General features: G+C 47.0%; 3 protein-coding genes and 1 long non-coding RNA gene across 5 annotated transcripts; 2 read left to right on the top strand and 2 right to left on the bottom strand.

Moving 5' to 3' along the window:
* Positions 1–28,449: 28,449 nt before the first annotated feature.
* LOC123141125 (uncharacterized) lies at positions 28,450–30,113 on the bottom strand. The gene is made up of 2 exons (XR_006470177.1): positions 29,902–30,113; positions 28,450–29,824 (listed from the first exon to the last, which is right to left on the bottom strand). It is a non-coding gene; the product is annotated as an uncharacterized lncRNA (long non-coding RNA).
* A 31,646-nt stretch (positions 30,114–61,759) lies between these two features.
* LOC123143640 (histone H3.2) lies at positions 61,760–62,437 on the bottom strand. The gene has a single exon (XM_044562582.1). The coding sequence runs from the start codon at positions 62,359–62,361 to the stop codon at positions 61,951–61,953; it is 411 nt and encodes a 136-aa protein (XP_044418517.1). The 5' UTR covers positions 62,362–62,437; the 3' UTR covers positions 61,760–61,950.
* A 1,212-nt stretch (positions 62,438–63,649) lies between these two features.
* LOC123143639 (non-specific lipid-transfer protein C6) lies at positions 63,650–64,624 on the top strand. Its single transcript, XM_044562581.1, has 2 exons — positions 63,650–64,210; positions 64,333–64,624. The coding sequence occupies exon 1, from the start codon at positions 63,745–63,747 to the stop codon at positions 64,189–64,191; it is 447 nt and encodes a 148-aa protein (XP_044418516.1). The 5' UTR covers positions 63,650–63,744; the 3' UTR covers positions 64,192–64,210; positions 64,333–64,624.
* A 3,788-nt stretch (positions 64,625–68,412) lies between these two features.
* On the top strand, positions 68,413–70,565 carry LOC123143637 (zinc transporter 2). Of its 2 annotated transcripts, none has more exons than XM_044562580.1 (4): positions 68,413–68,993; positions 69,227–69,288; positions 69,424–69,562; positions 69,957–70,565. In XM_044562580.1, the coding sequence occupies exons 1-4, from the start codon at positions 68,495–68,497 to the stop codon at positions 70,349–70,351; spliced, it is 1,095 nt and encodes a 364-aa protein (XP_044418515.1). In that variant the 5' UTR covers positions 68,413–68,494; the 3' UTR covers positions 70,352–70,565. The 2 variants fall into 2 exon arrangements, with proteins under 2 accessions (XP_044418515.1, XP_044418514.1); XM_044562579.1 differs by having other exon boundaries at positions 68,414–68,993; positions 69,418–69,562.
* The last annotated feature ends 1,524 nt before the right edge of the window (positions 70,566–72,089 follow it).

The raw sequence follows: 72,089 nt of genomic DNA on the forward strand, positions 1-72,089 counted from the left end.
TGTTTTGCCGGCAATCAACGGTGCCCTGGTGTTTCAAATTCATTCTCATTTCTTGCATGGGACCTAAGCATGCACCCAAGGACACAGATTTGATTTTTCAACCACTTTATATGCACTGGAGCATGTGCATGTAGTTCAAATTTGAATTATGCACATAAATGCATTGAAAACTCAGTTAATGCATAAAAATGTCCAAACGAACCCCAAAAAATCCCAAAAATTGACACAATACTCATGTTGTTCTATCTTGACACGAGAAATTTTTTGAAAGCAATAAGAGGCAATTGATATCATTTCGTCCCCAAAGGTGGGACGTTCCCTACCGAAACCATCACGCTTGTTGTGAGAAGCTCTGGTTTGTGAGAAGCATATACCCGAACCTGCCCCGAATGGGACAATTTTTTACCACGGCATGTTGATGCCGCTCCATGATAGCATGCCAAGTTTCATGAATTTCATACGAGTTTTGGATTTACTAGAATTTAAAAACCAGGCATCTCAATGTTTTGCCGGCAATCAACGGTGACCTGGTGTTTGAAATTCATTCCCATTTCTTGCATAGGACCTAAGCATGCACCCAAGGACACAGATTTGATTTTTCAACCAATTTATATGCACTAGAGCATGTGCATGTAGTTCAAATTTGAATTATGCACATAAATGCATTGAAAACTCAGTTAATGCATAAAATTGTCCAAACGAACCCCGAAAAATCCCAAAAATTGACACAACACTCCTGTTGTTCTATGTTGACATGAGAAAAAAATTTGAAAGCAATAAGAGGCAATGGATATCGTTTCGTCCCCAAAGGTGAGACATTCCCTATCGAAACCATCATGCTTGTTGTGAGAAGCTCTGGTTTGTGAGAAGCTTATACCCGAACCTGCCCCAAATGGGACAAAATTTTTACCACGGCATGTTGATGCCACTCCATGATAGCATGCCAAGTTTCATGAATTTCAGACGAGTTTTGGATTTACTAGAATTTAAAAACCAAGCATATCAACGTTTTGCCGCCAATCAACAGTGCCCTGGTGTTTGAATTTCATTCCCATCTCTTGCATGGGACCTAGAAATTCACCCAAGGACACACATGTGATTTTTCAACCAACTTTGGTGTATTGGAGCATGTGCTTGTAGTTCAAATTTGAATTATGCACATAAAATGCCTATAAAACCCAGTTAATGTATAAAAAGGCCAAATGAAACCCGACAAATTCCTAGATTAAACACAACACTCTTGTTGTTCTATGTTGACACTAGAATTTTTTGAAAGCAATAAGAGGCAACGGATATCGTCCCGTCCCCAAAGGTGGTGCGTTCCCTATCGAAACCATCATGCTTGTTGTGAGAAGCTCTGGTTTGTGAGAAGTTTATACCCAAACCTGCCCCAAATGGGACAAAATTTTCACCACAGCATGTTGATGCCGCTCCATGATAGCATGCCAAGTTTCATGAATTTCAAACGAGTTTTGGATTTACTAGAATTTAAATACCAGGTATCTCAACGTTTTGCCGGCAATCAACAGTGCCCTGGTGTTTGAAAGTCATTCCCATCTCTTGCATGGGACCTAGAAATTCACCCAAGGACACACATGTGATTTTTCAACCAACTTTGGTGTATTGGAGCATGTGCATGTAGTTTAATTTTGAATTATGCATGTAAAATGGCTAGAAAACCAGTTTAATGTATAAAATGTCCAAACGAACCCTGAATAATTCCAATTATTTTACGACACACATATAGTTGCATGTTCATTGCAGATAAAAGGTCTAGCAATTCAAACAGCGTCCATTGCCACTGTGACCCCATTTTGTAATTCAAATCAAGTAGATCCCACACAGTTTATTATCACCAACCGTGTGAGATGCGACACAAAATATCTTGGAGCACTGTCGGTGTATAGTATGTGCGGACCGTGTGCGATGTCTATTACTCCCGCTCTGCTTCAGTCCCTTGATTCAAATTTTCAGTAGCCCCGGCATTTTACTCCCGCCTCTGCATCCCTTGCAATCTCAAAATATCTGCTTTTCCTTGATCCAAATTTTCAGTAGCTCAGCCTTGTTACTCCCGCCTAGTAAAATTTTCAGTTGCCGCAGTATTTCCTCAAACACAACCTTGCCCCCCCTTCACACACACCCCAAAACCTCCGCTCACACAGACACACACAACCCTCGAAACCATTGGTAGGTCGCCGCCATCGCCGGCGCCTCCATCCTCAACCTCTGCTTGTGTGCCGGGGAGCTCGAGGAGCCAATGGCCAAAAAGAGGTTTATCGCGGCCTTTTCGCCCGACGCCGGTGAGGTGGCCGCCGAGGTGTCCCATCGTCCTCCGCGAGCCCGATCCGTTGTCGTCGGTCCCCCGATCCGCCCGCCGCCGCGCCCCTACGCCGGTTCGAGGACTTCCCCGTCCTCCCTCGTACCCGGCAGCCGACGAAGTTCTACCTTGGGGTCTGGCAGCGGCCGTGGGGGATGTGGGTCGCCGAGATTATAGATCGAGAGACCTGCACCCGCCGGTGGCTCGGTAGCTTCCACATGGCCGAGCTCGCGGCCATGGAGTACGACCGCTGGCAGGTCCGCTACCATGGCGTGGCGGCTATGCTCAATTTCCCCTTCGGCACACGTCCAGTCCACCTCGTTCCGCCGGAGCCAGGGGTGGTGAGCTCAGCTATGGCGCGGGAGGACTGCGAGGCGTGGGAGCGCCTCGAGGCCGAGGCCGCCGACGAGGCCTACATGCAAGAGCTCCGCCGGCAGCACCCGGAGCTTGTGGAGGCGGAGCGGGCGATCTTTGCCGGCGAGGAGGGCGGTGAGGCTATCACGCTCTCCTCTGATGACGAGGTCGAAGGCAGTGAGGATGGCGGCGCGGAGGGCGGCGAGGTTATCACGCTCTCCTCTGATGACGAGGTCGAAGGTGGCGGCGATGGCGGCGCGGAGGGCATCGAGGTGGGCCCTGAGGACGAGGAGATCGACGTCGACGAGTGGAGGAGTGCCTTCCCCAACGACCCCGACGACGGTACTGGCCCGGACCCGGCTCGCAGCACACTGTACATGACGAGGAAGGATTGGCTCGACCTCTACTTCGACCAAAAGTAGTTTAGCTTAGTTTAAATTTATGTTTTATGTTCGGTTATGCAAAACTATCTATGTTTATGTTTGAATGCATGCAACTTTCGGTTGAACCTGCTTTGAACTTGATCAAATTGAAGTTTACAACCTTATGTTTAGGGATCGACTAGAAAAGGCCAAAAATTGCTGGAGTATATATATATATATATATCCATTAAGGGTTTTAGTCCTTTAAATTTTTAAGGATCGCCTAGAGATGTCCTTATGACTTGTTTATTTCAGTTCTTCACAATGTGATGCTCTATATGTGCAACTATTTGTTGTGCAGTTCAATTTCATCAATAACAGTTTCAACAATACCACTACGAATTACGATATTTGGTTACTGTTAAGGATATTGCAGTTAACATGCCTTTTCATTTTTCAATTGTTGTTTAGCAACATGCATTGTACTGAATGACTAAATATGCAATCCCATGCTACATAGCAACAAGGAAGAGTGTTACCTTAATGTTCTGATGATGTCTAGATATACATGTAATAAAATCTTATATAATGGGATGGATGGAGTGTTGTACTACATCATTTTTCAATTGTTGTTTAGCTTCTAATATTAACTTGGTGCTTTTAGGTACATATATCATTGCCAAAGATCCACACTTCGACCCTTCTGCGTATGGGGCAATGAGATATTCATGAACCAGCATCAAGTGAGGAAACTGATAAAGATTGTTATTAAAATGGGTCAAAAGATGTCAATCGAACTATTTGTTTACACTTTATGCAAGACAACAGTGAACTGCGGGATGGTAAGTAAGAACCTTGTAGCCTTCTTTTTACTGCCCGTAATGAGTTGTGTTAGATGACAATATCTGAATCTTATTTCTTTTGCAGTGGATCCTGAAGCAGTTTACTCAAGATTACCTCTCAAACTACATGATTGGCGACCGGCCATCACAAGGGGTTGGACTAGAGTCCTGCACGCCTTCTTCATCCAGGAGAGCACAATAGGGCCATTCCGCTTCACCTTGTTCAGCAACTGAAATGTCTGTCGCCTCTTTCTTTACCATCTGTAATAGTAGAAGTATAGAACCCTGATACATCATTCTTTATTTGGTGATTATGTAATTCTTAAACATATGTACCTGTGAATCGAATAATACATTGGTTGTTTGAACCTGATGGATATGAATAAAGCTATAGCCTACTTTCAAGTTTAAATTAGGTACAATTTTAAATAGCAGCAATTAAATTAGGGCGAAATTATGTTGTGCAGGTCATTACGGCACACATGGTTGGTAAAACACAAACGTTTGCGATATACACCATAATCCGAGACGGTTCACAAAGAGGAAACGTGTGCAAGCATGCACACAGTTGTCGTTTGCAAAGCATGTGTGATGTCAGACACTATCACATACGGTGCGGGAAAACTAAATGTGTGTGATTGTCTACCTATCGTACACGGTTTATAATCATGAACTGATTGTGATGTGCCAGGCATCGTAAATCTCCCGTGCCTGGAATCTGCCTAGAATCTGCGTGGAAAGCTCCCGTGCCTAGAATCTGTCTGGTTTTAGGTAAAACCACAAAACTCCGACTGCGATGGCAATGCGAGCACAAATGAGTAGCAAGGATGAAGCGTTTGGGATATTCCAAATATCGGAAACGGCTATATAGGGACAACTGTATGCATCAAGGCTCCCTATCCTCGACGGTTTCTGGGCGTGTGGGAAAGACCCCCCTATCGCCCACACTTACTTGGTGACGGTTCCAAATGCCGTCACGGAAAGGGGTTAAAAATCGTTTGTTTAGGACCAATGCGCACCAGTGCATGGAGCGAATCAGGTACATTCAGACAGCTGCACGGCAAGACGTGGCCCACACCTGATCACATTTTGGAGTGTTTTATGTAGGCTAGAGATTGGGAGTTGTTATTTGGTTTCATAGTATCTCTTGTTCGGCCTCGGAGCCTTGGTCCTGTAACGCTTAATTAGTACTTTGTTGTATGGTTTGTTCGGAACTATGTCGGATGCTGCTTTGGTTGGCTTTATTAATCTAAAGCCGGACGCTCCTTGCGTTTTCTTCCTAAAAAAAGCTATGGTGGCAGCTCGAAATTTTTGGGTTGTGCGCGGAGCAGTGTTTGTTCAGAACTGTTGTGTCGTGTTCTTCAGATTGTTCATGTGGGAGGGTGTTCAAACCCGTAGGTATCAAGGGAAAAATGTTTTTGTATGTGTCTATGGAATCGTTTTCTATCAAAATGAGAATGGTCGTCTTCAGTTATTCTATAAGAAACAGTCTTTTTTATGGGTGTATTTCAAACCCAGAAAACAAGATAAGTCACTAACTTCGTTGTGAATATCAATTCAACTTGATGTACCTGCTGCATTGCTGTGACTTTTTTTAAACTATGATGTTTTATAGCAAATTTGGAAACTATACGACCTAACACATAAAAACCAAAACTATCACCCCGTCGGCCTGTTGTTGCCCGAAGAGGGTCTTTTTGGTCAAAGTTAAGACGAAGTGGGCTTTTCGGCCTGTTGTCGGCCGAAGACAGGCGAAGCTGGGCCGAAGAGCGGGCGTCGGTCGGTGGGCGACCAAGGAGCTGGGCTTCGGCCTGCGAGCGACCAAAGAGGCTGTTTTCAGCCTGGCAGCGGCCGAAGTGGTCTTCGGCTATCCCGTGAACGAAGAGATCAGGATAAGGCTGACTCGGTCGTCTCCTTCATCTGGTCGCATGTTCTTCCTCTCTCTCTCTCTCTCTCTCTCTCTCATTCTTCTTTGTTTATCTCGCCAACCCGGGCCGATCTCCTCTGTTTTCCGTCCATTTTCGCATCCAAGCCGCAGAAAAGGTAGATCGTAGCAATCTCCGGCGGCTTGCGATCATTTTTTTTCCTATGGGATAGTTTTTTGTGCGTTCAAGTGAGGAGGAGCCATGGTGGCACTAGTAGAAAAGGGGGCTTTTGTCCCGGTTGGTAAGGGCCTTTAGTCCCGGTTTTTGAACCGGGACTAAAGGGTCGTTACTAATGCCTCCCCCCTTTAGTCCCGGTTCTTACACGAACCGGGACTAAAGGCCGCGGCCACGTGGAGCTCCACCTTTAGTCCCGGAGGAAATTTTATGATTTTTTTTTGAAAAAAAATTTGCGAATTTTTTTTGAATTTTTTTTATTTTCAAATTTCTGAATTATTTTAACCTCTAATCTCTAATCACCACCCCTCATCACCGCTCAATTTATCCTCTAATCTCTAATCACCCCTCATCATTCCAAATCATCTAACTTCCCGGACGGTCACCCATCCTCTCACTACTCCAGCCTGAGCACGCTTAACTTCCGGGTTCTATTCTCCCTCGTTTCCAAGTCTGCACATGTTGTTTTCCTGACAATAGTAAGATGTGTTGGAAATATGCCCTAGAGGCAATAATAAATGGTTATTACTATATTTCTTTGTTCATGATAATTGTCTATTGTTCATGCTATAATTGTATTATCCGGAAATCGTAATACATGTGTGAATGCATAGACCACAACGTGTCCCTAGTAAGCCTCTAGTTGACTAGCTCGTTGATCAACAGATAGTCATGGGTTTCCTGACTATGGACATTGGATGTCATTGATAACGGGATCACATCATTAGGAGAATGATGTGATGGACAAGACCCAAACCTAAGCATAGCACAAAAGATCGTGTAGTTCGTTTGCTAGAGCTTTTCCAATGTCAAGTATCTTCTCCTTAGACCATGAGATCGTGCAACTCCCGGATACCGTAGGAGTACTTTGGGTGTGCCAAACGTCACAACATAACTGGGTGACTATAAAGGTGCACTACGGGTATCTCCGAAAGTGTCTGTTGGGTTGGCATGGATCGAGACTGGGATTTGTCACTCCGTATGACGGAGAGGTATCTCTGGGCCCACTCGGTAATGCATCATCATAATGAGCTCAATGTGACTAAGGAGTTAGTCACGGGATCATGCATTGCGGTACGAGTAAAGAGACTTTCCGCTAACGAGATTGAACAAGGTATTGGGATACCAACGATCGAATCTCGGGCAAGTAACATACCGATTGACAAAGGGAATTGTATACGGGATTGATTGAATCCTCGACATCATGGTTCATCCAATGAGATCATCGTGGAACATGTGGGAGCCAACATGGGTATCTAGATCCCGCTGTTGGTTATTGACCGGAGAGGCGTCTCGGTCATGTCTGCATGTCTCCCGAACCCGTAGGGTCTACACACTTAAGGTTCGGTGACGCTAGGGTTGTAGAGATATGAGTATGCGGAAACCCGAAAGTTTTTCGGAGTCCCGGATGAGATCCCGGACGTCACGAGGAGTTCCGGAATGGTCCGGAGGTGAAGAATTATATATAGGAAGTCCAGTTTCGGCCAGCGGGAAAGTTTCGGGGGTTATCGCTATTGTACCGGGACCATCGGAAGGGTCCCGGGGGTCCACCGGGTGGGGCCACCTATCCCGGAGGGCCCCATGGGCTGAAGTGGGAAGGGAACCAGCCCTTAGTGGGCTGGGGCGCCCCCCATGGGCCCCCCCTGCGCCTAGGGTTGGAAACCCTAGGGTGGGGGGGCGCCCCACTTGACTTGGGGGGGAAGCCACCCCCCTTCCCCTTGCCCCCCCGCCCCCCATGCAGATGGGTTCCTGGCCGGCGCCCCCCTCCCAGGGGGCCTATATAAAAGGGGGGGAGGGAGGGCAGCAACATTACAGCCTTGGGCGCCTCCCTCCTCCCTTGCTACACCTCTCCCTCTCGCAGAAGCTCGGCGAAGCCCTGCCGAGATCCCGCTATATCCACCACCACGCCGTCGTGCTGCTGGGTCTCCATCAACCTCTCCTTCCCCCTTGCTGGATCAAGAAGGAGGAGACGTCGCTGCTCCGTACGTGTGTTGAACACGGAGGTGCCGTCCGTTCGGCACTCGGTCATCGGTGATTTGGATCACGGCGAGTACGACTCCATCAACCCCGTTCATTGGAACGCTTCCGCTCGCGATCTACAAGCGTATGTAGATGCACTCCTTTCCCCTCGTTGCTAGTATACTCCATAGATGGATCTTGGTGATGCGTAGGAAATTTTAAAATTCTGCTACGATCCCCAACAATGGCATCATGAGCCAGGCTTATGCCTAGTTACTATGCACGAGTAGAACACAAAGCAGTTGTGGGCGTAGATGTTGTCAATTCTTCTTGCCACTACTAGTCTTATCTTGTTTCGGCGGTATTGTGGGATGAAGCGGCCCGGACCGACCTTACACGTACGCTTACGTGAGACAGGTTCCACCGACTGACATGCACTAGTTGCATAAGGTGGCTAGCGGGTGTCTGTCTCTCCCACTTTAGTCGGAACGGATTCGATGAAAAGGGTCCTTATGAAGGGTAAATAGAAATTGGCATATCACGTTGTGGTTTTACGTAGGTAAGAAACGTTCTTGCTAGAAACCTATACAAGCCACGTAAAAACTTGCAACAACAATTAGAGGACGTCTAACTTGTTTTTGCAGCATGTGCTATGTGATGTGATATGGCCAAAAGATGTGATGAATGATATATGTGATGTATGAGATTGATCATATTCTTGTAATAGGAATCACGACTTGCATGTCGATGAGTATGACAACCGGCAGGAGCCATAGGAGTTGTCTTTATTATTTTGCATGACCTGCGTGTCATTGAATAACGCCATGTAAATTACTTTACTTTGTTGCTAAACGCGTTAGCCATAGAAGTAGAAGTAATCGTTGGCGTGACAACTTCATGAAGACACAATGATGGAGATCATGATGATGGAGATCATGGTGTCATGCCGGTGACGAAGATGATCATGGTGCCCCGAAGATGGAGATCAAAGGAGCAAAATGATATTGGCCATATCATGTCACTATTTGATTGCATGTGATGTTTATCATGTTTTTGCATCTTATTTGCTTAGAACGACGGTAGTAAGTAAGATGATCCCTTATTATAATTTCAAGAAAGTGTTCTCCCTAACTGTGCACCATTGCGAAGGTTCGTTGTTTCGAAGCACCACGTGATGATCGGGTGTGATAGATTCTAACGTTCGCATACAACGGGTGTTGACGAGCCTAGTGTTGGGGATCGTAGCAGAATTTTAAAATTTCCTACGCATCACCAAGATCCATCTATGGAGTATACTAGCAACGAGGGGAAAGGAGTGCATCTACATACCCTTGTAGATCGCGAGCGGAAGCGTTCCAATGAACGTGGTTGATGGAGTCGTACTCGCCGTGATCCAAATCACCGATGACCGAGTGCCGAACGGACGGCACCTCCGCGTTCAACACACGTACGGTGCAGCGACGTCTCCTCCTTCTTGATCCAGCAAGGGGGAAGGAGAGGTTGATGGAGATCCAGCAGCACGACGGCGTGGTGGTGGATGTAGCGGGATCTCGGCAGGGCTTCGCCGAGCTTCTGCGAGAGGGAGAGGTGTAGCAGGGGAGGAGGGAGGCGCCCAAGGCTGTAGTGTTACTGCCCTCCCTCCCCCCCTTTATATAGGCCCTTGGGAGGGGGGGCGCCGGCCAGGAACCCATCTGCATGGGGGGCGGTGGCCAGGGGGGAGACTTCACCCCAAGGCAAGTGGGGCGCCCCCCCCCACCCTAGGGTTTCCAACCCTAGGCGCAGGGGGGAGGCCCATGGGGGGCGCCCCAGCCCACTAAGGGCTGGTTCCCTTCCCACTTCAGCCCATGGGGCCCTCCGGGATAGGTGGCCCCACCCGGTGGACCCCCGGGACCCTTCCGGTGGTCCCGGTACAATACCGGTGACCCCCGAAACCTTCCCGGTGGCCGAAACTTGACTTCCTATATATAATTCTTCACCTACGGACCATTCCGGAACTCCTCGTGACGTCCGGGATCTCATCCGGGACTCCGAACAACTTTCGGGTTTCCGCATACTCATATCTCTACAACCCTAGCGTCACCGAACCTTAAGTGTGTTGACCCTACGGATTCGGGAGACATGCAGACATGACCGAGACGCCTCTCCGGTCAATAACCAACAGCGGGATCTGGATACCCATGCTGGCTCCCACATGTTCCACGATGTCGAGGATTCAATCAATCCCGTATACAATTCCCTTTGTCAATCGGTATGTTACTTGCCCGAGATTCGATCGTCGGTATCCCAATACCTTGTTCAATCTCGTTACCGGCAAGTCTCTTTACTCGTACCATAATGCATGATCCCGTGACTAACTCCTTAGTCACATTGAGCTCATTATGATGATGCATTACCGAGTGGGCCCAGAGATACCTCTCCGTCATACGGAGTGACAAATCCCAGTCTCGATCCGTGCCAACCCAACAGATACTTTCGGAGATACCCGTAGTGCACCTTTATAGTCACCCAGTTACGTTGTGACGTTTGGCACACCCAAAGCACTCCTACGGCACCCGGGAGTTGCACGATCTCATGGTCTAAGGAAAAGATACTTGACATTGGAAAAGCTCTAGCAAACGAAACTACACGATCTTTTATGCTATGCTTAGGATTGGGTCTTGTCCATCACATCATTCTCCTAATGATGTGATCCCGTTATCAATGACATCCAATGTCCATAGTCAGGAAACCATGACTATCTGTTGATCAACGAGCTAGTCTACTAGAGGCTTACTAGGGACACGTTGTGGTCTATGTATTCACACATGTATTACAATTTCCGGATAACACAATTATAGCATGAACAATAGACAATTATCATGAACAAAGAAATATAATAATAACCATTTATTATTGCCTCTAGGGCATATTTCCAACAGTCTCCCACTTGCACTAGAGTCAATAATCTAGTTACATTGTGATGAATCGAACACCCATAGCGTCCTGGTGTTGATCATGTTTTGCTCTAGGGAGAGGTTTAGTCAACGGATCTGCTACATTCAGATCCGTATGTACTTTACAAATATCTATGTCTCCACTTTGAACACTTTCACGAATGGAGTTGAAGCGACGCTTGATATGCCTGGTCTTCCTGTGAAACCTGGGCTCCTTGGCAAGGGCAATAGATCCAGTGTTGTCACAGAAGAGAGTCATCGGGCCCGACGCATTGGGAATCACCCCTTGGTCGGTAATGAACTCCTTTATCCAGACTGCTTCATGTGCTGCCTCCGAGGCTGCCATGTACTCCGCTTCACATGTAGATCCTGCCACAACGCTTTGCTTGCAACTGCACCAGCTTACTGCCCCTCCATTCAAAATATACACGTATCCGGTTTGTGACTTCGAGTCATCCAGATCTGTGTCGAAGCTAGCATCGACGTAACCCTTTACGACGAGCTCTTCGTCACCTCCAAATACGAGAAACATATCCTTAGTCCTTTTCAGGTACTTCAGGATATTCTTGACCGCTGTCCAGTGTTCCATGCCGGGATTACTTTGGTACCTTCCTACCAAACTCACGGCTAGGTTTACATCAGGTCTGGTACACAGCATGGCATACATAATAGACCCTATGGCCGAGGCATAGGGGATGACACTCATCTTTTCTATATCTTCTGCCGTGGTCGGGCATTGAGCCGTGCTCAATTGCACACCTTGCAATACAGGCAAGAACCCCTTCTTGGACTGATCCATATTGAACTTCTTCAATATCTTGTCAAGGTATGTACTCTGTGAAAGACCTATGAGGCGTCTTGATCTATCTCTATAGATCTTGATGCCTAATATATAAGCAGCTTCTCCAAGGTCCTTCATTGAAAAACACTTATTCAAATAGGCCTTTATACTTTCCAAGAATTCTATATCATTTCCCATCAATAGTATGTCATCCACATATAATATGAGAAATGCTACAGAGCTCCCACTCACTTTCTTGTAAACACAGGCTTCTCCATAAGTCTGTGTAAACCCAAACGCTTTGATCATCTCATCAAAGCGAATGTTCCAACTCCGAGATGCTTGCACCAGCCCATAGATTGAGCGCTGGAGCTTGCATACTTTGTTAGCATTCTTAGGATCGACAAAACCTTCCGGCTGCATCATATACAATTCTTCCTTAAGGAAGCCGTTAAGGAATGCCGTTTTGACGTCCCTCTGCCATATCTCATAATCATAGTATGCGGCAATTGCTAACATGATTCGGACGGACTTCAGCTTCGCTACGGGTGATAAAGTCTCATCGTAGTCAACCCCTTGAACTTGTCGATAACCCTTAGCGACAAGTCGAGCCTTATAGATGGTCACATTACCATCCGCGTCTGTCTTCTTCTTAAAGATCCATTTATTTTCTATGGCTCGCCGATCATCGGGCAAGTCAGTCAAAGTCCATACTTCGTTTTCATACATGGATCCTATCTCGGATTTCATGGCTTCTAGCCATTTGTCGGAATCCGGGCCCGCCATCGCTTCTTCATAGTTCAAAGGTTCACTGTTGTCTAACAACATGATTTCCAGGACAGGGTTGCCGTACCACTCTGGTGCGGAACGTGTCCTTGTGGACCTACGAAGTTCAGTAGCAACTTGATCTGAAGCTTCATGATCATCATCATTAACTTCCTCCTCAGTCGGTGTAGGCACCACAGGAACATCTTCCCGCGCTGCGCTACTTTCCGGTTCGAAAGGGGTGACTATCACCTCATCAAGTTCCACTTTCCTCCCACTTACTTCCTTCGAGAGAAACTCTTTCTCCAGAAAGGACCCGTTCTTGGCAACAAAGATCTTGCCTTCGGATCTGAGGTAGAAGGTATACCCAATGGTTTCCTTAGGGTATCCTATGAAGACGCATTTCTCTGACTTGGGTTCGAGCTTTTCAGGTTGAAGTTTCTTGACATAAGCATCGCATCCCCAAACTTTTAGAAACGACAGCTTAGGTTTCTTCCCAAACCATAATTCATACGGTGTCGTCTCAACGGATTTCGACGGAGCCCTATTTAAAGTGAATGCGGCAGTCTCTAAAGCATAGCCCCAAAATGAGAGCGGTAGATCGGTAAGAGACATCATAGATCGCACCATATCCAATAGAGTGCGATTACGACGTTCGGACACACCATTTCGCTGAGGTGTTCCAGGCGGCGTGAGTTGTGAAACGATTCCACATTTCCTTAAGTGTGCACCAAATTCGTGACTCAAATATTCTCCTCCACGATCTGATCGTAAGAATTTTATTTTCCTGTCACGTTGATTCTCAACCTCACTCTGAAATTCCTTGAACTTTTCAAAGGTTTCAGACTTGTGTTTCATTAGGTAGACATACCCATATCTACTTAAGTCATCAGTGAGAGTGAGAACATAACGATATCCTCCGCGAGCCTCAACACTCATTGGACCACACACATCGGTATGTATGATTTCCAATAAGTTGGTTGCTCGCTCCATTGTTCCGGAGAACGGAGTCTTGGTCATCTTACCCATGAGGCATGGTTCGCACGTGTCAAATGATTCGTAATCAAGAGACTCCAAAAGTCCATCTGCATGGAGCTTCTTCATGCGTTTGACACCAATGTGACCAAGGCGGCAGTGCCACAAGTATGTGGGACTATCGTTATCAACTTTACATCTTTTGGTATTCACACTATGAATATGTGTAACATCACGTTCGAGATTCATCAAGAATAAACCATTGACCAGCGGGGCATGACCATAAAACATATCTCTCAAATAAATAGAACAACCATTATTCTCGGATTTAAATGAGTAGCCATCTCGAATTAAACGAGATCCAGATACAATGTTCATGCTCAAAGCTGGCACTAAATAACAATTATTGAGGTTTAAAACTAATCCCGTAGGTAGATGCAGAGGTAGCGTGCCGACGGCGATCACATCGACCTTGGAACCATTCCCGACGCGCATCGTCACCTCGTCCTTTGCCAGTCTCCGTTTATTCCGCAGTTCCTGTTTTGAGTTACAAATATGAGCAACCGCACCGGTATCAAATACCCAGGAGCTACTACGAGTACTGGTAAGGTACACATCAATTACATGTATATCACATATACCTTTGGTGTTGCCGGCCTTCTTGTCCGCTAAGTATTTGGGGCAGTTCCGCTTCCAGTGACCACTTCCCTTGCAATAAAAGCACTCAGTCTCAGGCTTGGGTCCATTCTTTGACTTCTTCCCGGCAACTGGCTTACCGGGCGCGGCAACTCCCTTGCCGTCCTTCTTGAAGTTCTTCTTACCCTTGCCCTTCTTGAACTTAGTGGTTTTATTCACCATCAACACTTGATGTTCTTTTCTGATCTCCACCTCCGCTGATTTCAGCATCGAATATACCTCAGGAATGGTCTTTTCCATCCCCTGCATATTGAAGTTCATCACAAAGCTCTTGTAGCTTGGTGGAAGCGACTGAAGGATTCTGTCAATGACCGCGTCATCCGGGAGATTAACTCCCAGCTGAGACAAGCGGTTGTGCAACCCAGACATTCTGAGTATGTGCTCACTAACAGAACTATTCTCCTCCATTTTACAGCTGAAGAACTTGTCGGAGACTTCATATCTCTCGACCCGGGCATGAGCTTGGAAAACCATTTTCAGCTCTTCGAACATCTCATATGCTCCATGTTTCTCAAAACGCTTTTGGAGACCCGGTTCTAAGCTGTAAAGCATGCCGCACTGAACGAGGGAGTAATCATCAGCACGCTGATTGCCAAGCGTTCATAACGTCTTGGTTCTCTGGGATTGGTGCTTCACCTAGCGGTGCTTCTAGGACATAATCTTTCTTGGCAGCTATGAGGATGATCCTCAGGTTCCGGACCCAGTCCGTATAGTTGCTGCCATCATCTTTCAGCTTGGTTTTCTCTAGGAACGCGTTGAAGTTGAGGACAACGTGGGCCATTTGATCTACAAGACATATTGTAAAGATTTTAGACTAAGTTCATGATAATTAAGTTCATATAATCAAATTATTCAATGAACTCCCACTCAGATAGACATCCCTCTAGTCATCTAAGTGAAACATGATCCGAGTTAACTAGGCCGTGTCCGATCATCACGTGAGACGGACTAGTCAAGATCGGTGAACATCTCCATGTTGATCGTATCTTCTATACGACTCATGCTCGACCTTTCGGTCCTCCTTGTTCCGAGGCCATGTCTGTACATGCTAGGCTCGTCAAGTCAACCTAAGTGTATTGCGTGTGTTCCGAGGCCATGTCTGTACATGCTAGGCTCGTCAACACCCGTTGTATGCGAACGTTAGAATCTATCACACCCGATCATCACGTGGTGCTTCGAAACAACGAACCTTCGCAACGGTGCACAGTTAGGGGGAACACTTTCTTGAAATTATTTTAAGGGATCATCTTACTTACTACCGTCGTTCTAAGCAAATAAGATGCAAAACATGATAAACATCACATGCAATCAAATAGTGACATGATATGGCCAATATCATTTTGCTCCTTTGATCTCCATCTTCGAGGCACCATGATCATCTTCGTCACCGGCATGACACCATGATCTCCATCATCATGATCTCCATCATTGTGTCTTCATGAAGTTGTCACGCCAACGATTGCTTCTACTTCTATGGCTAACGCATTTAGCAACAAAGTAAAGTAATTTACATGGCGTTTATTCAATGACACGCAGGTCATGCAAAATATTAAAGACAACCCCTATGGCTCCTGCCGGTTGTCATACTCATCGACATGCAAGTCGTGATTCCTATTACAAGAATATGATCAATCTCATACATCACATATATCATTCATCACATCTTCTGGCCATATCACATCACATAGCACATGCTGCAAAAACTAGTTAGACGTCCTCTAATTGTTGTTGCAAGTTTTTACGTGGCTTGTATAGGTTTCTAGCAAGAACGTTTCTTACCTACGTAAAACCACAACGTGATATGCCAATTTCTATTTACCCTTCATAAGGACCCTTTTCATCGAATCCGTTCCGACTAAAGTGGGAGAGACAGACACCCGCTAGCCACCTTATGCAACTAGTGCATGTCAGTCGGTGGAACCTGTCTCACGTAAGCGTACGTGTAAGGTCGGTCCGGGCCGCTTCATCCCACAATACCGCCGAAACAAGATAAGACTAGTAGCGGCAAGAAGAATTGGCAACATCTACGCCCACAACTGCTTTGTGTTCTACTCGTGCATCGTAACTACGCATAGGCCTGGCTCATGATGCCACTGTTGGCGATCGTAGCAGAATTTTAAAATTTCCTACGCATCACCAAGATCCATCTATGGAGTATACTATCAACGAGGGGAAAGGAGTGCATCTACATACCCTTGTAGATCGCGAGCGGAAGCATTCCAATGAACGTGGTTGATGGAGTGGTACTCGCCGTGATCCAAATCACCGATGACCGAGTGCCGAACGGACGGCACCTCCGCGTTCAACACACGTACGGTGCAGCGACATCTCCTCCTTCTTGATCCAGCAAGGGGGAAGGAGAGGTTGATGGAGATCCAGCAGCACGACGGCGTGGTGGTGGATGTAGCGGGATCTCGGCAGGGCTTCGCCGAGCTTCTGCGAGAGGGAGAGGTGTAGCAGGGGAGAAGGGAGGCGCCCAAGGCTGTAGTGTTACTGCCCTCCCTCCCCCCTTTATATAGGCCCCCTGGGAGGGGGGCGCCGGCCAGGAACCCATCTGCATGGGGGGCGGCGGCCAGGGGGGAGACTTCCCCCCATGGCAAGTGGGGCGCCCCCCACCCTAGGGTTTCCAACCCTAGGCGCAGGGGGGAGGCCCATGGGGGGCGCCCCAGCCCACTAAGGGCTGGTTCCCTTCCCACTTCAGCCCATGGGGCCCTCCGGGATAGGTGGCCCCACCCGGTGGACCCCCGGGACCCTTCCGGTGGTCCCGGTACAATACCGGTGACCCCCGAAACCTTCCCGGTGGCCGAAACTTGACTTCCTATATATAATTCTTCACCTCCGGACCATTCCGGAACTCCTCGTGATGTCCGGGATCTCATCCGGGACTACGAACAACTTTCGGGTTTCCGCATACTCATATCTCTACAACCTTAGCGTCACCGAACCTTAAGTGTGTAGACCCTATGGGTTCGGGAGACATGCAGACATGACCGAGACGCCTCTCCGATCAATAACCAACAGCGGGATCTGGATACCCATGCTGGCTCCCACATGTTCCACGATGATCTCATCGGATGAACCACGATGTCGAGGATTCAATCAATCCCGTATACAATTCCCTTTGTCAATCGGTATGTTACTTGCCCGAGATTCGATCGTCGGTATCCCAATACCTTGTTCAATCTCGTTACCGGCAAGTATCTTTACTCGTACCGTAATGCATGATCCCGTGACTAACTCCTTAGTCACATTGAGCTCATTATGATGATGCATTACCGAGTGGGCCCAGAGATACCTCTCCGTCATACGGAGTGACAAATCCCAGTCTCGATCCGTGCCAACCCAACAGATACTTTCGGAGATACCCGTAGTGCACCTTTATAGTCACCCAGTTACGTTGTGACGTTTGGCACACCCAGAGCACTCCTACGGCACCCGGGAGTTGCACGATCTCATGGTCTAAGGAAAAGATACTTGACATTGGAAAAGCTCTAGCAAACGAAACTACACGATCTTTTATGCTATGCTTAGGATTGGGTCTTGTCCATCACATCATTCTCCTAATGATGTGATCCCGTTATCAATGACATCCAATGTCCATAGCCAGGAAACCATGACTATCTGTTGATCAACGAGCTAGTCAACTAGAGGCTTACTAGGGACACGTTGTGGTATATGTATTCACACATGTATTACGATTTCCGGATAACACAATTATAGCATGAACAATAGACAATTATCATGAACAAAGAAATATAATAATAACCATTTATTATTGCCTCTAGGGCATATTTCCAACACCTAGCATGTACAGACAAGGCCTCGGAACACACGCAATACACTTAGGTTGACTTGACGAGCCTAGCATGTACAGACATGGCCTGGGAACACGGAGGACCGAAAGGTCGAGCATGAGTCGTATAGAAGATACGATCAACATGGAGATGTTCACCGATCTTGACTAGTCCGTCTCACGTGATGATCGGACACGACCTAGTTAACTCGGATCATGTTTCACTTAGATGACTAGAGGGATGTCTATCTGAGTGGGAGTTCATTGAGTAATTTGATTAGACGAACTTAATTATCATGAACTTAGTCTAAAATCTTTACAATATGTCTTGTAGATCAAATGGCCCACGTTGTCCTCAACTTCAACGCGTTCCTAGAGAAAACCAAGCTGAAAGATGATGGTAGCAACTATACGGACTAGGTCCGGAACCTGAGGATCATCCTCATAGCTGCCAAGAAAGATTATGTCCTAGAAGCACCGCTAGGTGAAGCACCAATCCCCGAGAACCAAGACGTTATGAACGCTTGGCAATCACGTGCTGATGATTACTCCCTCGTTCAGTGCGGCATGATTTACAGCTTAGAACCGGGTCTCCAAAAGCGTTTTGAGAAACATTTTGCATATGAGATGTTCGAAGAGCTGAAAATGGTTTTCCAAGCTCATGCCCGGGTCGAGAGATATGAAGTCTCCGACAAGTTCTTCAGCTGTAAAATGGAGGAAAATAGTTCTGTCAGCGAGCACATACTCAGAATGTCTGGGTTACACAACCGCTTGTCTCAGCGGGGAGTCAATCTCCCGGATGACGCGGTCATTGACAGAATCCTCCAGTCGCTTCCACCAAGCTACAAGAGCTTTGTGATGAACTTCAATATGCAGGGGATGGAAAAGACCATTCCTGAGGTATATTCAATGCTGAAATCAGCGGAGGTGGAGATCAGAAAGGAACAAGTAACACCCACGATGCGGCTATATCTCCCACGTGTCGAGGCACGACTTAGAGGCATAACCGCATAGTGGTTTTGTCACAAGAAGGGTCATCTTCACACAATCCCATGTAATGAACAAGAATGGGATAAAGAGTTGGCTCACAATCGCCACTTCACACAATACATGAATATCATTCATACATCATCCAAAATACAAACATATAGACCGACTACGGTCAAAATCCAGATGAAAATAAGACAACCCCAAATGCTAGATCCCCGATCGTCCCAACTGGGCTCCACTACTGATCATCAGGAAAAGACACATAGTAACGACCACGTTCCTCGTCGAACTCCCACTTGAGATCGACGCCATCGTCTGCACTGGCATCGTCGGCACCTGCAACTGTTTTGGAAGTATCTGTGAGTCACGGGGACTCAGCAATCTCACACCCGCGAGATCAAGACTATTTAAGCTTGTAGGAAAGGATGGTGCAAAGAGGTGGAGCTGCAGCGGCAAAAGCATATATGGTGGCTAACTTGCGCATATGAGAGCGAGAAGAGAAGCAACGAAACGGACGTCATCTAGCAATGACCAAGAAGTGATCCTGAACACCTACTTACGTCATACATAACACTAACCGTGTTCACTTCCCGGACTCCGCCGAGAAGAGACCATCACGGTAACACACGCACTTGGTGTATTTTAATTGGGTCAAGTGACAAGTTATCTACAACCGGACATTAACAAATTCCCATCTGCCTCATAACCGCGGGCACGGCTTTCGAAAGATAATACCCTGCAGGGGTGTCCCAACTTAGCCCATCATAAGCTCTCACGGTCAACGAAGGATAAACCTTCTCCCGGAACGACCCGATCAGTCTCGGAATCCCGGTTTACAAGACATCTCGACAATGGTAAAACAAGACCAGCAAAGCCGCCCGAATGTGCCGACAAATCCCGATAGGAGCTGCACATATCTCGTTCTCAGGGCACACCGGATGAACACTACGTACAGCTAAAACCAATCCTCGAGTTTCCCCAAGGTGGCGCTGCAAGTGGCTCTAGTTTGTACCAGCACTCAGAGGAACACTGGCCCGGGGGTTTAAAATAAAGATGACCCTCGGGCTCTAGAAAACCCGGGGGAAAAAGGTATAGGTCGCAAATGGTAAAACCAAGGTTGGGCCTTGCTGGAGGAGTTTTATTCAAGGCGAACTGTCAAGGGGGTCCCATAAATCACCCGACCGCGTAAGGAACGCAAACTCAAGGAACATAATCCCGGTATAACAGTAACTAGGGCGGCAAGAGTGGAACATAACACCAGGCATAAGGCCGAGCCTTCCACCCTTTACCAAAATATATAGATGCATTAATTAAATAAGAGATATTGTGATATCCCAACATATCCATGTTCCGACATGGAACAAACTTCAACTTCACTTGCAACTAGCAACGCTATAAAAGGGGCTGAGCAAAAGCGGTAACATAGCCAAACAACGGTTTGCTAGGAAAGGATGGTTAGAGCTGACATGGCTAAAATGGGAGACATGATATAGCAAGTGCTAGGTAGCGGAGCATGGCAATAGAGCGAACAACTAGCCTAGCAAAGATAGAAGTGATTTCGAGGGGTGGTCATCTTGCCTGCAAGATACTCAGAGTTGTCGAAAGCTTGATCCTCGTAAGCGTACTCGACAGGTTCCTCGTTCAAGAACTCGTCTCCCGGCTCTACCCAAGACAAGAACACAAACAAACGGAACCACAATCAACAACGAGAAATGCGCAAAGACCATGATGCAAAACATGTATGATATGCAAGATATGATATGCGATGCATATGCGTGCTCCGGAAGGAAAATGATGAACATGGCAGTAACTTGGCAAACCAAGCATGCCACTGAAAAGATGAGATGATTTCGGTCGAAATCGATATAAAGATCACCGGAATCGGATGCACGGTTTGCGAATGGCAAGCAAAACAAGAATGACACTAATCTGCGATAAACAGCAAGATAGCACTTAAAATACAACAAGTAACAATTCTACAGCACCCCAACATAGCAACAAAGCATATGACAGTAATCTACAGGAGATGCTTGACAAAAGATGAACACTGAGCTACGGCTAGTTCACAACATATCAAGCTCAAACGAGCATGGCAAAAGTGCAAAAGATTACAGGTTCACAGACTTGGTGAAAAACTGGACATTACAGAAATCAGCATCAGGTAGCCATGTTCAGAGCACGAAATCAACATGCTACAGGAACTTAACATAGCAAAACAAGGCATGGTAGTGTTCTACTAAATGCACATGACAAAAGTCCCTTAATGACCATAAGGCAAAAAGGACCAGAGGATATGATGGCAAGCATGTAAACATAGCAAGTTCCGTTATCAGGTTTCAGACTTAGCAGAAAACAGAGCATGGCAGAAATATTAATATGTAGGCCTCTTTGTGAGCTTGGTGCACTCACTACAGAGCAATTCATGACAAACCAAGCATACCTACAGCAAGATGGCATGTTTATGAAACTATACATGGCAAGAACAATTGCATAGAATGTATGGATCAACTACAATAAGCTTGGCAAAAATGCATATCATGTTAAGTATCTGCCAGAAATATTTTATAACAAAAGTAGAGCAAGATTTAGTCATGCTATGGTACTCTAAAATTGCAAACCATTGCAGGAATGGATCAATTACAACTATAGCTACAAAATATCCTTACTGAACATCTCCAAACTATGCATGGATCTCTCTGTAGCATCAAGTTTACATGGCAACAAATTACAGCAGACAAAGACTTGGAGAAATCACCAAGTCCTTGAAATCAGAAATATTACGGGGCCTACTTTGCATGCTTGTGCTAGTCACCACAGAGATCACAAAAATACATGGACTATACCACTGGAAAGATGGCATGGCATACTTCAAAACACATGTAGAGCTCATGCTCAAAAGATGCACAGAATAAATGATACAAAAATGACAAATCTCCAAGTTCTGATAAGAACCAAAGATTAACAGCAACTAGCCCTCTTCCAACAAAGATTTGGGCATCAACATGACCTCTAATGAACATGGTTAAATTGAACAAAATGAAGAGCATCACGAGTCGAACAATTTGACATATTACACGCCCGAATCGGAGCTACATGCATAGAGTTATAGCATCGGGAACAGAGCCAGTTGCTGTAGAGTTTCCAGGACTTGGAGAAAAAAACAGGCGAGGGAGGTCAACGCGTACTGTAGTTGGATCCATCGGATCTGGCCCGTTGGAGCTCGGGCTCACTCGCCGGCGGGACGGCGGCCGGAGGAGGAGAAGGAGGGCCGGAGGCGCGGCGGTCGGTGCCGGAGCGGGCGGAGGAGGGCGGCGCCGGCGGGGACGGACCGGACTCCGGCGGGCGGGGCACGGCGGGGCCGGGCCGGTGGCGGCGGCGCCCGGCGGTGATGGCGGCGGCGGCGCCCGGTGGTGATGGCGGCGGCGGCGCCCGGCGCGGGAGGCGAGGCGGCGGCGGAGGAGACGGGCCGGAGGGCCGGCGCGCGGGCCCGGCGGGCCGGCGGGGTCCGGGCGGCGGCGGAGCGACGTGGCGCGCCGCGATTCGTCGGTTGCGGCGGCGGACGTGTCCGGTCAACGGCGGACGCGTCCGGCGGCGCGGAGGGAAAAACTTAGGGTTTCATCTGAGATTCCGTTTTTCAGGATGCCCACTTATAAATAGGTAGTGGGAGCTAGGAGACTCCAAATGAGGTGCGGTTTTTGCCCACACGATCGTGATCGAACGACCTAGAGGATGGAAGAGAGTTTGGTGGGTTTTGGGCTGGTTTTGGAGGGGGGTTTTGCTGGACAATCAAATGGACTTTGCGGATGCCCGGTTAACCGATGGAGTACCAAACGACCTCCGAATGGAACGAAACTTGACCGGTAGTCTCCGGGTGGTATATTAAGACCACTTGACAAGCCCCGGTCCATTCCGAGAAAGTTTGACACATGCACACGAAAGAAAAACTAGAGGGGTGCACCGGAGGAGATAGGAGCGCCGGATTGGAAAACGGACAACGGGGAAAACGCTCGGATGCATGAGACGAACACGTATGCGAATGCAATGCACATGATGACATGATATGAAAATGCATGACATGACAAAATACAAAACGAAAGAAAAAACCCGACAACGGAGGGAAAAACATAACACATAGCCGGAAATGGCAAGAGTCGGAGTTACAAATATGGCAGGTTACGTGCGGGGTGTTACAGAACATCAAGTGTTGATGGTGAATAAACCACTAAGTTCAAGAAAGGCAAGGGTAAGAAGAACTTCAAGAAGGACGGCAAGGGAGTTGCCGCGCCCGGTAAGCCAGTTGCCGGGAAGAAGTCAAAGAATGGACCCAAGCCTGAGACTGGGTGCTTTTATTGCAAGGGAAGTGGTCACTGGAAGCGGAACTGCCCCAAATACTTAGCGGACAAGAAGGCCGGCAACACCAAAGGTATATGTGATATACATGTAATTGATGTGTACCTTACCAGTACTCGTAGTAGCTCCTGGGTATTTGATACCGGTGCGGTTGCTCATATTTGTAACTCAAAACAGGAACTGCGGAATAAACGGAGACTGGCAAAGGACAAGGTGACGATGCGCGTCGGGAATGGTTCCAAGGTCGATGTGATCGCCGTCGGCACGCTACCTCTGCATCTACCTACGGGATTAGTTTTAAACCTCAATAATTGTTATTTAGTGCCAGCTTTGAGCATGAACATTGTATCTGGATCTCGTTTAATTCGAGATGGCTACTCATTTAAATCCGAGAATAATGGTTGTTCTATTTATTTGAGAGATATGTTTTATGGTCATGCCCCGCTGGTCAATGGTTTATTCTTCATGAATCTCGAATGTGATGTTACACATATTCATAGTGTGAATACCAAAAGATGTAAAGTTGATAACGATAGTCCCACATACTTGTGGCACTGCCGCCTTGGTCACATTGGTGTCAAACGCATGAAGAAGCTCCATGCAGATGGACTTTTGGAGTCTCTTGATTACGAATCATTTGACACGTGCGAACCATGCCTCATGGGTAAGATGACCAAGACTCCGTTCTCCGGAACAATGGAGCGAGCAACCAACTTATTGGAAATCATACATACCGATGTGTGCGGTCCAATGAGTGTTGAGGCTCGCGGAGGATATCGTTATGTTCTCACTCTCACTGATGACTTAAGTAGATATGGGTATGTCTACCTAATGAAACACAAGTCTGAAACCTTTGAAAAGTTCAAGGAATTGCAGAGTGAGGTTGAGAATCAACGTGACAGGAAAATAAAGTTCCTACGATCAGATCGTGGAGGAGAATATTTAAGTCATGAATTTGGTACACACTTAAGGAAATGTGGAATAGTTTCACAACTCACGCCGCCTGGAACACCTCAGTGAAATGGTGTGTCCGAACATCGTAATCGCACTCTATTGGATATGGTGCGATCTATGATGTCTCTTACCGATCTACCGCTCTCATTTTGGGGCTATGCTTTAGAGACTGCCGTATTCACTTTAAATAGGGCTCCGTCGAAATCCGATGAGACGACACTGTATGAATTATGGTTTGGGAAGAAACCTAAGCTGTCGTTTCTAAAAGTTTGGGGATGCGATGCTTATGTCAAGAAACTTCAACCTGAAAAGCTCGAACCCAAGTCGGAAAAATGCGTCTTCATAGGATACCCTAAGGAAACCATTGGGTATACCTTCTACCTCAGATCCGAAGGCAAGATCTTCGTTGCCAAGAACGGGTCCTTTCTGGAGAAAGAGTTTCTCTCGAAGGAAGTAAGTGGGAGGAAAGTGGAACTTGATGAGGTGATAGTCACCCCTTCCGAACCGGAAAGTAGCGCAGCGCGGGAAGATATTCATGTGGTGCCTACACCGACCGGGGAGGAAGTTAATGATGATGATCATGAACTTCAGATCAAGTTACTGCTGAACTTCGAAGGTCCACAAGGACACGTTCCGCACCAGAGTGGTACGGCAACCCTGTCCTGGAAATCATGTTGTTAGACAACGGTGAACCTTCGAACTATGAAGAAGCGATGGCGGGCCCGGATTCCGACAAATGGCTAGAAGCCATGAAATCCGAGATAGGATCCATGTATGAAAACGAAGTATGGACTTTGACTGACTTGCCCGATGATCGGCGAGCCATAGAAAATAAATGGATCTTTAAGAAGAAGACAGACGCGAATGGTAACGTGACCATCTATAAGGCTTGACTTGTCGCTAAGGGTTATCGACAAGTTCATGGGGTTGACTATGATGAGACTTTCTCACCCGTAGCGAAGCTGAAGTCCGTCCGAATCATGTTAGCAATTGTCGCATTCTATGATTATGAGATATGGCAAATGGACGTCAAAACGGCATTCCTTAATGGCTTTCTTAAGTAAGAACTGTATATGATGCAGCCGGAAGGTTTTGTCGATCCTAAGAATGCTAACAAGGTATGCAAGCTCCAGCGCTCCATCTATGGGCTGGTGCAAGCATCTCGGAGTTGGAACATTCGTTTTGATGAGATGATCAAAGCGTTTGGGTTTACACAGACTTATGGAGAAGCCTGTGTTTACAAGAAAGTGAGTGGGAGCTCTGTAGCATTTCTCATATTATATGTGGATGACATATTATTGATGGGAAATGATATAGAATTCTTGGAAAGTATAAAGGCCTACTTGAATAAGTGTTTTTCAATGAAGGACCTTGGAGAAGCTGCTTATATATTAGGCATCAAGATCTATAGAGATGGATCAAGACGCCTCATTGGTCTTTCACAGAGTACGTACCTTGACAAGATATTAAAGAAGTTCAATATGGATCAGTCCAAGAAGGGGTTCTTGCCTGTATTGCAAGGTGTGCAATTGAGCACGGCTCAATGCCCGACCACGGCAGAAGATAGAGAAAAGATGAGTGTCATCCCCTATGCCTCGGCCATAGGGTCAATTATGTATGCCATGTTGTGTACCAGACCTGATGTAAACCTTGCCGTAAGTTTGGTAGGAAGGTACCAAAGTAATCCCGGCATGGAACACTGGACAGCGGTCAAGAATATCCTGAAGTACCTGAAAAGGACTAAGGATATGTTTCTCGTATTTGGAGGTGACGAAGAGCTCGTCGTAAAGGGTTACGTCGATGCTAGCTTCGAGACAGATCTGGATGACTCGAAATCACAAACCGGATACGTGTATATTTTGAATGGAGGGGCAGTAAGCTGGTGCAGTTGCAAGCAAAGCGTCGTGGCGGGATCTACATGTGAAGCGGAGTACATGGCAGCCTCAGAGGTAGCACAGGAAGCAGTCTGGATAAAGGAGTTCATTACCGACCTAGGGGTGATTCCCAATGCGTCGGGCCCGATGACTCTCTTCTGTGACAACACTGGATCTATTGCCCTTGCCAAGGAGCCCAGGTTTCACAGGAAGACCAGGCATATCAAGCGTCACTTCAACTCCATTCGTGAAAGTGTTCAGAATGGAGACATAGATATTTGTAAAGTACATATGAACCTGAATGTAGCAGATCCGTTGACTAAACCTCTCCCTAGAGCAAAACAAGATCAACACCAGAACGCTATGGGTGTTCGATTCATCACAATGTAACTAGATTATTGACTCTAGTGCAAGTGGGAGACTGTTGGAAATATGCCCTAGAGGCAATAATAAATGGTTATTATTATATTTCTTTGTTCATGATAATTGTCTATTGTTCATGCTATAATTGTATTATCCGGAAATCGTAATACATGTGTGAATACATAGACCACAACGTGTCCCTAGTAAGCCTCTAGTTGACTAGCGCGTTGATCAACAGATAGTCATGGGTTTCCTGACTATGGACATTGGATGTCATTGATAACGGGATCACATCATTAGGAGAATGATGTGATGGACAAGACCCAATCCTAAGCATAGCACAAAAGATCGTGTAGTTCGTTTGCTAGAGCTTTTCCAATGTCAAGTATCATTTCCTTAGACCATGAGATCGTGTAACTCCCGGATGCCGTAGGAGTGCTTTGGGTGTACCAAACGTCACAACGTAACTGGGTGACTATAAAGGTACACTACGGGTATCTCTGAAAGTATCTGTTGGGTTGACACGGATCGAGACTAGGATTTGTCACTCCGTATGACGGAGAGGTATCTCTGGGCCCACTCGGTAATGCATCATCATAATGAGCTCAATGTGACTAAGGAGTTAGCCACGGGATCATGCATTACGGTACGAGTAAAGAGACTTGCCGGTAACGAGATTGAACAAGGTATTGGGATACCGACGATCGAATCTCGGGCAAGTAACATACCGATTGACAAAGGGAATTGTATACGGGATTGATTGAATCCTCGACATCGTGGTTCATCCGATGAGATCATCGTGGAACATGTGGGAGCCAACATGGGTATCCAGATCCCGCTGTTGGTTATTGACCGGAGAGGCGTCTCGGTCATGTCTGCATGTCTCCCGAACCCGTAGGGTCTACACACTTAAGGTTCGGTGACGCTAGGGTTGTAGAGATATGAGTATGCGGAAACCCGAAAGTTGTTCAGAGTCCCGGATGATATCCCGGACGTCACGAGGAGTTCCGGAATGGTCCGGAGGTGAAGAATTATATATAGGAAGTCCAGTTTCGGCCACCGGGAAAGTTTCGGGGGTCACCGGTATTGTACCGGGACCACCGGAAGGGTCCACCGGGTGGGGCCACCTATCCCGGAGGGCCCCATGGGCTGAAGTGGGAAGGGAACCAGTCCTTAGTGGGCTGGGGCGCCCCCCATGGGCCTCCCCCCTGCGCCTAGGGTTGGAAACCCTGGGGTGGGGGGCGCCCCACTTGCCTTGGGGGGCAAGTTTCCCCCCTGGCCGCCGCCCCCCCTTTAGATGGGATCCAGGCCGGCGCCCCCCTCCCAGGGGGCCTATATATAGTGGGGGGAGGGAGGGCAGCAGCACCACAGCCCCTGCGCCTCCCTCTCGCAGAAGCTTGGCGAAGCCCTGCCGAGATCCCCGCTACTTCCACCACCACGCCGTCGTGCTGCTGGATCTCCATCAACCTCTCCTTTCCCCTTGCTGGATCAAGAAGGAGGAGACGTCGCTGCTCCGTACGTGTGTTGAACGCGGAGGTGTCGTCTGTTCGGCACTCGGTCATCGGTGATTTGGATCACGGCGAGTACGACTCCATCAACCCCGTTCACTTGAACGCTTCCGCTCGCGATCTACAAGGGTATGTAAATGCACTCCTTTCCCCTCGTTGCTAGTATACTCCATAGATGGATCTTGGTGATGCGTAGGAAATTTTAAAATTCTACTACGATCCCCAACAAAATTCTCTTTTATTCCATAAAAATTCCTCGCAAAGTTTCGTTTCATTCGAGAACTTTTATTTCTGCACAAAAACAACACCATGATAGTTCTGCTGAAAACAGTGTCAGTCCGGGGTTAGTTTCATTCAAATTATGCAAATTAGAATCCAAAACAAGAGGAAAAGCGTGAGAAAAAGTAGATACATTGGAGATGTATCAACGTGTTCTTCCTATGCTTGGGGACACCACACCTGCTGCATTTGGCTTCCTTCCTGGATTGCTTGGGGAGATCACCTCTATCCGTGGCAGGTCTTTTTTGGTGGCTCTAGGTTTTGCAAATGTTGCAAAACCTAGATCTCTTGCTCATCCCTAGAAAGGAGCTTTGCCCCGTGCATTCGTTGGTCTGCCAACAACTCTCTTCTTGCTTGGTGTCGTTAAACCAAAGAGAGGGTTCACGCTCCCCTACAGTCCAGCATCAGAAGGTGCACTTTCTTTTCCTCATTATGTGCCGGCTTCTGTCACCTTCTTGCTGCCAGCCCGGTCCTCAAGTCCCAGCCCGTCACGACACTTATTGAATGGAGCCATCACCGACGGGTTATGCTCGAAAAGGCCCATCACAGTTCCATACGCCTCTACACTTGCATCCCAAAGTTGAACCAGCTCCAATGCCTTAACATACATTCTGCTGTGCCGAAATGCTAGTGACATGCGATTGATCTGGTCCTGCTGGTAGTGCTTCAGGTCATCTGGCAAAATATTTCTGGTTTGTCGTGTCCACGGTTTTACTAGTTACTACATGGCTCTCCGGTGTTTCTGTGATCCCTTGCAAAAAAGAAGAAGAAAGATTGTCCATAACTAGCCAATGCATCATGGTTATGTAAACTCGTACGTTAATCATATGGATTGAAAAACACCATTGCCCATCCCAAAAACTATAAACACGTCTGGATTTAAATATATATGACAATTGTGAGACTGTCATATAGCATGTCACAAGCATTTGGCTCAAAATTAATACTCCCTCCGTCCCAAAATTCTTGTCTTAAATGACTTGATACATCCACATCTAGACAATTTTAAGACAAGAATTTTAGGACGGAGGGAGTAGCAAAGAGCAAGAGAAAATGGAGAATTTCCGACACTGGGAAATTCTATCAACTGCAAGCTGTCTATTCATTTTCGTCCAATTTTCAGCAATGGCAAGATTGATGTCATTTTTCTAGAGCTAACGTTTCCCTGAGTTACACAGGATTGCAGTAAGATTTCCGCCACACATTATCTGCAACCAGAGTACTCATCTGCCTTCAACGTTATTCACGTCACCAGCAACAATGGCAAAGCAAGAAAATATACACACCGCCCACGACCTAGTCCACAAACATCCTATGAGCTAACTTCCTCATTCTTTTCCTCCTGTTCATCACTGATATGACACACTACACATCTCTTTCCATTCTTTCAGATTTTCTATTTTTGCAGTCGTAGCACGCATGGGTAATCCACACAGAAATAGCACACAACAAGCATGATTATTACCTCTAAATCTCACGCGCTCTTGGATCCGGATTCACCCGATTCCGTAGGCGCAGCCACAGAAGACTCTGGAGCCACATCGTCCCGACGGCTACTCACCTCGTTCCCTCCATCGAGAACCGGCGTTGCCACGTGTATCGCATTTTGGAAGATAGGCAACCTACCAGGCTGGGCACCGCAGATCAGAACACCGCGGCGACAGAGATTTGAGGAAGGGGTGGTGGGAACAGAGGAACCGCGTGTACCTGACTACCAGATCCACCGGGAACTCCACCAGAGCATTCCCTTCCACCGCGTCGTTCGCCGCCACAGTCGTTGTCGTCGCCGCCGTCGTCGCCATGGCCCCGGCCCCATCCCCGAGGCCCGACCCATCAGACAGAAAAGCACGCGTCTCCTGCAATGAACGAGCGGACGGAAAATAATTCTGTACTACCGTCCAAGCACGAGGCAACTTATGTTCCCACGGACCAACTGTTAGTTTGGGCGTCCTACACGGGGCCCATCGCTCGTGTCATACGTATTCGTACTCCGCGGCATACGAGCGGGCCATTCCCTCCCATACGACCCAGCACAATACGGCGATTTTCTAGCGCTCGTGCGTGCACCAATTAATGCCGTGTTAGGTGACCGATCTCATGGGAAGTTCGGTCTAGATAATGGGAGTATATGCCGCTATGAGCTATATCGCCGCTCTCCTATAAATGCCACTTTAATTGAAATACAAGATTCAAAACATTATTTCAAATAACAACAAGCAAATCCTAACAAAATAAATTGACGCTCCAAGCAAAACACATATAATGTGACGAATGAAAACATAGCTCCAAGTGAGGTTACCGATAATGTTGAATAAGAAAGAGGGGATGCCTTACGGGGCATCCCCAAGCTTTCCTTGAATATTACCTTAGGGGTGCAAGGCATCCCCAAGCTTAGGGTCTTGTCACTCCTTATTCTCCTCATACCGATATCTCACCCAAAACTTGAAAACTTTAATCAAACAAAACTTAACGAAACTTCGTGAGATAGGTTAGTATGATAAAGAGCAAACCATTTCACTTTGATACTGTAAAAGACAAGATTCATAATTTTTTTCACACAATGCCTATTGTAGCATATCATTTCCATAATTTATATTGAGCAATATAAGCCATAGAAACTAGAAAACAAGCAAACTATGCATTGTAAACAGAATCTGTCAAGAACAGAACAGTCTGTAGTAATATGTACTCAATCCATACTTCTGCTACCCCAAAAAATTATGAAAATTTCTGGAGCACGTGAGCAATTTGTATATTAAACTTCTGCAAAAAGAATCAACTCAAAAGCACTCTTCTGTTAAAAATGAGACTTATTTTCGTGAGCGCAAAAGTTTCTGTTTTTCAGCAGGGTCAAGTCAACTATCACCCAACATGATCCCAAAGGCTTTACTTGTCACTTTATTGAAACAAAAACAATAAAACATGATTACTACATTATCTTAATCATGTGAACACACAAAACCAGTAGGTAAAAGTGTTGGGTTGTCTCCCAACAAGCGCTTTTCTTTAATGCCTTTTAGCTAGGCATGATGATTTCAATGGTACTCGCATAAAAGAAAAAAGAATTAAAACACAAAGAGAGCACCATGAATCACATGACAAACACATTTAAGCCTAACATACTTCCTATGCATAGGGATTTTGTGAGCAAACAACTTATGGAAACAAGAATCAATTAGCATAGGAAGGCAAAACAAGCATAACTTCAAAACTTTCAACACATAGAGAGGAAACTTGATATTATTGCAATTCCTGCAAGCATAAGTTCCTTCTTCATAATAATTTTCAGTAGCATCATGAAGAAATTCAACAATATAACAATCACATAAAGCATTCTTTTCATGACACAAAATCATAGAAAACTTATTACTCTCCACATAAGCAAATTTATTGTCATGAATAGTAGTGGGAGCAAACTTAACAAAATAACTATCATGATATTGAGAATTAAAATCATGATGACAAGTTTCATGGTTATCATTATTCAATATAGCATACATGTCATCACCATAATCATCATAGATAGCAACTTTGTTATCATAGTCAATTGAAGCCTCATCCAAAATGGTGGATTCATCATTAAATAAAGCCATGACCTCTCCAAATCCACTTTCATTAATATAATCATCATAAATAGGAGGCATGCAATCATCATAATAAATTTTCTCATTAAAACTTGAGGGACTAAAAATATCATCTTCATCAAACATAGCATCCCCAAGCTTATGGCTTTGCATATCACTATCATCATGGATATTCAAAGAATTAATACTAGCAATATTGCAACCATGCTCATCATTCAAATATTTTGTGCCAAACATTTTATTGACTTCTTCTTCTAACAATTGAGCATAATTTTCCTTTCCATCATTTTCACGAAAGATATTATAAAGATGATCAGTAATATGATGCAACCTCAATTCCATTTTTTATGTAGTATTCTTTTCTAAACCAAACTAGTGATAAAACAAGAAACTAAAATATTCAATTGCAAGATCTAAAGATATAGCTTCAAGCACTCACCTCTCCGGCAATGGCGCCAGAAAAGAGCTTGATGTCTACTACGCAACTTTATTCTTGTAGACACGAGTTGGCCCTCCAAGCGCAGAGTCTTGTAGGACAGTAGCAATTTTCCCTCAAGTGGATGACTTAAGGTTTATCAATCCGTGAAAGGTGTAGGATGAAGATGGTCTCTCTCAGACGACCCTGCAACCAAATACAAGAAATCTCTTGTGTCCCCAACACACCCAATACAATGACAAATTGTATAGGTGCACTAGTTCGACGAAGAGATGGTGATAAATGTGTAATATTGATGGTAGAAATATATTTTTATAATCTGAATAAATAAAAACAACAAGGTACAAATAGTAAACGGACACAAAAACGGCATTGCAATGCTTGGAAATGAGGCCTAGGGTCCGTACTTCCACTAGTGCAACCTCTCAACAATGCTAATATAATTGGATCATATAACCGTCCCTCAAAGTGCGATGAAGAACCACTCCAAAGTTCCTATCTATCGGAGAATATAAGAATAAATTGTTTGTAAGGTACGAAACTACCTCAAAGCTATTCTTTTCGTTCGATCTATTCAAGAGTTCGTACTCAAATAACACAAATCTATTCTTTCCATTCGATCTATCCTAAAGTTCGTACTAAAATAACACCAAAGAAATTCATATTCATAATACTCAATCCAACACAAAGAACTTCAAAGAATGCCCCAAGATTTCTATCGGAGAAACAAAGACAAGAACGTGCATCAACCCCTATACATAGATTACCCCAATGTCACCTCGGGAATCCGCGAGTTGAGTGCCAAAACATATATCAAGTGAATCAATACGATACCCCATTGTCACCACGAGTATTCAACTGCAAGACATATATCAAGTGTTCTCAAATCCATAAAAGTATTCAATCCGATAAAACGAAATCTCAAAGGAAAAAACTCAATTCATCACAACAAGATAGAGAGGGGAAAACACCATATGATCCGACTATATTAACAAACCCCGCGATACATCAAGATCGTGACATCTCAATAACACGAGAGAGAGAGGGAGATTAAACACATAGCTTGTGACGCCCGGATAATTAAACTACAGTAATTCCTTGCTAATGATGCCACGTCACCTCGGTTACTGTTGATAAATCCGCGTTAGTTCGAAACCGGTTCGAATTCAAATTCAAAATCAAGCAAACAATAAAAGTTTTCAAATGTCAAAGCTAAAATGTTTTGCATGTGACAAATAATCATATGTAATATTGGTGGAGAAACCACACTTTTATAAAGCATTTAAATGCACTATAATAAATAAACAGTGACAAAACAGTTATTCAAATGCTTTAAAATAATAAACAATTTCAACTATTTTATTTCAGTGCTAAACTGTTTGTGGTAGTGGCATAAATTGTAACACTATTTTAGGTGCCACTTTTGTATTTTTTTAAACTAAAAGAAAAACAAATAAGAACTAAAAGAAATAAATAAAAGGAAAAGACTAAACAGAATTAAAACAAAGTAAAACAGCCCCCCCCCCACGCTGGGCCAACCGGCCCAGCTAGCCAACCGGTCGGCCCAGCCCAACACCCCCCGCTACTAACCCTAGCTACTCCTGTCCCGATCCCCATCTCTCCCTCATTCCCCCTGCACGCCGCCACCCACGATTCACGCACGCGCTGACGAACGGGGAGGGGCGCCCCTGTTCGATCCCCTCCTCCCGCACGCCCGCGCCCGATGCAAGTCGCCGCTCCGCTAAGGCCGCCGTACGCCGTCGCCGGCGCCGACCCCGTCACCGGATCGCCAAGCACCGCCCCGCTCTCCTCCTCGTAGCTCCTCCCTCCTGCCCCGATCTGGAGCGCTGGACGCCCGCTCGCCGACGTCGTCACTGCCGCCTCGTTCGTCGCCGTCTCCGGCCATCCCGAGCCCCCTCGAGCCCGCTGCCAACCCCTACGGCTCGAAGTGAGCCCCGTTCGCCTTCCCCTCCTCTCCCTGTTCCAGCGCTCGCCGCCTCCGACGCGTCGCCGCCCGCATCGGCCTCCCCTGCTCGACGCGCCACCGCGCGCGCACGTGCTCGCCCAGCCGCGGCCCGCTCTACCCGCGCCCAGTGCAAGCGCTCCCCACGCCGCTCGCGCCCGACCCGCGCGCCAGCCCAGTCGCCCGTGCGCCCGCAGCCGTCCCCTGCCGCCTACCCCACTGTCGGCCGCGGGCATGGCGTCGCAGGGGCCATGTCCGACCGCCGCGTCCTCTGCCCTCCCCTGTGTGCGTTTGTGCATAGGTGGGAGGTGGCCAGAGCCACTTTCAAGTGGGGTCCTCCCCTGTAAATAAAAAAAAGAAAGTAGAGTGAAACAAAATTGGAAAATAAAAATAAATACTAAAATGAATGAATTAATTAGTAATATAATTAAGTTAATTAACCTTGCTTAATTAGCCTAGTTAACTTGAATAGTTAAAATTAAACCTGTTAATTAACTAGGTTAAGGTCAGAGGGAACCACACGTCAGTTTGACCAAGTCAATTGACTGCTGAAATCACCCCGATGTCATGCTGACGTCATAATTGCATTTTCTAATTTAATTAATTCTGTTAATTCTAAAAATGATTTAAATCTTTAAAAATTAATATAAAATAATCTATAACTCGGATGAAAATACTTTGTACATGAGAGTTGCTCAGAACGACGAGACGAATCCGGATACGCAGTCCGTTCGTCCGCCACACCTCCCTAACATATCGAACTCGCAACTTTCCCCCTCCGGTTCATCTGCCCGAAAACGCGAAACACCGGGAATACTTTCCCGGATGTTTCCCCCCTTCGCCGGTATCACCTACTACCGCGTTTGGGCACACCTAGCATCACGCTTTGTCATGTCATGCATCGTTATGCATCTGTTTGCATTGTATTCATTGTTTCTTCCCCCTCTTCTCTCGCTAGACTACGAGACCGACGCCGCTGCTGGTGCCCCGACCGATTACGCTGTTGACGACCCCTCCTTCTTGCGAGAGCAACCAGGCAAGCCCCCCCTTGATCACCAGATATCGCCTATTCTTCTCTATACTGCTTGCATTAGAGTAGTGTAGCATGTTACTGATTTCGGTTAATCCTATTCTGTTGCATAGCCTGTCATTGTTGCTACAGTTGTTATCCTTACCTACTATCCTACTGCTTAGTATAGGATGCTAGTGTTCCATCAGTGGCCCTACACTCTTGTCCGTCTGCCATGCTATACTACTGGGCCGTGATCACTTCGGGAGGTGATCACGGGTATATACTATATACTTTATATACATGACACATGTGGTGACTAAAGTCGGGTCGGCTCGTTGAGTACCCGCAAGTGATTCTGATGAGGGGGCTGAAAGGACAGGTGGCTCCATCCCGGTAGAGGTGGGCCTGGGTTCCTGACGGCCCCCGACTGTTACTTTGTGGCGGAGCGACAGGGCAGGTTGAGACCACCTAGGAGAGAGGTGGGCCTGGCCCTGGTCGGCGTCCGCGGATACTTCAAAATAACACGCTTAACGAGATCTTGGTATTTGATCTGAGTCTGGCCACTGGCCTATACGCACTAACCAACTACGCGGGAACAGTTATGGGCACTCGACGTCGTGGTATCAGCCGAAGCCTTCGTGACGTCAGCGACGGAGCGGCACGCGCCGGATTGGACTGGAACGCCTACTAGGCTAGGTCTGCTTCCGGCCGCGTACGCAACGTGCAGGTGTGCAATGGGCGATGGGCCCAGACCCCTGCGCGCATAGGATTTAGACCAGCGTGCTGACCTCTCTGTTGTGCCTAGGTGGGGCTGCGACGTGTTGATCTTTCGCGGCCGGGCATGACCCAGGAAAGTGTGTCCGGCCAAATAGGATCGAGCGTGTTGGGTTATGTGGTGCACCCCTGCAGGGAAGTTTATCTATTCGAATAGCCGTGTCCCTCGGTAAAAGGACGACGCGGAGTTGTACCTTGACCTTATGACAACTAGAACCGGATACTTAATAAAACACACCCTTCCAAGTGCCAGATATAACCCGGTGATCGCTCTCTAACAGGGCGACGAGGAGGGGATCGCCGGGTAGGATTATGCTATGCGATGCTACTTGGTGAACTTACCATCTACTCTCTTCTACATGCTGCAAGATGGAGGTGGCCAGAAGCGTAGTCTTCGACAGGATTAGCTATCCCCCCTCTTATTCTGGCATTCTGCAGTTCAGTCCACCGATATGGCCCTTTACACATATACCCATGCATATGTAGTGTAGCTCCTTGCTTGTGAGTACTTTGGATGAGTACTCACGGTTGCTTTTCTCCCTCTTTTCCCCTTTCTTTATACCTGGTTGTCGCAACCAGATGCTGGAGTCCAGGAGCTAGAGATCTCGAGGATGATTCTACGTGGAGTTCGGCTTCGAGGAGTAGTTAGGAGGTCTCAGGCAAGAGGCCTTGCCTTTTCGATCGTTGCTACTTTTGTGCTAGCCTTCTTAAGGCAATCTTGTTTAACTTATGTCTGTACTCAGATATTGTTGCTTCCGCTGACTCGTCTATGAGCGAGCACTTGTATTCGAGCCCTCGAGGCCCCTGGCTTGTATTATGATGCTTGTATGACTTATTTATGTTTTAGAGTTGTGTTGTGATATCTTCCCGTGAGTCCCTGATCTTGATCGTACACGTTTGCGTGCATGATTAGTGTACGATTGAATCGGGGGCGTCACAAGTTGGTATCAGAGCCGACTACCTGTAGGAATCCCCCTTTCCACCTCCTTGGCCGAAGTCGAGTCTAGTCATTGCAAAACTTTTACTAACATGGCTGTGTGTCTTACGGGCCCACGTCGCCATTGGGTGGTATTAGGATCTTTTACACCTCGATCTTTACTCTGGGACTCTGATCTCTCTTCTATTCGGGTTAAATGATTTTGCTAACTCTAAACTCTAGGTTCTCGTAATTACTTCCTCCCGGAGAGCCCCTCACTCCAGATGATTGCTTGGTGCACCGAAGGATTCCGAAGATACTCTCTGATGTTATCTTGAGACTTTGTGCCCGTTGCTTTTGCAATTCCCTACCATCGAAATATCCCTATGGATGAATACATACACCTGTCGTTCTTACTTTTACCCCCAGTTGATCTTGTTATTAGAAGATACCCCAAGATTCTCTCTATTGTTCCGAGAATACCTTGTGCCTACTGCCTTGCGGTTCATTGCCACCTGAATACCCCTATGGATAATTTCCCGCAGTTATGGAGTCTCCGCTCATCCCCAGTTGATTCGTGTATTTCAAAAAGGTATTTGAAATACCATTTGATCTTCCAAAAATCCTCAACAGATTATTGTTCTTGAAATCCTTCCTTGCTTGCATTATGGTTAATCCCATAAGTCTAGTAATCTTATTGGCACCTTTTGTCACTTATTTTGAGTACATTAATTCGATATGCTTGCGAATGCTCGCAATCATCAAGCAATTAGAATTCTTCCCTTTGGCTCGAACGTCACTCCGGACATGAGCTGGTTCTCGACCAATCAATTTGCCGTCGATTGTACCCCCCCCCCCAAGTCTGTTCAACTTATCCATTCTTAATCAGAGCGTCTGCTTCTGATCCTTCGTTTTGGAAATCATAATTCCTTTGTTATCTAAGCATCGAATTATTCAGATGTTCTATAATCAGATGCCTTTGCATTGTTTCTTTATCTGATTGTGTACCGATGCTCACATCAACTCTGCTATGGACCGTCAGATCCTTGGTTGGATTATTCTTCGACAGTGTCCTTCATATTTTACCGCCTTGTGAATCCTCCCTGATACATAATGCCTTTGGTAATTTGTATCCTCTCCTTTGGTCAAACATGCTCTGCTTCCGAGCTTGAGTTATTTACCCCTGAAGTTTGTGGTATATGTTTCTAAGAAGCCCCGATGGGTTGAGCCTATGCCTTCCTTAATTTGTGTGAACCCGAGAGTTTTCACGAGTCATACTCTTCTGGTATTTTGCCAGATAAAATTTCAACACTACAACTTCATCAAACACGAGAAGTGAATGAAAGGTTATGCATTGGAGAAGTGGGAGTCGACCTTGTACTTTGTTTACATGCCCATGGAAACGATGTAGATCCTATCATGGAAACTCCTTGTAATAATAATTGCCCCCTTAATATAATATGGCAAGAACAATTGCATAGCATGTATGGATCAACTACAATAAGCTTGGCAAAAATGCATATCATGTTAAGTATCTGCCAGAAATATTTTATAGCAAACGTAGAGCAAGATTGAGTCATGCTATGGTACTGTAAAATTACAAACAATTGCAGGAATGGATCTATTACAACTATAGCTACAAAACATCCTTACGGAACATCTCCAAAATATGCATGGATCTCTCTCTAGCATCAAGTTTACATGGCAACAAAATTACAGCAGACAAGGACTTAGAGAAAACACCAAGTACCTGAAATCAGAAATATTACGGGGCCTACTTTGCATGCTTGTGCTAGTCACCACAGAGATCACAAAAATACATGGACTATACCACTGGAAAGATGGCATGGCATACTTCAAAACACATGTAGAGATCATGCTCAAAAGATGCACAGAATAAATGATACAAAAATGACAAATCTCCAAGTTCTGATAAGAACCAGAGATTAACAGCAACTAGCCCTCTTCCAACGAAGATTTGGGCATCAAGATGACCTCTAATGAACATGGCGCAATTGAACAAAATGAAGAGCATCAAGAGTCGAACAATTTGACATATTACACGCGCGAATCGGAGCTACATGCACAGAGTTATAGCATCGGGAACAGAGCAAGTTGCTGTAGAGTTTCCAGGACTTGGAGAAAAAAAGGCGAGGGAGGTCAACGCGTACTGTAGCTGGATCCATCGGATCTGGCCCGTTGGAGCTCGGGCTCACTCGCCGGCGGGACGGCGGCCGGAGGAGGAGAAGGAGGGCCGGAGGCGCGGCGGTCGGTGCCGGAGCGGGCGGAGGAGGGCGGCGCCGGCGGGGAGGGACTGGACTCCGGCGGGCGGGGCACGGCGGGGCCGGGCCGGTGGCGGCGGCGCCCGGCGGTGATGGCGGCGGCGGCGCCCGGCGCGGGAGGCGAGGCGGCGGCGGAGGAGACGGGCCGGAGGGCCGGCGGGGTCCGGGCGGCGGCGGAGCGACGTGGCGCGCCGCGATTCGTCGGTTGCGGCGGCGGACGTGTCCGGCCGACGGCGGACGCGTCCGGCGGCGCGGAGGGAAAAACTTAGGGTTTCGTCTGAGATTCCGTTTTTCGGGATGCCCACTTATAAATAGGTAGTGGGAGCTAGGAGACTCCAAATGAGGTGCGGTTTTTGTCCACACGATCGTGATCGAACGACCTAGGGCATGGAAGAGAGTTTGGTGGGTTTTGGGCTGGTTTTGGAGGGGGGTTTTGCTGGACAATCAAATGGACTTTGCGGATGCCCGGTTAACCGATGGAGTACCAAACGACCTCCGAATGGAACGAAACTTGACCGGTAGTCTCCGGGTGGTATATTAAGACCACTTGACAAGCCCCGGTCCATTCCGAGAAAGTTTGACACACGCACACGAAAGAAAAACTAGAGGGGTGCACCGGAGGAGATAGGAGCGCCGGATTGGAAAACGGACAACGGGGAAAACGCTCGAATGCATGAGACGAACACGTATGCGAATGCAATGCACATGATGACATGATATGAAAATGCATGACATGACAAAATACAAAACGAAAGACAAAACCCGACAACGGAGGGAAAAACATAACACATAGCCGGAAATGGCAAGAGTCGGAGTTACAAATATGGCAGGTTACATGCGGGGTGTTACAACACTCCACCACTACGAGAGGATCTCGTCCCGAGATCTAGGACTGAAAGAACTCCGGATATTCGGAACGGAGATGGTCCTCGCGTTCCCAGGTGGCTTCCCGGTCGGAATGATGCGACCACTTCACTTTCAGGAATTTGATTGACTTGTTGCGAGTCTTGCGCTCAGTTTCTTCAAGAATAGCAACTGGATGCTCATGATAAGACAAATCTTCTTGGAGGTCAATCTCTTCGAAGTTGATAGTGCGCTCAGGCGTCTTGAAGCACTTGCGGAGCTGTGACACGTGGAACACATCGTGCACGTTCGCGAAGTTGGAAGGAAGCTCAAGTTGATAGGCGAGGTCGCCTCTTTTGCCAATGATCTTGAAAGGACCCACGTATCTAGGGGCAAGCTTCCCTTTGATACCGAAGCGACGAGTGCCTTTCATTGGAGAGACGCGGAGGTAGACATGGTCTCCGATCTCGAAAGCCAAATCACGATGCTTACTATCATAGTAACTCTTCTGGCGCGATTGCGCGGCTTTGAGATTATCACGGATGACTTTACACATTTCTTCAGCTTCAGTGATTAAGTCATTGCCAAGAAGTTGGCGTTCACCAGTCTCTGACCAATTGAGAGGAGTACGGCACTTTCTGCCATATAGAATCTCGAATGGGGCCTTGCCCGAACTCGCTTGGAAGCTGTTGTTGTAGGAGAATTCAGCATATGGAAGACAATCTTCCCATTTCATGCCAAAGGAAATGACACAAGCCCTGAGCATATCTTCAAGAATTTGATTGACTCGCTCGACTTGGCCACTAGTTTGAGGATGGAAAGCTGTGCTGAAGCGAATGTTTGTGCCCATGGCCTTCTGGAAGGAGTCCCAGAACTTAGAGGTGAAGATGCTTCCACGATCAGAAGAAATCAATTGTGGAATGCCGTGCAAGGAGACAATTCTGGAGGTGTAGAGCTCTGCCAGCTGAGCTGCTGTGATGGATTCTTTGATAGGAAGGAAATGAGCCACTTTAGAAAGCTTGTCAATGACAACGAAGATAGCGTCATTTCCGCGCTTGGACTTGGGAAATCCAGTCACGAAGTCCATTTCAATATGATCAAACTTCCATTCTGGGATAGCAAGAGGTTGGAGGAGACCAGCTGGTCGTTGGTGTTCTGCTTTCACTCTTCGGCAGACATCACATTCATTCACGAATTGAGCAATTTCTCGCTTCATTCGAGTCCACCAATACGACTGCTTGAGGTCATGATACATCTTCGTACTTCCAGGATGAATGGAAAGGAGAGAATTGTGCGCCTCGTTCATTATGACTTTCCTTAGATCACCTTTCGGAACCACAATCCGGTCCTCGAAGAACAAAGTGTCTCTGTCATCAATGCGATAGCACTTGTATTTGGAAAGACCCTTGTCGATACCACGTTTCACCTTCTTCACCATGGCATCAAGGAGTTGTGCCTCACGAATTTGATCTTCCAAAGTAGGAGATACAATGAGGTTGGCAAGAACGCCTTGAGGAACAACTTGGAGATTCAGCTTGCGGAAAGCTTCACAAAGATCCGGTTGGAAAGGCTTGAGAATTAAGCTGTTGCAATAAGCTTTCCTGCTTAAAGCATCTGCAATGACATTTGCTTTGCCTGGAGTATATTCAATACTCGGATTGTACTCTTGAATCATTTCGACCCATCGAGTCTGCCTGAGGTTGAGGTTGGGCTGAGTGAAGATATACTTGAGACTCTTGTGATCAGTGAAAATGTCCACTTGTCTTCCCAACAAGAGATGTCTCCACGTAACCAATGCATGGACAACTGCCGCCAACTCAAGATCGTGAGTGGGGTAGTTCTTCTCGTTGGGCTTCAACTGCCGAGAGGTATAGGCCACAACTTTCTTCTCTTGCATTAACACAGCACCGAGACCTTGGAGAGAAGCATCACAGAAAACTTCATACGGCTTGGATTCATCAGGAGGAGTCAAGACAGGAGCTGTGACTAGTTTCTGTTTGAGAGTGTTGAAAGCAACGTCACACTCAGGAGACCAGACATACTTCACATGCTTCTGTAGGAGGTTGGAAAGAGGCTTTGCAATCTTGGAGAAATTCTCAACGAATCTTCGGCAATAGCTTGCAAGACCCAGAAAACTGCGGAGCTGCTTGACATTTTGAGGAGGTTCCCAATCCAGAACTGCGGACACCTTCTCGGGGTTAACAGCGATGCCTTTGGCAGAGATGATGTGACCAAGGAAAAGAACTTCATCGAGCCAAAACTCACATTTGGAGAACTTCGCATAGAATTGATACTCTCTGAGCTTGTCGAGCACCAATCGCAAATGTTTGGCATGATCCTGCTTATTCTTGGAGAAGACCAAGATATCATCGAGATACACCAGAACGAATTCATTGGTATAGGGGTTGAAGATGAAATTCATCATCCGAGAGAACACCGGAGGAGCATTGACAAGGCCGAAAGACACGACAGTATATTCATAAGAACCAAAGCTTGTTCTGAATGCTGTCTTGGGAATATCTTCTTCACGAATGCGAATCTGATGATAACCCATACGAAGGTCAAGCTTCGAGAATACTTTAGCACCTTTGAGTTGCTCAAATAGCTCATTGATGTTGGGAAGTGGATACTTGTTCTTGATTGTCTTCTTGTTCAATGGACGGTAGTCGACACAAAGTCGGTGCGTGCCATCCTTCTTCTTGACAAAAAGAACACCACAACCCCATGGAGAAGAACTCGGTCTGATCAAACCCAGACGTTCTTGTTCATCGAGCTTCTTCTTCAATTCCTTCAGCTCGTTTGGTCCAAGCTTGTATGGACGCTTGCAAACGGGTACAGTACCAGGCTCTAGTTCGGTAACGAACTCAACTGGCCGGTGCGGAGGCATACCCGGAAGCTCTTCTGGAAAGACATCTTGATACCCGCAAACGACTGGAATTTGAGAGATGGCATCCAATTCGCCCTTCTCATTGAGAGAGAAAAACCGAGTGGTTTTATCACGAGCGGCAAAAATAATCACATCCTCAGACGAGTGTGTCAATTGAATTTCCCTGGCAGCACAATCAAGTTGAGCCTTGTGCTTAGAAAGCCAGTCCATCCCGAGAATAAGATCAATATCCGAGTCACCAAGAACAATTGGAGAAGACTGAAATTTGTAGTCGCCTATCTTGATGGAAACATCCGGGACACAATTATTAGAAGTCATTTGCTTGCCCGGAGACACAATCTTCAACGGGATAGGGATCTTTTCCGTCACAAATTCATGCTTGGCAACAAAAGGTCTTGAAATGAAAGAAAGAGATGCACCAGTATCAAAAAGAACTTTTGCAGGAATATCATTAACAGGAAGATTACCCATTATCACATCAGTAGATTCCTCCGCTTGAGCTGCATTCAACATGTTCACCTTTGCAAACTTTGGATTATGCTTGACCACTGCATTGCTGGAAGATCTGACAGGAGGAGGAGGAGGAAGACGCCTCTGGTTGAAGCACTTGTTAGCATAGTGACCTTTCTGCTGACATTTGTTGCAAGTCACCTCTGAGAGTGGACGGTGATAAGGAGCATTGGACTTTGGAGCTTGATTCTGAGACTTGTTCTGATAGCCAGAGTTGGAAGAGTTTGAAGAACCATGGCCACCTTTGTTCTTCTGCTGGTAAGGCTGACGAAACGGAGGAGGAGGAGGCAACCAGAACTTCTGTTGCTTAGCTGTCACAAGTGAGGAAGAAGAAGACTGAACTGCGTCTCTGACTCTCTTCTTAGAAGCCTCACACTTGAGCTGAGCAGCCTCTTGCTTCAGTGCCATATTGTAGAATTGATCAAACTGAGTAGGCTCAACAAGAACGAGAGCTAACTGCAGATCCTCTTTAAGGCCACCTCTGAAGTGATAGATCATACTCTTCTCATCAGGAACGTCTTGTTTAGCGAAGCGAGCAAGTTTCTGAAACTGAATGTTGTATTGATACACAGACATGTTTCCTTGCTTGAGATTGCGGAACTCCTCACGCTTGCTCTCAACAACACTTTGTGGAATGTGGTGCGCTTTGAAGTCCCGACAGAAGTCAGTCCAAGTGATCACACGACCTCCTCTGGAATCTTTGTATTGCTGAAACCAATCAGCAGCTTGGTCCTTGAGCTGGAAAGAAGCGAACTTGACAAAGTCCTCAGGCCTGACATTGCTACATTCAAAATGCTTGTTGATGTCCACGAGCCAATCATCGGCATCCGTGGCCTCGGCACAGTAGCTGAAAGACTTGGGCTGATTTGCGAGAAACTGGTTGAGAGTGGCAAAGTGAAACTGATTGTTGCCTTGACCTTGATTGCCTTGATTGCCTTGCCCTTGAGTACGTTCTTGCAAGAGTTGCAGAATCATCTGAGCATTGGCGTTGGTGGCTGCCATGATTGCTTGCCATGCCTCCGGAGGTGGAGGTGGTGGCGGAGGGTTCGCTTGACTCCCTTCATTGCGATCCGGATTCTGACGCGTTGGCGGAGCCATCCTGAAGAGGGTGACATCCGTTAGCATCTTGATAGACAAAAGATAAGTAGAATCAACGGATAGAAATTGCAACATATAGTCTTCACAATAAACATTCGAACGAAGATGAACGAATGAATTCCGTAGTAAATCATCACACTTCCATAAGTTGAGAAGCCACTTGAAAAGATATGGAATGAACATATGAATTCGAAGCAACTCGAATACCACAATACAAAATAAAACAAAGTATTGGCTTGCAGAATAAGCCGGAACAAACATATGATAGATATTTCGTCCGAAGTTTTCGTGGTGGGGCCCACACGGGCTCAATCGTACAGCACCATCATGTACAAGGCTGTGCACATGACATACGAAGCGTCCCCGAGTCGGCAAAGCCATGGACTCTTTAAGACACAACGAGACCACTGTAAAATCAACCGTATACAGGCGGACCACTAGACGTCGAACCCCAATCTCATATCATGCGTCTGTCGGAAAGAAATCCTAAGGCTACTTGAATTCCCACTTATAAACTCCCGAAACTTTCTGGTTATGCAATCTGGTGTAGGGGATACAGGGGACACAAATATATATCACCCAAACTAGCAATCCCTAGATCCAGCTGTATCCATCCGTCAACACATAACCAAGAAACCTTCGGAAATCGTTTACCTCAACCTTCGAAAAACATCCGTTATACAAGTTATGGCAATACTCCCGAACTCCCGCCCCAGTACTGGGTGGCGTCGAGGTGATCTCACCAACAACTGCATAAAAGAGATTTCGATGTCGGCGAAACTCAGGTATTCCAGAACTGCAACGATAAAATTGTGACGACAACACCTCGGAGCTCAACTCCCCGGGACACTGCCACAACCCCTAAATGACAGGAGGCACCAAGAACAATGTTCTCGTCACAAATCGATCGGAACGATTCCAAGATACCCGCGTGATCCTAAAAAAATTTTAGTGAAATTTGAGGAGAGAGTAGTCAAAACTTCTACGTCAGGAGACCTCACCAGAGCGACGAAGGGACTGAGGAGTAAAAAGAATCCTACTCTCCGATATATATAATCCTAAGACTCAAAACATTTTTGTTCTAGACTCAACAACGCCAGCGATTCGATCAAGCAGGGGGCTCCTAAGTCGGGGATGGCTCTGATTACCAACTTGTAACGCCCACGATGCGGCTATATCTCCCACGTGTCGAGGCACGACTTAGAGGCATAACCGCATAGTGGTTTTGTCGCAAGAAGGGTCATCTTCACACAATCCCATGTAATGAACAAGAATGGGATAAAGAGTTGGCTTACAATCGCCACTTCACACAATACATAAATATCATTCATACATCATCCAAAATACAATCATATAGACCGACTACGGTCAAAATCCAGATGAAAATAAGACAACCCCAAATGCTAGATCCCCGATCGTCCCAACTGGGCTCCACTACTGATCATCAGGAAAAGACACATAGTAACGACCACGTTCCTCGTCGAACTCCCACTTGAGATCGACGCCATCGTCTGCACTGGCATCGTCGGCACCTGCAACTGTTTTGGAAGTATCTGTGAGTCACGGGGACTCAGCAATCTCACACCCGCGAGATCAAGACTATTTAAGCTTGTAGGAAAGGATGGTGCAAAGAGGTGGAGCTGCAGCGGCAAAAGCATATATGGTGGCTAACTTGCGCAAATGAGAGCGAGAAGAGAAGCAACGGAACGAACGTCATCTAGCAATGACCAAGAAGAGGACCTGAACACCTACTTACGTCATACATAACACTGACCGTGTTCACTTCCCGGACTCCGCCGAGAAGAGACCATCACGGTTACACACGCGCTTGGTGTATTTTAATTGGGTCAAGTGACAAGTTATCTACAACCGGACATTAACAAATTCCCATCTGCCTCATAACCGCGGGCACGGCTTTCGAAAGATAATACCCTGCAGGGGTGTCCCAACTTAGCCCATCATAAGCTCTCACGGTCAACGAAGGATAAACCTTCTCCCGGAAAGACCCGATCAGTCTCGGAATCCCGGTTTACAAGACATCTCGACAATGGTAAAACAAGACCAGCAAAGCCGCCCGAATGTGCCGACAAATCCCGATAGGAGCTGCACATATCTCGTTCTCAGGGCACACCGGATGAACACTACGTACAGCTAAAACCAATCCTCGAGTTTCCCCAAGGTGGCGCTGCAAGTGGCTCTAGTTTGGACCAGCACTCAGAGGAACACTGGCCCGGGGGTTTAAAATAAAGATGACCCTCGGGCTCTAGAAAACCCGGGGGAAAAAGGTATAGGTCGCAAATGGTAAAACCAAGGTTGGGCCTTGCTGGAGGAGTTTTATTCAAGGCGAACTGTCAAGGGGGTCCCATAAATCACCCGACCGCGTAAGGAACGCAAACTCAAGGAACATAATCCCGGTATAACAGTAACTAGGGCGGCAAGAGTGGAACAAAACACCAGGCATAAGGCCGAGCCTTCCACCCTTTACCAAAATATATAGATGCATTAATTAAATAAGAGATATTGTGATATCCCAACATATCCATGTTCCGACATGGAACAAACTTCAACTTCACCTGCAACTAGCAACGCTATAAGAGGGGCTGAGCAAAAGCGGTAACATAGCCAAACAACGGTTTGCTAGGAAAGGATGGTTAGAGGCTGACATGGCTAAAATGGGAGACATGATATAGCAAGTGATAGGTAGCGGAGCATGGCAATAGAGCGAACAACTAGCATAGCAAAGATGGAAGTGATTTCGAGGGGTGGTCATCTTGCCTGCAAGATTCTCAGAGTTGTCGAAAGCTTGATCCTCGTAAGCGTACTCGACAGGTTCCTCGTTCACGAACTCGTCTCCCGGCTCTACCCAAGACAAGAACACAAACAAACGGAACCACAATCAACAACGAGAAATGCGCAAGCAACATGATGCAAAACATGTATGATATGCAAGATATGATATGCGATGCATATGCGTGCTCCGGAAGGAAAATGATGAACATGGCAGTAACTTGGCAAACCAAGCATGCCACTGGAAAGATGAGATGATTTCGGTCGAAATCGATATAAAGATCACCGGAATCGGATGCACGGTTTGCAAATGGCAAGCAAAACAAGAATGACACTAATCTGCGATAAACAGCAAGATAGCACTTAAAATACAACAAGTAACAATGCTACAGCACCCCAACATAGCAACAAAGCATATGACAGTAATCTACAGGAGATGCTTGACAAAAGATGAACACTGAGCTACGGCTAGTTCACAACATATCAAGCTCAAACAAGCATGGCAAAAGTGCAAAAGATTACAGGTTCACAGACTTGGTGAAAAACTGGACATGGCAGAAATCATCATCAGGTAGCAATGTTCAGAGCACGAAATCAACATGCTACAGGAACTTAACATAGCAAAACAAGGCATGGTAGTGTTCTACTAAATGCACATGACAAAAGTCCCTTACTGACCATAAGCCAAAAAGGACCAGAAGATATGATGGCAAGCATGTAAACATAGCAAGTTTCGTTATCAGGTTTCAGACTTAGCAGAAAACAGAGCATGGCAGAAATATTAATATGTAGGCCTCTTTGTGAGCTTGATGCACTCACTACAGAGCAATGCATGACAAACCAAGCATACCTACAGCAAGATGGCATGTTTGTGAAGCTATACATGGCAAGAACAATTGCATAGCATGTATGGATCAACTACAATAAGCTTGCAAAAATGCATATCATGTTAAGAATCTGCCAGAAATATTTTATAGCAAACGTAGAGCAAGATTGAGTCATGCTATGGTACTCTAAAATTGCAAACAATTGCAGGAATGGATCAATTACAACTATAGCTACAAAACATCCTTACTGAACATCTCCAAAATATGCATGGATCTCTCTGTAGCATCAAGTTTACATGGCAACAAAATTACAGCAGACAAGGACTTAGAGAAAACACCAAGTCATTGAAATCAGAAATATTACGGGGCCTACTTTGCATGCTTGTGCTAGTCACCACAGAGATCACAAAAATACATGGACTATACCACTGGAAAGATGGCATGGCATACTTCAAAACACATGTAGAGATCATGCTCAAAAGATGCACAGAATAAATGATACAAAAATGACAAATCTCCAAGTTCTGATAAGAACCAGAGATTAACAGCAACTAGCCCTCTTCCAACGAAGATTTGGGCATCAACATGACCTCTAATGAACATGGCGCAATTGAACAAAATGAAGAGCATCAAGAGTCAAACAATTTGACATATTACACGCGCGAATCGGAGCTACATGCACAGAGTTATAGCATCGGGAACAGAGCAAGTTGCTGTAGAGTTTCCAGGACTCGGAGAAAAAAACAGGCGAGGGAGGTCAACGCGTACTGTAGCTGGATGGATCGGATCTGGCCCGTTGGAGCTCGGGCTCGCTCGCCGGCGGGACGGCGGCCGTTGGAGGAGAAGGAGGGCCGGAGGCGCGGCGGTCGGTGCCGGAGCGGGCGGAGGAGGGCGGCGCCGGCGGGGAGGGACCGGACTCCGGCGGGCGGGGCACGGCGGGGCCGGGCCGGTGGCGGCGGCGCCCGGCGGTGATGGCGGCGGCGGCGCCCGGCGCGGGAGGCGAGGCGGCGGCGGAGGAGACGGGCCGGAGGGCCGGCGCGCGGGCCCAGCGGGCCGGCGGGGTCCGGGCGGCGGCGGAGCGACGTGGCGCGCCGCGATTCGTCGGTTGCGGCGGCGGACGTGTCCGGCCGACGGCGGACGCGTCCGGCCTTAGGGTTTCGTCTGAGATTCCGTTTTTCGGGATGCCCACTTATAAATAGGTAGAGGGAACTAGGAGACTCCAAATGAGGTGTTGTTTTTGCCCACACGATCGTGATCGAATGACCTAGAGCATGGAAGAGAGTTTGGTGGGTTTTGGGCTGGTTTTGGAGGGGGTTTTTGCTGGACAATCAAATGGACTTTGCGGATGCCCGGTTAACCGATGGAGTACCAAACGACCTCCGAATGGAACGAAACTTGACCGGTAGTCTCCGGGTGGTATATTAAGACCACTTGACAAGCCCCGGTCCATTCCGAGAAAGTTTGACACACGCACACGAAAGAAAAACTAGAGGGGTGGAGGAGATAGGAGCGCCGAATTGGAAAACGGACAACGGGGAAAACGCTCGGATGCATGAGACGAACACGTATGCGAATGCAATGCACATGATGACATGATATGAAAATGCATGACATGAAAAAATACAAAACGGAAGACAAAACCCGACAACGGAGGGAAAAACATAACACATAGCCGGAAATGGCAAGAGTCGGAGTTACAAATATGGCAGGTTACATGCGGGGTGTTACAGAACATCAAGTGTTGATGGTGAATAAAACCACTAAGTTCAAGAAAGGCAAGGGTAAGAAGAACTTCAAGAAGGACGGCAAGGGAGTTGCCGCGCCCGGTAAGCCAGTTGCCGGGAAGAAGTCAAAGAATGGACCCAAGCCTGAGACTGGGTGCTTTTATTGCAAGGGAAGTGGTCACTGGAAGCGGAACTGCCCCAAATACTTAGCGGACAAGAAGGCCGGCAACACCAAAGGTATATGTGATATACATGTAATTGTTGTGTACCTTACCAGTACTCGTAGTAGCTCCTGGGTATTTGATACCGGTGCGGTTGCTCATATTTGTAACTCAAAACAGGAGCTGCGGAATAAGTGGAGACTGGCGAAGGACAAGGTGACGATGCGCGTCGGGAATGGTTCCAAGGTCGATGTGATCGCCGTCGGCACGCTGCCTCTGCATTTACCTACGGGATTAGTTTTAAACCTCAATAATTGTTATTTAGTGCCAGCTTTGAGCATGAACATTGTATCTGGATCTCGTTTAATTCGAGATGGCTACTCATTTAAATCCGAGAATAATGGTTGTTCTATTTATATGAGAGATATGTTTTATGGTCATGCCCCGCTGATCAATGGTTTATTCTTGATGAATCTCGAACGTGATGTTACACATATTCATAGTGTGAATACCAAAAGATGTAAAGTTGATAACGATAGTCCCACATACTTGTGGCACTGCCGCCTTGGTCACATTGGTGTCAAATGCATGAAGAAGCTCCATGCAGATGGACTTTTGGAGTCTCTTGATTACGAATCATTTGACACGTGCGAACCATGCCTCATGGGTAAGATGACCAAGACTCCGTTCTCTGGAACAATGGAGCGAGCAACCAACTTATTGGAAATCATACATACCGATGTGTGCGGTCCAGTGAGTGTTGAGGCTCGCGGAGGATATCGTTATGTTCTCACTCTCACTGATGACTTAAGTAGATATGGGTATGTCTACCTAATGAAACACAAGTATGAAACCTTTGAAAAGTTCAAGGAATTTCAGAGTGAGGTTGAGAATCAACGTGACAGGAAAAATAAAGTTCTTACGATCAGATCGTGGTGGAGAATATTTAAGTCACGAATTTGGTACACACTTAAAGAAATGTGGAATCGTTTCACAACTCACACCGCCTGGAACACCTCAGCGAAATGGTGTGTCCGAACGTCGTAATCGCACTCTATTGGATATGGTGCGATCTATGATGTCTCTTACCGTTCTACCGCTCTCATTTTGGGGCTATGCTTTAGAGACTGCCGCATTCACTTTAAATAGGGCTCCGTCGAAATCCGTTGAGACGACACCGTATGAATTATGGTTTGGGAAGAAACCTAAGCTGTCGTTTCTAAAAGTTTGGGGATGCGATGCTTATGTCAAGAAACTTCAACCTGAAAAGCTCGAACCCAAGTCGGAAAAATGCGTCTTCATAGGATACCCTAAGGAAACAATTGGGTATACCTTCTACCTCAGATCCGAAGGCAAGATCTTCGTTGCCAAGAATGGGTCCTTTCTAGAGAAGGAGTTTCTCTCGAAAGAATTGAGTGGGAGGAAAGTGGAACTTGATGAGGTGATAGTCACCCCTTCCGAACCGGAAAGTAGCGCAGCGCGGGAAGATGTTCCTGTGGTGCCTACACCGACTGAGGAGGAAGTTAATGATGATGATCATGAAGCTTCGGATCAAGTTACTGCTGAACTTCGTAGGTCCTCAAGGACACATACCGCACCAGAGTGGTACGGCAACCCTGTCCTGAAAATCGTGTTGTTAGACAACGGCGAACCTTCGAACTATGAAGAAGCGATGGCGGGCCCGGATTCCAACAAATGGCTAGAAGCCATGAAATCCGAGATAGGATCCATGTATGAAAATGAAGTATGGACTTTGACTGACTTTCCCGATGATCGGCGAGCCATAGAAAATAAATGGATCTTTAAGAAGAAGACAGATGCGGATGGTAATGTGACCATCTATAAGGCTCGACTTGTCGCTAAGGGTTATCGACAAGTTCAAGGGGTTGACTACGATGAGACTTTCTCACCCGTAGCGAAGCTGAAGTCCGTCCGAATCATGTTAGCAATTGCCGCATACTATGATTATGAGATATGGCAGATGGACGTCAAAACGGCATTCCTTAACGGCTTCCTTAAGGAAGAGTTGTATATGATGCAGCCGGAAGGTTTTGTCGATCCTAAGAATGCTAACAAAGTATGCAAGCTCCAGTGCTCAATCTATGGGCTGGTGCAAGCATCTCGGAGTTGGAACATTCGCTTTGATGAGATGATCAAAGCGTTTGGGTTTACACAGACTTATGGAGAAGCCTGTGTTTACAAGAAAGTGAGTGGGAGCTTTGTAGCATTTCTCATATTATATGTGGATGACATATTATTGATGGGAAATGATATAGAATTCTTGGAAAGTATAAAGGCCTATTTGAATAAGTGTTTTTCAATGAAGGACCTTGGAGAAGTTGCTTATATATTAGGCATCAAGATCTATAGAGATAGATCGAGACGCCTCATTGGTCTTTCACAGAGTACATACCTTGACAAGATATTGAAGAAGTTCAATATGGATCAGTCCAAGAAGGAGTTCTTGCCTGTATTGCAAGGTGTGCAATTGAGCATGGCTCAATGCCCGACCACGGCAGAAGATAGAGAAAAGATGAGTGTCATCCCCTATGCCTCGGCCATAGGGTCTATTATGTATGCCATGCTGTGTACCAGACCTGATGTAAACCTTGCCGTAAGTTTGGTAGGAAGGTACCAAAGTAATCCCGGCATGGAACACTAGACAGCGGTCAAGAATATCCTAAAGTACCTGAAAAGGACTAAGGATATGTTTCTCGTTTATGGAGGTGACGAAGAGCTCGTCGTAAAGGGTTACGTCGACGCTAGCTTCGACACAGATCTGGATGACTCGAAGTCACAAACCGGATACGTGTATGTTTTGAATGGAGGAGCAGTAAGCTGGTGCAGTTGCAAGCAAAGCGTCGTGGCGGGATCTACATGCGAAGCGGAGTACATGGCAGCCTCGGAGGCAGCACAGGAAGCAGTCTGGATGAAGGAGTTCATTACGGACCTAGGGGTGATTCCCAATGCGTCGGGCCCGATGACTCTCTTATGTGACAACACTGGAGCTATTGCACTTGCGAAGGAGCCCAGGTTTTACAGGAAAACCAGACATATCAAGCGTCGCTTCAACTCCATTCGTGAAAGTGTTCAAAATGGAGACATAGATATTTGTATAGTACATACGGACCTAAATGTAGCAGATCTGTTGACTAAACCTCTCCCTAGAGCAAAACATGATCAACACCAGGACGCAATGGGTGTTCGATTCATCACAATGTAACTAGATTACTGACTCTAGTGCAAGTGGGAGACTGTTGGAAATATGCCCTAGAGGCAATAATAAATGGTTATTATTATATTTCTTTGTTCATGGTAATTGTCTATTGTTCATGCTATAATTGTATTGTCCGGAAATCGTAATACATGTGTGAATACATAGACCACAACGTGTCCCTAGTAAGCCTTTAATTGACTAGCTCGTTGATCAACAGATAGTCATGGTTTCCTGACTATGGACATTGGTTGTCATTGATAACGGGATCACATCATTAGGAGAATGATGTGATGGACAAGACACAATCCTAAGCATAGCATAAAAGATCGTGTAGTTTCGTTTGCTAGAGCTTTTCCAATGTCAAGTATTTTTCCTTAGACCATGAGATCGTGCAACTCCCGGATACCGTAGGAGTGCTTTGGGTGTGCCAAACGTCACAACGTAACTGGGTGACTATAAAGGTGCACTACGGGTATCTCCGAAAGTGTCTGTTGGGTTGGCACGGATCGAGACTGGGATTTGTCACTCCGTGTGACGGAGAGGTATCTCTGGGCCCACTCGGTAATGCATCATCATAATGAGCTCTATGTGACTAAGGCGTTAGTCGCGGGATCATGCATTGCGGTACGAGTAAAGAGACTTGCCGGTAACGAGATTGAACAAGGTATTGGGATACCGACGATCGAATCTCGGGCAATGTAACATACCGATTGACAAAGGGAATTGTATACGGGATTGATTGAATCCTTGACATCGTGGTTCATCCGATGAGATCATCGTGGAACATGTGGGAGCCAACATGGGTATCCAGATCCCGCTGTTGGTTATTGACCGGAGAGGCGTCTCGGTCATGTCTGCATGTCTCCCGAACCCGTAGGGTCTACACACTTAAGGTTCGGTGACGCTAGGGTTGTAGAGATATGTGTATGCGGAAACCCGAAAGTTGTTCGGAGTCCCGGATGAGATCCCGGACGTCACGAGGAGTTCCGGAATGGTCCGGAGGTGAAGAATTATATATAGGAAGTCAAGTTTCGGCCACCGGGAAAGTTTCGGGGGTTACCGGTATTGTACCGGGACCACCGGAAGGGTCCCGGGGGTCCACCGGGTGGGGCCACCTATCCCGGAGGGCCCCGTGGGCTGAAGTGGGAAGGGAACCAGCCCCTAGTGGGCTGGGCGCCCCCCCATGGGCGTCCCCCCATGCGCCTAGGGTTGGGAACCCTAGGGTGGGGGGCTTCCCACTTGCCTTGGGGGGCAAGGCACCCCCCTGGCCGCCGCCTCCCACCCTAGATGGGTTCTGGCCGGCGCCCCCCCTCCCAGGGGGCCTATATAAAGGGGGGAGGGAGGGCAGCAATATCTCAGCCTTGGGCGCCTCCCTCCTCCCCTGCTACACCTCTCCCTCTCGCAGAAGCTCGGCGAAGCCCTGCCGAGACCCGCTACATCCACCACCACGCCGTCGTGCTGCTGGATCTCCATCAACCTCTCCTTCCCCTTGCTGGATCAAGAAGGAGGAGACGTCGCTGCACCGTACGTGTGTTGAACGCGGAGGTGCCGTCCGTTCGGCACTCGGTCATCGGTGATTTGAATCACGGCGAGTACGACTCCGTCATCCACGTTCATTGGAACGCTTCCGCTCGCGATCTACAAGGGTATGTAGATGCACTCCTTTCCCCTCGTTGCTAGTATACTCCATAGATGCATCTTGGTGAGCGTAGGAAAATTTTAAAATTATGCTACGATTCCCAACACTATTATGTATGCCATGCTGTGTACCAGACCTGATGTAAACCTTGCCGTAAGTTTGGTAGGAAGGTACCAAAGTAATCCCGGCATGGAACACTGGACAGCGGTCAAGAATATCCTGAAGTACCTGAAATGGACTAAGGATATGTTTCTCGTTTATGGAGGTGATGAAGAGCTCGTCGTAAAGGGTTACGTCGACGCTAGCTTCGACACTGATCTGGATGACTCGAAGTCACAAACCAGATACGTGTATATTTTGAATGGAGGAGCAGTAAGCTGGTGCAGTTGCAAGCAAAGCGTCGTGCCGGGATCTACATGTGAAGCGGAGTACATGGCAGCCTCGGAGGCAGCACAGGAAGCAGTCTGCATGAAGGAGTTCATTACCGACCTAGGGGTGATTCCCAATGCGTCGGGCCCGATGACTCTCTTCTGTGACAATACTGGAGCTATTGCCCTTGCGAAGGAGCCCAGGTTTCACAGGAAGACCAGGCATATCAAGCGTCGCTTCAACTCCATTCGTGAAAGTGTTCAAAATGGAGACATAGATATTTGTAAAGTGCATACGGACCTGAATGTAGCAGATCCGTTCACTAAACCTCTCCCTAGAGCAAAACATGATCAACACCAGGACGCAATGGTTGTTCGATTCATCACAATGTAACTAGATTATTGACTCTAGTGCAAGTGGGAGACTGTTGGAAATATGCCCTAGAGGCAATAATAAATGGTTATTATTATATTTCTTTGTTCATGATAATTGTCTATTGTTCATGCTATAATTGTATTATCCGGAAATCGTAATACATGTGTGAATGCATAGACCACAAGGTGTCCCTAGTAAGCCTCTAGTTGACTAGCTCGTTGATCAACAGATAGTCATGGGTTTCCTGACTATGGACATTGGATGTCATTGATAACGGGATCACATCATTAGGAGAATGATGTGATGGACAAGACCCAATCCTAAGCATAGCACAAAAGATCGTGTAGTTCGTTTGCTAGAGCTTTTCCAATGTCAAGTATCTTCTCCTTAGACCATGAGATCGTGCAACTCCCGGATACCGTAGGAGTACTTTGGGTGTGCCAAACGTCACAATGTAACTAGGTGACTATAAAGGTGCACTACGGGTATCTCCGAAAGTGTCTGTTGGGTTGGCACGGATCGAGACTGGGATTTGTCACTCCGTATGACGGAGAGGTATCTCTGGGCCCACTCGGTAATGCATCATCATAATGAGCTCAATGTGACTAAGGAGTTAGTCACGGGATCATGCATTGCGGTACGAGTAAAGAGACTTGCCGGTAACGAGATTGAACAAGGTATTGGGATACCGACGATCGAATCTCGGGCAAGTAACATACCGATTGACAAAGGGAATTGTATACGGGATTGATTGAATCCTCGACATCGTGGTTCATCCGATGAGATCATCGTGGAACATGTGGTAGCCAACATGGGTATCCAGATCCCGCTGTTGGTTATTGACCGGAGAGGCGTCTCAGTCATGTCTGCATGTCTCCCGAACCCGTAGGGTCTACACACTTAAGGTTCGGTGACGCTAGGGTTGTAGAGATATGAGTATGCGGAAACCCGAAAGTTGTTCGGAGTCCCGGATGAGATCCCGAACGTCACGAGGAGTTCCGGAATGGTCCGGAGGTGAAAAATTATATATAGGAAGTCCAGTTTCGGCCACCGGGAAAGTTTCGGGGGTTATCGGTATTGTACCGGGACCACCGGAAGGGTCCCGGGGGTCCATCGGGTGGGTCCACCTATCCCGGGGGGCCCCATGGGCTGAAGTGGGAAGGGAACCATCCCTTAGTGGGCTGGGGCGCCCCCCATGGGCCTCCCCCCTGCGCCTAGGGTTGGAAACCCTAGGGTGGGGGGGCACCCCACTTGACTTGGGGGGGAAGCCACCCCCCTTCCCCTTGCCCCCCCCCCCATGTAGATGGGTCTTGGCCGGCGCCCCCCTCCCAGGGGGCCTATATAAAAGGGGGGAGGGAGGGCAGCAACATTACAGCCTTGGGCGCCTCCCTCCTCCCTTGCTACACCTCTCCCTCTCGCAGAAGCTCGGCGAAGCCCTGCCGAGATCCCGCTATATCCACCACCACGCCGTCGTGCTGCTGGATCTCCATCAACCTCTCCTTCCCCCTTGCCGGATCAAGAAGGAGGAGACGTCGCTGCTCCGTACGTGTGTTGAACACGGAGGTGCCATCCGTTCGGCACTCGGTCATCGGTGATTTGGATCACGGCGAGTACGACTCCATCAACCCCGTTCATTGGAACGCTTCCGCTCGCGATCTACAAGGGTATGTAGATGCACTCCTTTCCCCTCGTTTCTAGTATACTCCATAGATGGATCTTGGTGATGCGTAGGAAATTTTAAAATTCTGCTACGACCCCCAACAAGATGTCAATCCTATTAACCCTCAGGAATTTAGCTTGAGCATGAAGTGACACATTTCACTGTTTGAGTTTGAAACTATTGTTTTAAAAAACAATAATTATTTTGTAACACTAATATTTCTGGAATAATTAGTTTGACCATTGTTTGACCACTATTTGACCACAGTTTGACCAGATTTGACCAAAATTCAAAAAAACTGAAATAATTATTTAGTAACACTAATATTATATTATAATTAGTTTGACCATTGTTTGACCACAGTTTGAATTTTTTTGCATTTTTTTGCCTCTCCAGATCTTAAAACCCCGTAACTTTTTTCTGTTAGGTTTTTGAGGATTTTGAAAATGTTTAACGGGGTTCCCTCGTTAAATTCGGATGTAACTTTTCGAGTAGATGATTTTTCATATAAAAAACTTTTTCATCCGAGTTCGTATGCGAAAGTTATGCCCATTTTATGAAATTCCAGAGAGATTTTGCAAATAAAGTCGAAATTCATATTTGTTAATTTTCCCAACAACTAGACCACATATCACATGGGAAACTTTTTTTTGACATTTCCATCATTTTCTTTTGTTTTTTCTAAAACTGAAAAGGCGGTCCGGGGGGGTAGAGTTTGAAAATGGGACCTTTAGTACCGGTTCGTGCCATGAACCGGTACTAATGCCTCAAAGCCCATTAGTACCGGTTGGTGGCACCAACCGGGACTAAAGGTCTAACCTTTAGTCCCGGTTGGTGCCACCAACCGGGACTAATGGGCATCGCACCCTTTAGTCCCGATTCGTGGCACCAACCGGGACTAAAGGGCCCAGGTGAACCGGGACTAATGCCTTAGCCGCACGAACCGGGACGAATGCTCACATTAGTCCCGGTTGGTGACTGAACCGGGACTAATGTGAATACTGCCCTGTGACCAAAGCCCTGTTTTCTACTAGTGTGGGGTGGAGGAAGTGCGGTTGGGGAGGAGGAGGAGCGGCTGTGGAGGAGGAGGAGGTGCGGTTTGGGGGGTATCTGCACTTGAACCTCCGTTCGTCGAAGGGGCAGCGGTGGTGTTGTCCGGTGGTGCAAGTACTCCGTGAGGTGCCCAGTTGGGATTTCTGGATTGTGCACTAGAGATCGGCACTATTGGATGACCAAGGCCAAGTTGGTGTTTGACGTGACAGTTGAGGAGATGGCTCTTTATAGGGTGATGAGACAGATTGGTCTATGTAAGAGCCTGAAATTCCAGTTATTCCACACATACCAGGACACGTGCGCATGTAAGTAATACTATTTTAGTTCTCAGCTCTGCATTAAGAATATAACTAATCATGTAACGCGCATGTCAATCTTAGGTCCAGTCGCGTAGGTGGAAACAAGTCCATGGATTATTGGCCTCAGAGCATTAGCCCTTATGTTGGCGAATGAATTACTGCGCCGACAAATATTTGCGATGAGGTTCGGCCCTTTGACTGGGACAAGTTTGGATTGTATCTACAGCGTTACCGGCATACAACGAGGATCTACTTGGTTCCATCAGCTGCTCCTAGTCCGATAGAAGCCCCTCTCATCAGTGATATGTACCCAACTGCCTCTGTTGTGGGAACCGGGCACCACGCGGTACGTGCCATGGTTCTCACATGTTAAGTTTTTTCATAACCTGAACATATACAATTGGTTAATTAGTCATGTTGTCTGCCTTACAACGGGGATCTAATTGGTTAACTCTTCGTGTACAGGGTGACTTGAGAAGCGAGGCGCGAGAGGAGGTTTCCGCTTTAATGCAACGGGTTGAGAGGGGAGATACTACCCCACAGCGAGAGCGCCTCTCATGGTTGAGGCGTTTTGAAGAGAAGCCACCCACACCTACTTAACGTGTGACTCAACTCATTCAGTAAGGTGTCACTACTGAGGAGTTCGCCCCATTGAACTAGCCTATTGTCTATCTTGAAATTGATGGCTAACATCAGAAGACATTGGCTCATCCTAGGATGAAAACTAAGATAAAAAAGGATAGCCGGACATCTTGATGAGACTACACTGGACTACTTACCCACCTTTTTTGTGAGAAAATATCTGATCTATTCATCTATCATGCCAGTACAACGAATACCAGAAATAGTAGAAACTACATTCAGATCCATAGACCACCTAGCGACGACTACCAGCACTGAAGCGAGCCAAAGACGCGCTGCCGTCATCGCCCCTCCATCGCCGTAGTCGGGCACAACTTATTGTAGTAGACAGTCGGGAAGTCGTCGTGCTAAGGCCCCGTAGGACCAGCGCACCAGAACAGCAACCGCCACAGATGAAGAATAACTTAGATCAGAAACATCCAGTCTGAAGACACACGAACGTAGACGAACAACGACGAGATCCGAGCAAATCCACCAGAGATAGATCCACCGGAGACACACCTCCACACGCCCACCAACGGTGCTAGACGCACCGCCGGAACGGGGGCTAGGCGGGGAGACCTTTCTTCCATCTTCAGGGAGCCGCCGCCGTCTCGTCTTCCTGAGCAGGACACAAACGACTAAAAACGGAGCCCTCCCGCCGACCCTTGCCGAGATCCACCGTGCCCCTATGGCCCTAGGGCCATAGGAGAGGAGGCGGACCCGCGACAGCGTCGGTGGGAGGCAGAAACCCTATTTTTTGTGAAGGAGGGGGAGACGGCGCCGGCTAGAAGCCCGACTGCTTACCCACCTTAGTGTGAAGGGGGGTTTAGAGGCAGAGAAGAGAATATGGCGGGAAAAAACGGCGGCAAAAGGTTGGCGGGAAACAACAGCGGGAAAAGGTTGGCAGGAAAGAGTTGGCGGGAAAAGGTCGGCGGGAAAGCGTTGGCGGGAAAGGGTAAGAACGGCAAAAAACAATTTGCGGGATTGCAAAAAAACACTTCGGCCTAACATAAGTCGAAGAGGTCTCCCATGCAACTTCGGCCTACCGTTTACGCGAAGAGGTGGGTCCCGGAGGACTCTTCGGCCTACAGATGAACAAAGAGAGCTCTTCGGCCTAATCGAAGCCGAAAAGAGCTCTTCGGCCATGTTCCACCTCTCTTCGGCCAAAAGTAGACGAAAGACTCTTCTTTGGCCAAGAGTTGACCGAAAAGTTCCTCTTCGGCCAACTTTAGGCCGACGGGGGCATAGTTCTGATTTTTATGCATTTTGTCATATAGTTTCTGAATTTGCTATAAAAAACATGATAGTTTCAAAAAAAAAAACCATTGCTGTAGCATGTCCTCCAATGACAGATTATTATTCCTTCATCTGAACTGTTTTGGAGATCCTTTATTTCTGTGGGGAAAACTGTTTTGGAGATCTGAAGATAATCTATAGGAAACTTGCTTGAATCAATGTTTTAAATATCCGGCTATAGCTCCGTTATAGCCCGCTATATAGCCTTTTCAACAGGGTGCCGCTAAATAGTCCCATGTACAAATAGCCCGCTATAGCTCCGCTATAGCTGATTTTGAGGTCCGCCGCTATTTGGCAATAGCCCGCTATTTAAAACATTGGCTCGAATGCAATGCATCACTCAGGTGCTATTCTCATTTTTCATCGCTTACTGGAGTTCACTTTCTTAAGATTCAAACATTCGATAACACGTTATTTAAAACATTGGCTCGAATGCAATGCATCACTCAGGTGCTATTCTCATTTTTCATCGCTTACTGGAGTTCACTTTCTTAAGATTCAAACATTCGATAACACATTATTTAAAACATTGGCTCGAATGCAATGCATCACTCAGGTGCTATTCTCATTTTTCATCGCTTACTGGAGTTCACTTTCTTAAGATTCAAACATTCGATAACACGTTATTTAAAACATTGGCTCGAATGCAATGCATCACTCAGGTGCTATTCTCATTTTTCATCGCTTACTGGAGTTCACTTTCTTAAGATTCAAACATTCGATAACACGTTATTATAATAACTTAGCGGTCAGGTAATTGGTGCTAGAAGCTTAACTGAACGAGCACTTCCGGCACTCGTGTACTGTTTGTGTAACTGGTGGTGGTATACCATCTCGTGCTTATTAACATGAGATCCCTGAGTCCACCATCTCGTGCTTATCAGGGGCAATGGCAACCAACCAGAATACTGATTTCAAACTTTGACACGGTATCATTTAAGCTACTAAGCTGGCTAAAACCGGCAGGTCATTTCACATGTTTGAGATAGGACACATCCTCTCTTTACACTCCTGACTCTGTCCAATGTTTCAGGATACTCTACGCAAGCAATGGCCGATCCACTCTGCAGTTTCGGCAGTGGCAGAACCAGGAATAGCATGAAACACAAAATGTTCTGGTGCGTTATTTAGGCATTGTGGGTGATGCATGCAACCAATAATATCGCAGGCACGATGTGGAAGCCTGCAGCCTTTTCTAAACCTGTAAAATATGAAGGCAAGACACCAAGTAACTCGTAGTAATATCAGTATGTTTGCAGTTCAGAGCCGCTAATATGCATCTTCAGTTCAGAGGAAAAAGGATCTAACATGGATCTAAGACGGCGCACATTCTGAAACACCACTAGTATTTTCCACCGATGAACTCGTCCTAACAGGGATCTATCTGACACGACGCATGGATATGGATTGCGGCAGCAGGCTAGGCCCTCTCGCCACGGATGCGGCGGGCGAGCTGGATGTCCTTGGGCATGATGGTGACGCGCTTGGCGTGGATGGCGCAGAGGTTGGTGTCCTCGAAGAGGCCCACGAGGTAGGCCTCGGCGGCCTCCTGAAGCGCGGAGACGGCGGAGCTCTGGAAGCGGAGATCGGTCTTGAAGTCCTGCGCGATCTCCCTCACCAGCCGCTGGAAGGGCAGCTTGCGGATGAGCAGCTCGGTGCTCTTCTGGTACTTGCGGATCTCCCGGAGAGCGACGGTGCCGGGGCGGAAGCGGTGGGGCTTCTTCACGCCGCCGGTGGCCGGGGCGGACTTGCGGGCGGCCTTGGTCGCCAGCTGCTTCCTCGGCGCCTTGCCGCCGGTGGACTTCCTCGCCGTCTGCTTGGTGCGGGCCATGTCGTCGATGCGCCGGCGCCGGGAGGTTGAGGAGGCTCTGGTGCTTGGGGGCTGGGAGGATTGGAGCGAGGAAGAAGAAGGGGAGGGGGCGGCCTTAAATAGGAGGGAGCACCGAGCGAGCGGGTGGGTTTTGGTTTTTCGGGAGGGATGGCGGGCGTGGAGCGTTGGATGTGTGGTGCGTGGACGGCTGGGATCTGGGTTTGAGGGGTGATCCGTGGGAAGGGGGGTCGCGTGCTCTGACTGGCTGGAGAGGCGTCAGCCGGATGGTGGATGGAGGCGTGTGTGTTCCTGCTGGCGCCACTAGCGCGCGCCCGACATGGACTCAAACGTCCTTGGATGAAGGCGGATGCGACCCAAGAAAACCAAACGTGCTAGATTTTGCATGCTGAATGTGAGTAAGATGCGACACAAGGAACCAAACACGCTCTTAGTATTTTACCGGGGCAATCTTGAGCTAAAACCAAAGCGCATGCCCAACCAGGTGAACTGGTTTCTGTGCAACGGCACCATACCATCGATCATCACTTGTCTCATGCCCCCCTGAAACAATCCCTTGAAACAGCATGCATGCATACCGCGTGCATTTTCTCTCTAGAAGCCTATTTACCCGTACACATATGTTTTTTTAAAACGAAGGCAAAATATTTGCCTCATCGATTAATTAAGAAGAAGAGAATTGCCCAGTTAATTTTTAGAAAACCAGACGAAAACCGTTACAAGCAACTCAAAGGCGTACTACTCACACAACAACATGTCCGTACAAACATTAGACCGATTTTTTTGTAACATTAATTGGACCAAAAAATAACTTTTAACAAGGAGTAACAAACTAATATAATTTCATTATTCGGCATGAGTGGTGAGCTATCTCAAAAACAAACTACAGTAATATAATTCGTCTGATACGCACGAAAAGATATTTTTAAGCTCGGTTTACAACTACGTGTCCAGAACTCCAGGAAAGAAACAAAATTAAACAGCAATACGACTCGTGTGTGTGCAAAAAATCGAAGTACGATGCGATCCATAGATAAAAATTGCATTCATCTGCTTAGAAACATGTTGCTCTACATATTGTTCGCACAACTACTATTATTAGCCTTCTAGCTTTGAGTACTACTAGTAGTATATGTTGTAGGTAAGATGGCCAGAGTAAAAAATGCTTTGATCTCAGTCAATCCATACCATCTTCGTGTCGTGCGCAAGACCCGTGCATCGAACTAACCATGGAACAAACTCACAGATGGTTGCACAGCGACCAGCCTCGACCATAAATAGATGATCACCGCCGAGCGTCTCTAAGCCCCACCCAAGACTCTCAAGCCAAGCTCACTAATCCTACGTACTACGTGCTTAGTCCTCCCGATCGAAGCTCAAGCTACAATGGCGTCGTCCAACAAGGTCTGCGCCGCGGCCCTCCTCCTGCTGCTGGCCACCGTCGTCGCCACGGAGACCGACGCGGCGAAGGACATCATCGCGTCGGAGCCCACCGTCACCCCGTGGCCGGCGGAGGTGGACGTGTCGGCGACGTGCATGGGGTCGCTGCTGGCGCTGAGCCCGTGCCTGCCCTTCTTCAGGGACGCGGGCACGTCGGAGGCGCCGGCGGGGTGCTGCGAGGGCCTGGGCGGCATCGTCCAAGACCAGCCGGCGTGCCTGTGCCACATCTTCAACCGCACCCTGGAGCGGGCCATCGGCGTCGACATCCCCGTCGACCGCGCGCTCGGCCTCCTCAGCAACGTCTGCGGCCTCACACCGCCGGAGGACCTCATGACCAGCTGCGACGGCGTCGCCGTGCCGCCGCTGTACATGTGCCCGGCGCCGTCGGCCTGATATCTATCGATCTATCCAGGTGACCAAACCGGCCGTATGATCACTGGGAGCTTCGGCTACGCGTGCTTTTACAGTTTTACTCTTACGTGTAGCTAGGGTTCTAGTTAATTCACTGTTTTTTCTCATCATAATATCGTGCAGGTGCAGGAGGAGATGCGTGAGTAAAATAATGATCGAGACCACATGAGAAGGCTCCTAACGGCCGAAGATCATCGATCAGCTGCAGCCCCTCTTCGAATTGGAAGTTGAAGAAGGATGCATACGGATGCAACTTATAGATACTCCATGTTACCAGTTAGATTTTCGGATTAACAACACATGGAACGGATACAAATAGGAATGGCATTATGGCACACTGTGGCTACAGATGTATGTACAGCGTCTCTCTCCGCGCATATAACGATAAATAAATAGAAAAAGATGGGTTTGTCTAGACTATGTGACTCAATCAAACATAAAAACGAAAACAAAAAAATACCCGCATGGATCCAGGGCGCAATGTACGTCATCGTCGACGCTTCCGACATGGCTTCTACCTACAGCATGGTCTAGTCCTGCAACCCACTTGCCGATCCTTTTTAGGCGCTTAAGGTGGGGGTACCTTGATTCAATCAGGTCTTCAGTAGTGGTCGTGTAACGGTGGTGGCCTTTTCCCATCCTCTCTTGTGGTTGCTGTTTTCTCTCCTACCTATCAATGAAAAGATAAGCAATCTTTGTGTATTCACGAAAAAAAAATGTCTCATAGATTATTTTGATTCCTAAAAAGGACAGTCCCCTCACTGCCAATGACTTCAGCACTATTTCTCGGTTGAATTGCTCCATCAAGATAATCAGAAAGCTTTAGCTAACAAACTGCAGCATGTCATCCTCAAGCTAGTGCATTTGAATCAATATGATTTTATTAACAGTGGGACTACTAAGGGTTGCGTGGCCTAGACCTTTGAATATTTGTATATATCAAAGCCATCACTCTAAAACTCAAGCCATGGTGCTTAAGCTTGACATTGAAAAAGACTTTTGGTCACACATGGATCCTCTAGGTGAGAACGATTTTCTCTTACACTTCTACTGTTTTCTTGAATGGAGTCCCAGGGAAACGTTTTTTTTTCAAGAGAGGTGTAAGGCAGTGGGACCCTCCATCCACTCTCCTTTTTGTCCTTGATATTGACTTACTACAATCTGTGCTCAATGAAGCCATGCAACACAAAATCATTCAAGATCCCATGTTGACCAACTCATGTCCTACATTTCCAACCATTCAATATGTTGATGGCACCATTTTGGTCATGCCCGCTGAATAAATGTAGCCGATGCAAGTAAAAAAACAATCGTTTATCCACTTTGCTGCTCACAATGGTGTGAAAGACAACTACTGTAAATCTATTTTGGTTCCTAATCATGTCCCTAATGAAATATATGATGATTTCTTCTCTAGGTTGTCAACAAGGAATTTTTTCCTTTCACTTACCTAGGTCTCCCTATGGGCACTTCAAAACTTTGCTTGTTAAATGGCTTGAGCTTCCTCTTGCTCAGAAATTTCCCGAGCTTCATTCTTCTGCCATAAATGAAACAGAATAAGTTGATGATTTTTTTGCTGATGGGGACTGGGCTGGTAATTTTCACTTATCCTTTTCAAATCAAGCCTTTGAGCAATATATTGAGCTGCAATCCCAGTGGACCATGAACAAAATGGCCCTGACAAAGATATCTAGAAATGTCCTTCAAGTAGTTGTGTTTATTCTCCCGTCAGCATGTACAAACACCTTATGTGCAAATATCAGACCCCCCTGACTCTTCAGGAATTTATTGAAGAGCAAAAGAAAACTCAAGCACAAAATATTTTTCTGGCTCATTCTACATGATAGATTAAATGCTAGAGCTTTGTAAAAAGGAAAGGCTTATTTATAAAATGACTGTTCCAGCAACTTATGCACTCAAGCTCCCGAAGAGACCAGAAATCACTTGTTTTGGGACTAATTTGTTATTTGTTAGCCAATCTAGCGCATGATCGGTCGGTCCATATATGGTGTTTATTTGGATCTTTTTTTAGGTTTTTCTTTTTCTTTAGTTCCGATTCCATCAGTCACCTGTTTTTTTCTAGTTTCTTTCATAGTTTTTTATTTTTTTGTTTTCTTCCTTTTTATTTGGTCTTGGTAGGTTTTTCTTCCTTTTAATTGTTCTTCCCAGTTTCATTTTATTTTTCTTCTAGACTTTAAAAAAATATTATTAGACATTAGAAAAGGCACATTCCTTGAGTGATAAGAAAATTTCCTCAAAATACACAATGAGCATTTCTTCACGAACATGATGAACATTTTTAATACACACAGTGAACCTTTTCCTGACATATGGTGATTTTTTTTTAATATGCGATCAGCATTCTTTGAATACATGAACATATTTTTTAGAATCATGTATTTAACATTATTCATGTAATTTTATTTATTATGACATTTTACAGAAAAAATAATAGTTTTTTATAATATAGCTGTATTATTAAATATATATTTATGTGGTTATGAAAAATGAGAATTTTAGAAAACAATGAAGTAAAATAAATATTAAAAAAGTAGTGAAATATATTTATGTAATTACGAAGAAACAATCATCTTTTAAAATGCGTTTTTTATGGAAAATAAAAGAAAACCAACATGAAAAATGGAGGAATGCAAAAAGGAAAAAAGCAAAGCAGAATAGCGCTCAAAGATGCCGACTGGACACTGGACAGGCCGATGTATAATGCAAGGGCATGTGCGTTTCCTCTCTTATCTGACGCAGCGAGCGTAAGATAGGAGGTCTCGTTTCAGCGGTAGGACCGCTAACAATAAACAGCTTGGGTTCTTTTTTCAGTTATAAACAAAAAACAAAACAGCTTGGTTTAGCATCGTTAGGGCATTTACAACGCCGGGCGCCAACGCAGGCGCTAGGATCTGATTCCTGGCCGTTATAACAAAATCCTGCCCGATTCCCTGATTTGTGCTAGCGCCGGAGCAAAGGTAGGCACCGGGTGCTAGCAGACCTTTACGTTAATTTTTTAGTTGGAGTAGCAGCCGTACGCTGCTGCTAGCGTTGGAGAATGAGGGCCAGTTCTTTTGGGCAATTCTCCCAGAATTGACCCCCTCCGCAGCTTCTCCCAGAATTGCCACTTGATATTTTTTTTATAATTCCTAGCTAATTAGACCTTAACTAGCTAGGAATTGTAAAAAAATATGAAGTGGCAATCCTGAGACTCCAGCATGGGCGCTAAATGTATTTTCTTTGCACTAAGCGCCTCCCCATTGGAGTTGCCCTTAAGCTACCACAACGAAAAGGTTGATTGCTTGTCCTGACGTCGCGGTCGGACCTCGGATTATTAGCCCGTCCATTGCTGGCCGGCCGGGAAAGGCACGCACGCAAGGCAAGCAAGCAGCACATCCGAACCAGATTGATGCGCGCCTGCCAGCCATATACAATGGCATTATAAATCGACGAACTCCATTTCAAAAACAAAAAACATGAGCCCGGCTCTACCATCTCGTCATCCTAATAATTTCCTATTCTCATGGATTGAGACGGAAGCATGGGACCAAAATGCTGCACCTCTTCTCTATTTGCTCACGGCGTTGATTCGAGTTTGTTAATGGAGACGCGGTACAGCGGCGGCCCCACGGTCACGGACGTGCGTCGGATTTATCAATCTTAAGCAATTCTGTGAGTGTGGCTTATTTATATTGGGGCACCAGCCAGCCACCAGGAGGAAAATGACATACAGAAACCGATGCAAAAGTGTCGAGCTTCGCCAAGTGTGCATGATCCGGGGTTACTACACACACAGCACAGGTCCAAGGCCGAGTCGTCGGAGACACGAGATTTTCCACGTCTTTTTGTTGGGAAACGGATTTTTTCCGATACGCCGTCTCCGTCGTACTACCGCCCGCCTCCCGCGTCCCCGGCTACTTCCACTAGGACGATGTACAAGCGCCACACCACCCACTGCGATCCTCACCCCACGAAAAGGATGACCCACCTGTCGGCGACCGTGTGCACACGACTCACCTGTGAGAATGGTCTCGTGAATCCTCGTGCCAGTACAAAGTGAGAGTAGTACTCTGCCCCACGAGAGGGAAAAAAAAGTTGTACTCCGGCCAGCGCGACCAACCGTGGGCAATATGATCTACCCGCGCCGCACGGGCCCACACGTCAGCCCCTTCCAGCTTCCCGCCGCGGTATAAATCCCCTCCCTCCTCGGCCCCCCTCTCGGCCGCCCCGCCCGCCCCAACGGTTCCCAGCGCGCCACACCAGAGCGCCAGAGCGCGGCACCGGCATGGCCATGGCCCCGGCCACCAGCCCCCGCCACCTCCTCCTCCTCCTGTTCCTCTGGCTCTGCGCGGCCGCCAGCACGGCCTGGGCGCATGGAGGCGGCGGGGACGCCGACTCCGGAGACGCGGACGGCGGCGGCGAGGCGAAGCCGGACCTGCGGGCGCGGGGGCTGGTGGCGACGAAGCTGTGGTGCCTGGCGCTGGTGTTCGCGGGCACGCTGGCGGGGGGCGTGTCGCCCTACTTCATGCGGTGGAACGAGGCGTTCCTGGCGCTGGGCACGCAGTTCGCCGGCGGGGTCTTCCTCAGCACCGCCATGATGCACTTCCTCAGCGACGCCAACGAGACCTTCGGGGACCTCCTCCCCCACAGCGAGTACCCGTTCGCCTTCATGCTCGCCTGCGCCGGCTACGTCCTCACCATGCTCGCCGAGTGCGCCATCTCCTCCGTCGTCGCGCGCGGCCGCACCGCGCCCGCCGCCGCCGCCGCCCCGGCAACAAGCGCAGGTGAGTCGTGAGCGGCCCGGCAGCTCACGTGCTCTCCGCTGAAACTATACTTTACTTTTTACTATGTCCGTGCTGGCGCCCGGCGGCATAAAGGAGGCGGCTGGGCGTTGGGTTAAATGCAAATCTGCGTCCTATGCTACTGTTTGTCATGAAGAAATTTGCACCTATTACTTAATTCCTGATGATCTTGATGACATACCTAATGATCATAATCCGCTGTTAACAATTTCCAGGGGAGCTGGAGGAGGGCAAGCTGAGCAGCACGAATGGCAACGGCTCGGATCAACAAGCAGCTGTAAGTAGCTCAGCCTCCGGATTCAGTCTTAGTTTTCTTTTGCTTTGTGACAGTCAGGCTACCAAATTGCTTTCTGTACTACATATACTACTATTTCGTACACTTGTGTAACTTGGTGGTGTCGCGCAGGAGCAGGACGCGCACGGGCCGTCGGCGACGGGCCACTCGACGGCGTCGATGCTGCGGAACGCCAGCACCCTCGGCGACAGCATACTGCTCATCGCAGCGCTCTGCTTCCACTCCGTCTTCGAGGGCATCGCCATCGGAGTCGCCGGTAAGAGACAAGTGGGATAGGACGTCCTTGAATCGTCTAAAACTTTGACTTCCATCTTCCATGAGAAGAAGATATCTGCATCTCATGTCTCGACCACTGGTTTAGTAGGATTAGTAGCGTAGAATTGTAGATGCTTGCAAGTTGCAAGCATCAATCAACTCTGAAACTGACATGCTCTAGTTCATATCCAGCTTCGTCTCAGTCCAGTCATTGTCACGCATACTTTTCCTCGTTCCAGCCTTTGAATCAACAGATGCTCGCAGCTTCCTCTTTCGTCCGTCGACGTCCACTTCAATCAGCATTTCAGATTCCGTCAAAATTAACCAGAAAAATATAAAGTCCTGATAATCAATCTTGAATCTTCCTACAGCACTGATCAACATTGGCATTGCAGAGACGAAGGCGGACGCGTGGAAGGCGCTGTGGACGATCAGCCTGCACAAGGTGTTCGCGGCGGTGGCCATGGGCATCGCGCTGCTCCGGATGCTGCCCAACCGGCCGCTGCTCTCCTGCTTCGCCTACGCCTTCGCCTTCGCCGTCTCCAGCCCCATCGGCGTCGCCGTCGGCATCGCCATCGACGCCACCACGCAGGGCGCCGTGGCCGACTGGATCTTCGCCGTCTCCATGGGCCTCGCCACCGGCATCTTCATCTACGTCTCCGTCAACCACCTCCTCTCCAAGGGGTACAAGCCCCAGCGGCCCGTCGCCGCCGACACGCCCCTCGGCCGCTGGCTCGCCGTCGTGCTCGGCGTCGGGGTCATCGCCGTCGTCATGATATGGGACACCTGAGCCTGATCCTGTGAACTTGCATTGTACGTGGGCTGGTTGGTTCATAGTAGTACTCCTATTTCATAGTGGAAGTATACTGGTAGCTTTAATGTAGGCTATTGCCTCATAGTACATGTGCTGTGATAAGAGCTGTTTACATAGATTAGTAAATTTCGCCGAGTCTCTTAAATACAGGCGAAAACACGCAACAAAATTGTGAAATTATCGTTTACTAGTAGAGTGCCCGTGCGTTGCCACGGGCTCTTGAAAAAGTTTGCAGGAGTTACATGTTAAATTCCACACGTACAAACAATATAACAGAAACATAATTATTTAATAACTGAAGTCCATTTTTACAATGTAAATTGATAATATAAGAAAAATTAACGACATATCCATGTAACAAACTGAGCGATGTTCCAACTAAACATCTATTACAAAACTAATAATATCTAGATGATGCGCTTAAGAAATTCTTTCACAATATCCGGTAAGTTTCCTTTAGCTTCATTCCCACGATGTTTTAGCAAGTATAACAAAAACTGATTCCTCAATTCATACCCATCCTGCATAAACGCATACATGTAGTTAGTATGAAAATTTCACGCTGAAGGTCTTAAAACATGTAACGGATAATACTCACCGCGCAAATCGGCTTGACCAAATCTTCACCGTTCCACCAGAGCATAAAATTAAAAACAAAATAGCCAGACAAATTCCTGTAAAACTTTAAATTAACAATGTAAAGAATATAGTAATAACAAAAGTAAATGTTTTTGTTATGAATTCATTACCCATCTATACTCGTTGGAACACCGGACGGAAATAAACGTTGCCATTTAGATAGATCATAATTCCAACCAGGCAGCTTTATTTCGAGTGCTTCTTTGAAATCCCTTGCAAAAGTGCATGCCTCAATTTTTTCTCCTCTAACGATTGTGATGTTTGAATAGGATCCATAATATATAGACGACGTGCCTCTTTGTCGATGACGTACAAGATGTATCGGCCGATGGATGCATAGGGAAGATAAATCTACAAGTGGAGGTATTAGAAACAACAATAAACCATGATAACAATGGACAAAATACTTTACTTACCTTGTTGCACGATGAGATGTCGTTGTCCATCTCAGGCCAGCTATCAAATAATGTTGCCAACCTCTGGATAGTTTCCTTCTCGCAAAACTTCTGACCTCGTGTTGACTCTAGCATCATGAACTAAATAAAAAAACAAATATTTTTTCAACATGTTGATAGTAATGACACATAGAATTAAGAGTTAAGATGATTTACACAAAATCGTAGATCCATGTAGTGCACAGGAGGGTCTGTGAACAATACTCCCTCGTCACATGCCAGCATACGCACGGCTGTGTTGAAGCAGTCATTGTCCATGGTCTGCTCCATGTTAAGTATGCACTGAAGTTTCTTAAGACTTAAGCCCATTGGATCGGGTGTCGAGGTCCGGACCCATACCTTCCTATAAATTGGATGATAAGAAGAATACTATTATAAATCCGCACATTAAATATTGATACATGATACTTACTCCAAACACCCGGCATCATCGATAGGCATGATGTAGTTGCAGAGGCCGGCAAGTAATTCATGTTGGTCCGTGGGTATTGTAGTGATTGGGGCAGGACGTTTGTCTTTGACTACGTCAGATGGATTCTCCAGGATCTCGATATCAGAATTAGCTAAAGTTTCTTCATCGTCAGGTTGATGGTATATGGGATCTCCTTTTAGCTTATTCA

This window comes from Triticum aestivum, chromosome 6D (genome assembly GCF_018294505.1).
Source record: "Triticum aestivum cultivar Chinese Spring chromosome 6D, IWGSC CS RefSeq v2.1, whole genome shotgun sequence".
Lineage (NCBI taxonomy): Eukaryota > Viridiplantae > Streptophyta > Magnoliopsida > Poales > Poaceae > Triticum > Triticum aestivum.

Coding starts and splice junctions, on each gene's coding strand:
- LOC123143640 (XM_044562582.1), bottom strand. CDS start 62,361: ATGGCCCGCACCAAGCAGACGGCGAGGAAGTCCACCGGCGGCAAGGCG.
- LOC123143637 (XM_044562579.1), top strand. CDS start 68,495: ATGGCCATGGCCCCGGCCACCAGCCCCCGCCACCTCCTCCTCCTCCTG. Junction 68,994..69,226: donor CGCCCCGGCAACAAGCGCAG/GTGAGTCGTGAG, acceptor AACAATTTCCAG/GGGAGCTGGAGGAGGGCAAG. Junction 69,289..69,417: donor GCTCGGATCAACAAGCAGCT/GTAAGTAGCTCA, acceptor GGTGTCGCGCAG/GAGCAGGACGCGCACGGGCC.
- LOC123143639 (XM_044562581.1), top strand. CDS start 63,745: ATGGCGTCGTCCAACAAGGTCTGCGCCGCGGCCCTCCTCCTGCTGCTG.